This window comes from Populus alba, chromosome 6 (assembly GCF_005239225.2).
Source record: "Populus alba chromosome 6, ASM523922v2, whole genome shotgun sequence".
Lineage (NCBI taxonomy): Eukaryota > Viridiplantae > Streptophyta > Magnoliopsida > Malpighiales > Salicaceae > Populus > Populus alba.
Window position 1 is genome coordinate 20175419 of NC_133289.1, and position 62275 is coordinate 20237693.

At 32.0% G+C, this 62275-nt stretch overlaps 4 protein-coding genes across 11 annotated transcripts; 2 read left to right on the top strand and 2 right to left on the bottom strand.

The window, feature by feature from the left end:
- Window positions 1-1593: 1593 nt before the first annotated feature.
- LOC118030643 (protein OXIDATIVE STRESS 3 LIKE 1) lies at window positions 1594-3958 on the top strand. 3 transcript variants are annotated; one of them, XM_035034824.2, is made up of 3 exons: window positions 1594-2042; window positions 2737-3166; window positions 3264-3958. In XM_035034824.2, exons 1-3 carry the CDS (start codon window positions 1786-1788, stop codon window positions 3372-3374), a joined length of 798 nt encoding a protein of 265 aa, XP_034890715.1. In that variant the 5' UTR covers window positions 1594-1785; the 3' UTR covers window positions 3375-3958. The 3 variants fall into 3 exon arrangements, with proteins under 3 accessions (XP_034890715.1, XP_034890716.1, XP_034890717.1); XM_035034825.2 differs by having other exon boundaries at window positions 1596-2042; window positions 3384-3958; XM_035034826.2 differs by having other exon boundaries at window positions 1639-2042; window positions 2737-3361.
- Window positions 3959-8013: 4055 nt separating this feature from the next.
- LOC118030644 (methylthioribose-1-phosphate isomerase) lies at window positions 8014-11371 on the top strand. Of its 2 annotated transcripts, XM_035034828.2 has the most exons (10): window positions 8014-8140; window positions 8229-8322; window positions 8429-8484; window positions 8732-8890; window positions 9108-9207; window positions 9448-9590; window positions 9741-9846; window positions 10505-10643; window positions 10732-11000; window positions 11082-11371. In XM_035034828.2, exons 2-10 carry the CDS (start codon window positions 8233-8235, stop codon window positions 11160-11162), a joined length of 1143 nt encoding a protein of 380 aa, XP_034890719.1. In that variant the 5' UTR covers window positions 8014-8140; window positions 8229-8232; the 3' UTR covers window positions 11163-11371. The 2 variants fall into 2 exon arrangements, with proteins under 2 accessions (XP_034890719.1, XP_073265804.1); XM_073409703.1 differs by lacking the exon at window positions 8014-8140 and having other exon boundaries at window positions 8156-8322.
- A 4887-nt stretch (window positions 11372-16258) lies between these two features.
- LOC118030581 (myosin-15) lies at window positions 16259-35605 on the bottom strand. Of its 5 annotated transcripts, none has more exons than XM_073409753.1 (39): window positions 35379-35605; window positions 35151-35279; window positions 34914-35063; window positions 34135-34280; window positions 33762-33918; window positions 33394-33452; window positions 32691-32847; window positions 32381-32530; window positions 32133-32269; window positions 31516-31662; window positions 31324-31425; window positions 30787-30844; window positions 30606-30707; window positions 29894-29931; window positions 29685-29811; window positions 29430-29603; window positions 28667-28798; window positions 26146-26252; window positions 25729-25789; window positions 25449-25626; window positions 24726-24931; window positions 24072-24191; window positions 23889-23987; window positions 23273-23494; window positions 22337-22476; window positions 21802-21913; window positions 21480-21530; window positions 21306-21395; window positions 21013-21183; window positions 20365-20514; window positions 19612-19788; window positions 18847-18981; window positions 18262-18332; window positions 18077-18176; window positions 17937-17993; window positions 17800-17856; window positions 17626-17727; window positions 17454-17536; window positions 16259-16800 (listed from the first exon to the last, which is right to left on the bottom strand). In XM_073409753.1, the coding sequence occupies exons 1-39, from the start codon at window positions 35382-35384 to the stop codon at window positions 16677-16679; spliced, it is 4584 nt and encodes a 1527-aa protein (XP_073265854.1). In that variant the 5' UTR covers window positions 35385-35605; the 3' UTR covers window positions 16259-16676. The 5 variants fall into 5 exon arrangements, with proteins under 5 accessions (XP_073265854.1, XP_073265853.1, XP_034890641.1 ...); XM_073409752.1 differs by having other exon boundaries at window positions 25729-25795; XM_035034750.2 differs by having other exon boundaries at window positions 17626-17706; window positions 35379-35604.
- Window positions 35606-41552: 5947 nt separating this feature from the next.
- LOC118030582 (LRR receptor-like serine/threonine-protein kinase ERECTA) lies at window positions 41553-51847 on the bottom strand. The gene is made up of 27 exons (XM_035034751.2): window positions 51186-51847; window positions 50593-50731; window positions 50424-50495; window positions 50094-50165; window positions 49926-49997; window positions 49759-49830; window positions 49603-49674; window positions 49415-49486; window positions 49246-49317; window positions 49086-49154; window positions 48915-48986; window positions 48662-48733; window positions 48339-48410; window positions 45858-45929; window positions 45710-45781; window positions 45556-45627; window positions 45323-45394; window positions 45156-45227; window positions 44989-45060; window positions 44830-44901; window positions 44572-44640; window positions 44382-44453; window positions 44118-44191; window positions 43590-43718; window positions 42914-43261; window positions 42447-42817; window positions 41553-42141 (listed from the first exon to the last, which is right to left on the bottom strand). The coding sequence occupies exons 1-27, from the start codon at window positions 51259-51261 to the stop codon at window positions 41770-41772; spliced, it is 2943 nt and encodes a 980-aa protein (XP_034890642.1). The 5' UTR covers window positions 51262-51847; the 3' UTR covers window positions 41553-41769.
- Between the last annotated feature and the right edge of the window lie 10428 nt (window positions 51848-62275).

Genomic DNA, 62275 nt, shown 5'->3' on the forward strand with positions numbered 1-62275 from the left:
TTTTTCTTTTAATTTTTTCTAGTAAATTTCCAAGGAGGCACGTTAATATTAGTAAATCAATTTTTTTTTGTCATTTTCACAATCAAATTATTGTTATTTTAAGATGTAGTAGTGATGGTCAGAGAGAATTGTTCACTGTTTTTATTTCTTGAGTTATTGTAAAAAATCGGCTAGTAAAAAAATAAAAGGTCAATACAAATTAATTTGAAAATTATAGTGACCGTTAAACCAAAAATGAAGTCAGTCATTACACGGAGTCAAATCTTAAGTCCTGAAATAAATTTTGTTGATTATGGGAATTCAAATCTTCCATTTATTCACATTAACAGTGTCATTAAGGCACATGCTAGGAAAATTCTTCTTTCCTAATACTATATATTTCTTTTTATGAAACCTAATCTTTAAAATTTTTTAAAATATTTATAAGTATAATAACGATTATTTTTTTAAATTATTTTTTAATTAGAAATACATTAAGTAATATTTTTTATTTTTAAAAATTATTTTTATCATCAACCTATTAAAATAATTTAAAAACATAAAAAAATATATTTTATAAAGCATCGTTTGAGACTGCATCTAATATATTAGAAAATGGAGGCAATTTTTTAAAGCAGCCATGGTACCACATCCTTTTCCCTCACTTGTATGTTAGAGTTGCAAACAAGCCATTCTAATTGTCAATTTTGGGTAGTTTCTTCGATTATTAAAAACAAATAAATAAAAATTCAAAACAAAATCACCATCACGCATCTATGATTTTCTTGTTATTTTAAGCATAGAATTGGACACCACATCTACTTTCCACCCTTGTAAAATTGTCTTTTAATCTTTCCATGGAGGAAATAGGATCTCTCTTAAATATTTATTTAAAAGTATAGTTATGGTTGCTTTTTAAAATGTTTTTTTATATAAATATATTAAAAATATATTTTATTTTTAAAAATATTATTTTTAAATCAGCATATTAAAACGATTTAAAACATATAAAATAATTATTTTTTAAAAAAAATATAGAAATAACCACGTTTCTAACTACTCTTAATTTTAAATTAATTATAAAAAGCTACCGTGTTAGGATATATTTATTAATATAGAAAGTTTAAAGAAACACGGAGGATAAAAAAATGTGCTTTGGTAATCTTATCAGCAAGAAAATTATTATTACTATTTCAAAGAAGAGAAGTATCCCATAATTAACCAAAAACAATCATAAAAAAACACACACAAAAATATAAATGGGATTTATTTCTATATGTAAAATGATATTCTAATAGAATATTTGTAAACAGTTCGGTTCCGTGGAGTAAACATAAAAATATTCCAGACAGTATATAAAAAGAAAAGGAAGAAAATAGATAACAAGAACAAAGCATCAAATGTAAAACCAGAAACACAGGATAGCAGCACCTAATTTTTTTATGTGTGTGTATATATATATATATATATAGGAAATTGTAACATCCATCCACGGGGTAGATAAGGATAAGGCTAAACTAAAGGGAAAAGAAACCCCCTCCTTTTTCTCTGTCTTATTTATTAATCATTAAAATTTCAATTTTATTTATTTTCCTAACAGATAGTTTGCTTTCATTTAATTAATTAATTAATTTATATTTCATTCTATATATAACTGAAATCAACACGCCACCACATGTTCTCTTTCTTTATTCAACCCAAATCTTTCTTAAACTAAAGGCAAGAGCCCAGCAAGAAGAACATCCTCTGTTTTCAAACCACAGACACATAAAAAAGAGGATTTTGTTTTCTTGTCTATCTAGAATTATGACAATAGCAGTGGATCATAATAGTTGTAGTAGCGGAAGAATAGGGTGTGTGGCGACCTCGTCGGTGGAGAGGAGGAAGGAGATGGCGGAGGAGTGTAGTCCGTCGTCTTCTACGACGTCTTCTTCGTCGTCGATCGGGAAAAATAGTGATCTAACGGATGGTGGAGAAGATGGGTTGGAGGAAAATGAGGTGCAAAGTGCATATAAAGGGACTCTTGATTCCATGGAGGCTTTAGAGGAGGTCTTGCCTATCAGGTATTTTTATAAATAAATAGATATTTCTTTTGGCTTTGCAAGAACCCTTTTTTTTTCTTTCTTTTTCTACTTTTTGTTTGGAATAAATTAGTTTTTTTTCGGGTAAATCTTAATTAATTAGATGTTTTTATTACTGCATTTGATGAGAACTTGATTTTCTTTACATGAGCGTTTTGCTCTTGCATAAGGGGACCTTTAGAAGTGAAGATCTGAGTTTTTGATATGCCCTTGGTATTTAGTTATTTTCTTGACCAAGGAAGCAAGCCAATTTCAGTCACTGCTACCGTTGAGTCTTCATTTAGATCATTATCATGTGCTGGGCAGATTTTTTTTTCTAATTCCTATATTCTTTCCTTTTTCATGGTTGTCTCTGTGGAAATAGCAGATGATTTTCTATTTTTGGCTAGTTTCTGCTTTGTTATGCTTTTTTAAGTTTAGAATTAAAAATTGTTTGCAAGATATGAATAGTGAAACTGATTTCCTTTGCAAGATATGAATAGTGAAACTTATTTCCTTAGAATGGCATCTTATGATTCGAGAATAGCACTGACAAGAGTGGGACATTTCATATACAGATAGGCATGTACCAGATTTCTTTAGGGTTTGTCTTGTTTTGGATGTTTAGCTAATTGAACCGTGGAATAATTATGTTGTTTTGCATTATTTTTCACTGATGATTGAGAAATGTTTGCAGGAGAGGTATATCAAATTTCTATAATGGCAAATCGAAGTCTTTCACAAGCCTGTCTGATGCGTCCTCATCTCCCTCCATAAAAGACATTGCAAAACCAGAGAATGCGTATACGAGGAAACGCAGAAACCTACTTGCTTTCTCTCATGTTTGGGAGAAGACCAGGAGTTTCCCTTACCGAAGTGGGATAGCAAAGAGACCGATTAGCAATAGCAAAAGCACATTGGCTTTAGCAGTTGCCATGAGCAGTTCTGAAAGCATCAGTAGTGCTAGCGAGGATTCGACTTCAACTTCAAAGTCTCCCCCAAATCTTCCACCTCTGCACCCAAGATCCAGGGCTTCTCATAACAATCTAACCTCGTTACCATCCCCACGACAAAATTTTTCTCCCTGGCGGACGTTCTCTTTGGCTGATTTGCAACAGTGTACCATGGTAAATTCGTTTTGTGACAAAACTGATCACTAACTTGATACTTCTATCTTAGTTTGTGCTGATCCGGAAAGACTTTCAATGTTTTATGGGGATGCAGGGAAATGTTTTCTCGTTTCTCATGGTGCTTCCCCCTTGTGCTTGTTTTGAGTTGATGGAATGCCTAAAGGAAATACGAATCTTCTCTCGTTCTGTTTATATCTTTTTGTGATGCTGTTAGGTCTTCAACTACAGCCATATGATGATAGTTTGCGCCTCTTTTCCCACCTTGTCTTCACATATGTATAAGCAAGGAACTAGGAGTAGGCTTTAACTCGAAACAGCCACCCCCTTCACCACCGCTATCATGTGGAAAACGCTGATGTAGCTTAGTACCATGGCGGGTAGAGGACAGCAGCAAGTCCAGAACCAAGCACTCTATATGCTCCTGCCAGATGAAGCAGCAGGAGTGCTTCAGCTCACGATCTACCAACCCTAAAAGTTAAAACGAGTGGCTAAGCTATGATGCTCGGAACCTGAATGGAGAATTTAGAGTCACATTGCCTGGAAGGGAAAGGAAATAACTACAGTAGTTGACTGTCCATTTGTCTTTGTATAGATGACAAACAAAAAATAAAATCATAATACAAACAAGCAGATGTGTTATCGTTCAACACGAGATAATATTCCACAAAGCGCAGAACCAAGAACTGAACACCTACCATGAGAGAATTCAATGTTGAAGGGATCTGTTACAGGAGGTGTGCCATACTGAAAGAGAATTGAATGCTGCAAATACAAATTGGAATAGACAGAGAAATAAAGAGACAACAAAATACTAAGTACTCGAAGAATATTCCTCTGAAAACAGATCAGAAGATAGGTTTGAAAATAATCCAATGGTAAATCCGAAAGAGAACAAAGATGTTCATCTTTTTCATGAGTAATCAAAGACAGTCTACCGATCCCGGCAGATAGAGCTTTTATCATATACTTCATGAAAAATATTTTTTAATAAAGTTTAAACTCTAAAAATAAAAGAAATTCATTTTAAACTTGACCTCAAATATGCTAATTAAACATGGTTTTAAAGCAAATTTCTTACAGACCACCCAAACACGAACCTGTTGTTAACCCTGCTTTGTTCCAAGTCTCTTGCACAAGTTCTAGAAATTTTACCAGCACGCCCTGCGGTATCATCATTCGGTCCAGTTGGTCATTTTTTCTACATTTAGCTATGAACGATTTGCAAAATAAAATACAAATTTATATGTTAATAGACAATTACGCATTATGCAAGAAGAGAATCACCATCAAAATCATTTAATTCCCACTAAGAGATTAATAATCCAGCCTCTTCCCTCTTAACATGTTGACCTTATTGTTCAAGTACATGTACATATATTTGTGAAAAATCACCTCCAAAATCAATGGTAAGCAAATCCTACTCATTGCGGACTCACCTGAAGTGAATACTAGATAAATGGAAAAAAAATGAAAAATAAACTATGTATAGTTTGGATCAATAATCACAGTGTAAAAATTAGATTTGCATATGTAAAATTGTTGTTGACAGCTAATTAAATTGTGAGATATTAATGTTTTTATCTATTATCTTGTTCATATTAAACAAATGAAATAACATCATAAGGTATTCTTAGCAAGCATTAATAAATAATAATAAATGTTAAAATAAAATCTTAGGCATTCTTAGCAAACAACATTCATAGTGCAGGAAAAAAAAACTCAAGCATCAACAGTCACACATTATTAGCAACAATATCAACAACATAAATTTCTAGTAGCAGCTCATCACATAAATTATATAATTTTTCATAAACAATAATAATTAAATATATAATATGGTTTTCTCAAAATCATTAGTCTTCTTTTATATCCTTTAATCGACACAATTACTTTGGGTAAAGTGTTGAGAAGACCTAAATGTACCCACTTGAATTTAAAAAATAACATAGATTAGTCAAAGTAGATATTCATTAACATTTGAGATATCAAACTTATCTTTTAGAATAGCGTCGGGTGCTTCATTTGAGATATTTGGATCAACACGCTTGATAGACAATTATGTTTTTACAATCCATGTCGAATTAACAGCTTCGATAGTTGCTAACCTAATGCAACTATGTTTTTCTTTTAACGATTTAACCATAAATGTATTGGAACAAAAAATGAGAGAACCATATATTTGCCACGAACAATCCTCGTCCATATATTTTTCCATAACCTTTTGTTTTTTTTTTAATATACATTTTCAAGTGATAACCATGTTTCACTTCCTACTCTTTAAATACATCTCTAAATTCATTGACATTACTAAAAACCTGAGATTCTTAAAACTTAATAAAACCATCAACTTTAACCATAAACTTCTTACATTTAAATTAAGTTACGGGATCAATCTTTTTTTCCCCTCTACTTCTTACTTATATTGATATTATCCTAATTAATAAATTCCTTACCGCTACCACTCTCAGATTTTTATATCTTATAATATCAATATCATTATTATCACTACTAATACTCCATTTATTATCTGAATCGGAACCACTATATACAATTATATACAGTTTTATAACTAGAAACATCACCTAACAAGCTATTAATCCAATCATCTTTAGCATCATTTATAAACTAAATCTTCATCATCATAAGGGATATAGTCCTAATCTTCTTTCTCTTCATCATTCTTATTATTATTACACATATTAATAGCAGCATCACCCACAACAACATCAAAACTAAAACTTGTTTCAGCTTCAACATTATTAACATCACTATCAACAGAACTACTAACATTGACATCAAAATCATCACTTGTTTCAAATTCAACACCATCACCACCAACATAAGCACATGCTTCTTCTTATTCTTCTTCTTCTTCTATATGTATGTATGTATGTATGTATATTAATTACATTTAACATTTAAGCATCATCAACAATCATATTTTCTTTTTCATCTTTTATTGTGAAATCATGCGAGTTTATATCAAATATTTGCTTACATGTGAGTAAGATATCAATATAAGAAATGTAGTATGTAAATGTAGTTTAAAAAACAATTTCTTTGGACAAATGTTGAGCCACCATGATGAGCAATTATATTAGGCATTATGTATGTGTGTTGCAATGGTAAAGGATATAATATTACATTAATAGATGAACAAAAACTCATAAGCAAATTATTAATGACTATACACTACACATAACTAAGCTATACTTTCTGAGTTCTTAATAGGATTATCAAAAATAATTTGCTATTAGGCTAAACAATAATAAATCACAGTTAATGCAAGCTTAATCACATTAATCAAGCATGTAATTAAGCAAGAATTACAAGATCAATGTTTTTTGAACAGTAGCCCATGAAAAAAAAAATTGGAGTTTTTTTGGAGTTTTTACCCCAAAAAAATTATTAATTATGGTCAATAACATAATGGGTTAACATACTTAATACAATGGTTTATTGCATATAATCCATGTTATAAAAAAGATTAAGAAATTAAGGTTTTTATGAACAACGATAAATATGGGGGGAGGGGAGGGGATTCTTTTTAGGTGTTTAGATAAACAATAATAAAAGGTCTTTCACTGCCGGAATCATATTTTTTATGTTGATTAATTTTTATTAAAGAAGACTAAAATATTTTTTAGGTTTTCTAGTTTTTCGGGATTTATGTTGCACAATAATAAATTTGGGTTATCTAATTACACATCAACAAATTTGGGGTTTTTTTAAGTTACATGTACACTAAACAACATATAAACAATTTGAATAGACAATTTTGAACAACATCACAGCATACTATCATTGATTTTTAAAGCCTTGATTTGAAAAAATAAAATAAAAAACATACCTCTTATATGTTGATTTAAAGATGAAAGTTATACAATATTCCACCACCTAGACAACCACATTGAATCACAAAATCATTCAAGAAATTGATTTCAAGTGTAATTTTTTGTTATTTGACCTGGAAGAAAGGGGATTGACTCTTCTTCTTCTTCTTTTTCTAGTGTTTGTGAGTCATAAAGAGAGGTGATATGTCGTTGGTGTCTCTATTAGCTATTATATATATATATGTCTGAAATTTTCTTTCAATTTAGAATACAAATTATAATTCTTCAAAACATGCAAGTGTGATTTTGATCAAACTATAAGATATTATAGGTATTTTTTTATATTTTTTTAACATGCTTAAAAAAGTATTTTTCTAATAAATAGTATATGATATTAATAAAAATATTTTCTAATATAATTATTGAAACCAAAAGGAAAGGAACCTTAGTCAAATAAGATGGTGTTGCCAAATTCAATGAGAAATTAATGGTTAAATATTTTGAGTGATACATCATCTCTAAAGAAGTGGCTTGACCCGGTGTGGGGTCCCTAAGAATGCCACGGGTTTGAGCCTTATGAAAGGAATCATATCTTAAGATGACTTCATGATAGTTCGAATTATTCTTATAACATAATTTATTGTGCCACGTCAAAGAGCATATATATGTGTGTGTGTGTGTGGAATGTTAGCCTAATCAATCTATAATAATAAGGTGAATAATTAACACAGATACCAAAAAGAAGAAAAGTAAATGAGGGAATTAAAAGCAAACCTATGCAATTTATACATGGTTGGAGGGTGAATCTAGAAATATTAAGTGATTGTTTGTTTTTGTGTTATAAATTGTTTTTTAAAGTGTATTTTAAATTTTTTTATTTAAAAAATATTATATGTAATATTTTTATATATATTTTTGAATAATTTTAATATATTGATGATGAAAATAAATAAAAAATAATCTAAATCAATCATTATAATATATTTTAAATTAAAAAATATTTTGGTTTGTAATAAAGCTACCATACCAAAACATATGCACTTACACACGGGCTCAGGAACTCTAAAAAGTAACAAGGCGGACAGCTCTCGCCAAAGCATCAATTTTATTAGCAGCCGTGATTAGGGAAAGGCAAAAGGTCTTATGTTTATTCTCTATGAATAAGATTAAGAACAGTTACTGTTGTTGTCTAAAGACTGATACTTGTTTTTGGTTTTCTTGGTCAGTTAAATGGCTACAAATCCCAGCAATGGACTTGAAGGTGACAATACTCTCCAGTCTATCTGCTACCACCGTGGTTCACTTCAGCTTCTTGATCAAGTCTCTCTCTCTCTATACCAATCTATCTTTATTCTTATTTGCTTAGGTATTTTTTATTGATTAGTACTATATCTCACTATAATAAATATGGTTGGTGTTTTAACAGAGAAAGCTTCCTCTGGAGACTACTTACTTAGATATCAAAGATGCTTCTGATGGATGGTATCATCATATCTTAAGCCCCTTTTGGTTTAATATTCTCGATTTGTATTTTTTTTATTTTCTTAAGTGAATGGTTTATTTGCTTGAGAGATGAATTGGGTTGTTGTAAAAATGGGGGACATAGCAATATATTTTGTGCATTTCTTGATTTTATGTCAATTTTTTTCTCTACGTTTTGTTGCAAGGTTATTTTGCTATTTAATTGGGATTTTTCAACTTGTAAGTAATTCTTCACTTAATCTATCAGGTTGGCCATACGGGAGATGGTAGTTCGAGGGGCGCCTGCCATTGCTATTTCAGCAGCACTTTCTCTTGCCGTCGAAGTTTCTAATTTGGAGAATTTTAACGGGACACCTGTTGAAGCTGCTTCTTTCCTTGCAGGGAAACTGGATTATCTTGTTTCAAGGTAATCGTTGTGTTTGTATCCGACACTGTGCCTGTTGTCTGCATGTTTGGTTTGATTGTTTGTTTGAATGGTAGTTAAACCGACTAATCTTTCCTTTCCTATGGATGATTATAATAGGTGCTTGCCCCCAAGAAGTTAAGATTGTGATTATGCCATTTCTTAGATTTTTGTTGGGATGTAGCTAATTATGGAATCATCTCTCGTATTTTTCTTTCAGCCGACCAACTGCAGTCAATCTCTCAGATGCTGCAACGAAACTTAAAGAAGTTGTATCAAAGGCTGCTGCTGCTGCTTCCGACTGTCAGAGTGTTTTTCAGGTAGTATAACTCTGTTTGGTTACGTTTCAATCTTTATGCTGTTAATGACTTGGTCTGAAATCTATTGTCAATGACATGCACTTGGTCAGAAATCTATCCTGGGGTTTACTCATTTGGTGAAGTCTTGATAGCTAGACTCCACTTACCTTCTCTCACTTGCTTTAACTTTATGTTGTAGAAAGTTAAACTGTATTCTTACCTGCTCCCCATAATGCTTGCTTCCAATCTTTAACCATGTAGGCTTACATAGAGGCAGCTGAAATTATGCTAGCAGATGATGTTGCTTCAAACAAAGCAATTGGCTCATATGGAGCAAGGTTTATTCAGAACCAACAGAAAGATCCTACAAAACTGTCTGTTTTGACCCATTGCAACACTGGCAGGTACCCCATGCACTTCACAGTTTGTTTTGTCCATGGTCCTATCTTTTTTCTACAAAATATATTTTCCTTTGATTGGTAAACAAAGATAAGAAAGACGGTGATTGAATTCATATGATTAAGTTCAAAAATTGGTTCATTTTGTTTTCCCAGTCTTGCAACAGCTGGATATGGTACTGCCTTGGGTGTGATTCGTGCACTTCACAGTGAAGGAGTGCTCGAGAGGGCCTATTGCACAGAAACTCGTCCGTTCAATCAGGTGATTATCTGCATATTTGCATTTCAGTTATTGTTGCAAACGAACTTTGTTTAACAGAGAGATATGGAGAGCACTTGTCATTTCAGAGTTGAGTTCTTTGGTTTAATGAAAGCTTCAGAAAGTACAAGAAAGCAGCATTAAAAAAATACAAGTAGATCATGCATATGTAAAGACATTTGCTTAATGGAATGGCTATAGAAAAACTTGGTAAAGCTTGTGCTAGCTGATAATTTACGGGCTAAGATAGGCACCTCTAAGGTAAATTGGGCAGTTGCATGTAATCTTCAGGGTGGTCCTACTGGCAGTTTCTACCACCCGGGTTGGACAATCAATAATATAATATTGCTTTGAACCTTTGCACCTGTTAGATACTTGAAACTCATGGATTCCTCTCAATGCCCATACCTCTGCCACCTTGAAGAGTGAGGTTGTAGGACTGGTTTGCTGAAATACTGATGTGAGTGTGGCTGTGATAGTGTGCTCAATAAAATTTGGTTATCTATTTTCCAAACGCCTAAATTGTAATAGGTTTGTGATTTGGTTGTCATGAACTGTTGGATGCTATAAATGGTGAAGGATAATGACCAACTTATCTACATTTTAGCTGACTATACCTTCTTTCAATTATTATTTATTACATTTGAATTTCTAATTTCAGGGATCTAGACTCACAGCTTTCGAATTGGTACATGAGAAAATACCTGCCACCCTTATAGCAGACTCTGCTGCAGCTGCATTAATGAAAGACAGTAAAGTGAGTGCTGTTGTTGTTGGAGCAGATCGTGTGGCTGCAAATGGTATTGAGTTAGCAGAAAATACAATTCATTTACTTTTGTATCCTAGTTCTGCAAGTGTGTCTTACTGATTTCTGCAATGTAATTGTAGGAGACACAGCTAACAAGATTGGAACCTACAGCCTTGCCTTATGTGCAATGCATCATAACATTCCATTTTATGTTGCTGCACCACTTACCTCCTTTGATTCATCCCTTTCTTCTGGAAAAGAGATCATTATAGAGGAAAGATCTCCAAAGGAAATGTTGAATGCACGTGGAGGACTTGGGGAACAAGTTGCTGCATCCGGAATTTCAGTATGGAATCCAGCTTTTGATGTTACCCCTGCCAGCTTGATAAGTGGTATCATAACAGAAAAGGTATGAATCCTTTTGCAACTTTGATTGGAAATGATCACAACATTTGGTGGATTTTGTCTGATCATTTGCATCTCTGAGCAGGGTGTCATCACAAAGACGGGCACCGATGATTTTGACATAAAGGATTTCATAAATAGGGCTGTCGGCCAGTGTATTGCATAAGAAGCCAATGTAGTGAACATGGTTTTGATTGGTAATTTGAAGAGCTCTCTGCCTGCATTGTATTCAAGCTTCTATGATTACAAACCCATCTGACTGTTATAATGGTTGTAATTTCAGTGCAAAAGCACATATTCTATACGGTCTTCTTGGTAATTGGTCGTCACAAGACCATGAAGTAAATGTTTTGGTCATACCAAAACCTGAGAATATCTTGTTCTTGACTCTTTTTTAGGATTTGAGGCATCCCACCTCAAATCCTTGCATCTATCTAATAACGAATTGAAGTGTGCTTTGCATTGTGCACTCTTATGCAGACAACTGGCCAAAAAAATAGAAAAAAAAAAATTCTACATGTTCAGGCAAAAGTTCATCCTGTGATTTTCACAAATTGATGAACCCTAGTCATATGTACATATTTACATTGATTGATCATCTAAATTGCTAGAGAAATATGTGCATTGATTGATCATCTAATTTGCTGCCTGCTAGCCAGTAGCCACCCATATGTGGTTAGACTTAACCATATGAATATTGTCTGTTTTGCAAAGCTACACAAGTTGACCCCACGCAAGCATGGCATGCTCAAGGCCGGGCATGCAACTTGCAGGGTTATTATTGGCTTGGCAGTTCATATGTGTGCCTCCACATAATATAATAACACGAATTTGTTATTAATTAATTGTATAATTCTCGTTAATTCTTACAAATAAACTCCATTATTATTAGTCTGACAAAATCTAAGAGGCAGTGCGGCACACACCCGTTCCATATCTGAAATAAAGCTCCAGGATTATCACCAAAGATCATGCCATTCATCAGATTCTTTTTTTTTTTTTTTTTTTTCTATTAATTTGGTTGTTCAACTAATTTATATATATCTCAATTAATTTCACAAGTCTTAAAATTAATAATCATATAAATCTTTAGTAATCTTGAAAGTACTCAAATTCATAACCAATAAAAATCAAATTAAACTTGACTAATTAAATTACTTTCAAGTTAGCTCATTCAATTCTTCCTAGAAGTGGAGATATTATTTTTGTACAAATTACAGTAAAAACAGATGAAACAAATTATAGTATTATCATATCAACTTATTCGTTAACTGATATTCATTTTTAAGTGATTTTGTTGATATACGTTAACTGAGATTTTAAGAGTACATTCTCATTTCAATCCAGTGCATTCAAAAAAAAAAATCAAGTCCTTTTTTTTAAAAGTACTCCGAAGTCTGCTTCCCTATTTCGGTTTAATATATTCAGAAAATTTTAATAAATTCTTGTTGTCCCCCTAAGGTTTGAAGAAAATAATTGAGAAACATATCTTTTTAACCACCAAACCAATCCCTTGGAATTAGAATTAAGCTTGATTTTATAGCTTTATATCCTAAAAACTTTTCAAAAAATTAATACTCACTGCATGTTTATATAAAAATATACTCAGATTTAATTTAATATTTGAAGATTGGCAGAAATCATCAAAGACAATAATCATGTTGGCACCAAAAAGAATTTTAAGTGAACTTGTCAAATACAGTGTGTGTAAGAAAATAAATTTAATTTATCAACTAAACATAAAAATAAAAAATAGTTATAAAAAATTGTATACTTGTCTTAATAATGAAATTTGTAAAACTTGTACAGACATGAGTTGCTCTTCAAAATGAAAATAGTTATATACTATATAGGCGATTCGCACTTCACTGCTTATGATAGGTTTGTTTGTTTGTTTTGTAACTTAAAAAAGCAATTTCAATTAGGGTGTTTTAAAGAGAAAAAAAAATCATGCGAATTGATTTATAGACCCTACTAGATTTAATAAGATGGTTTAATTTGATTATATCATTAAAAAAAAAAAAAAGAGAGAAAAAGAAGAAGACAATGATAGTAAATATGCTAAATCTAAAGAGAAAAGGTGATATGACCTATATAAAAAGAACTCTTGTCAAAAGGAAAAAAAAAATCATAAAATTGAATTCCAAGATAAATAAATATTGAAGGATAAAATAAAAAAAAAAAAAAAAACAAAAATAACTTCAAGCAATCCGAACTTATAATGAAACTTGTATGACCCAATCATGAGGCCAAGCCATCCTTATAGAAACAAAATAAAAAAATAGAGAATCTTGATCTTTAATAAACTTGATGCTAAAGCCTTAAATAAAAAAGAAAATCAGTGTAAAAAATATTGATGTCAATTCGGGATAACATTTTATATCTGTGATCCAAGTCATGAAACCGGGATCACATCATAAAAAAAAATTATGAAGTTTACTTCTTAGCAATTCAATGTTGAAGGATGCAATTCAAAAAAAAAAAAGATTAATCTCAAAAAAGATTTAAAGAAAAAAAAAATTAAAAAAATAAAGATCAAATTTGATATAAAAATAAAATGAGATAAAATATTGTAAAATCCACGAGTCAATCCAAGTTAGCATGTTAAATTCATGACCTGGTCATGAAATCATGTTATCCTCCTATAATGAAAAATAAAAATAAAAATAAAGAAGCTTTATCTTTAATAAACTCGGTGTTAAATGATGAAATCAAAAGAAAATTAGTATAAAAAAAAATAACAAAAGACCAATGGCAATCCGATTTAATATATCATGCTTGTGATTGGGGAATAAAAAAAACTAAAAAAATACCAACAACAATCTGGGTTAATATATCATACTCGTTATCCAGGTCATAAGATCAGGATAATTGCATAAAAAAAATTACAAAATTCAATTCTCAAACAGTTTAATGTTAAAGGATGAAATTCCAAAACAAAATATTTTAAAAAGAATTCAAAGCAAAAAAAAAAAAGAAGAAGAAATTAAAAGAATGAGTACCAAATTTGACATATAAAATAAAATAAAATGATGTAAAAGCCTTGAGTCAATCCGAGTTAACATGCCAAATTTACAACTTGGATCGTGAGGCTGGGTTTTCCTCATATAAAGCAAATAAAAAAAATAAAGAATCTTGATATTTAATAAACTCAATATTGAAGATGAGATTAAAAAATAAATTGGTGTAAAAAAATAATTAAAAAATAAATCGATGTCAGTTCAAGATAACATTTAATACTCATTATGAGATTGGGATCAACACCGAAAAAAAAATTACAAAATTTAATTCTCAATCAATTCAATATCAAAAGATAAAATTAAAAAAAAATTATTTTTTAAAAAGAAACTGAAGCAAAAAAAAAAAAGGATCAAATCTAACACAAAAAAATAAAATGAAATAAGAAAATGATATAAAAAAAGAAATTAAAAGAATAAGAACTAAATTTGATATAAAAACCAAATAAAATCAAATGTTAAGGGATGAAATTGAAAGAAAATCAATCAAATAAAGATTGCAAACAAATAAAAAGCAATAAAAAAATAAGGACCGCAAATGAAATAAAAACAAAATCGGAGTACAACTTTAAATTTTATTTTTTTTAGAATAAACGAGAAGGACAACTTTAAATTTTATCTTAACTAATGCGATCCTTATGAAAGGAGAGAGAATTTAGGGGATAATAAATTTAATTTTCGTTGAACCACCGCAAATAACCATGCACATGCCACCTCATAGGATGTGCCGCTTCTTGACCTTTTAGATAACTCAATGATTAGCTGTTTTTTGCCACAAAAAGATTCTATACACGCTGCCTGAAAAGCACAATTGTCTCACATACTATCAAGTGTCATGCACACACTAATTAAATAATATTTAATAATTTTTTAAAATACTGAATTGCCTATTAGTCCACTTGATAATTACAATATATATATATATATATATGAAATAACCAAAAAAAGCCTTAGACACAAGCCTATTATGAAAAGGCACTTCAATGAATTCCGCTTTTAGCAGCAAGTCTTCACCTCCCAACTTCAGTTCTTGCATCACATGATATTAGAGTTTGATACAGTATTATATTTTTACAAAGTCAACTAACATGATTAAAACTAAAAGATGAAAACTGATAGTTTTACTCTCTCTCTCTCTCTCTCTCTCTCTCTCCACTAATTATTTACATTTCAATTTATTAGCACACTAAACATCACATCATTGAACACTAAGTTTTACACCATTGAAGATGAATATTATAATAATTATTTCCATGACAATTCAAGTCCAGTTTTAAACCCTTTCACCAAACACCATCTAAAGTCAGGTGACTTTGAGGGGAGCATGTTGATATAAAATCGTATTTCATTGACTTATTTTTCACTCTGAGTAAAGCTCCCCTGTAGAGAAGGAGAAGGATTTTAGAAGAAATTGATAGCAAAACAAACTGTCAATGATGATGGTGTTTTTCTTTCATGATTTCAAGTTATCATGACTTCACTCAAATTTAATTTATTTTCCATGATTGAACTGCGTAGACAAAGAAACTTTGCTTATTTTTCGTTAACCGATGAAGGTAATTAATCCAAAGTTTTTTATCATTTATTTCAATATTTTTATTTGTCTTTAATTTGTGAAAAATATTTCAAGAATTAAACCGTCGGACCAGCCCTGGGTTAAAAGAATCGATAGGTTCCACAAAGGATCATGAACTCAAATGATTGGTCTACCTTTGAGAGCAAGCGGGTCTATGAAAGTGGAAATCGAAGAGGATTTTTGGTAGTAGCCTCGCGATTGCAAGGTTCAATGCGTGTCTGCAAATCTTGTTGATTTTAATGGTTTCGATTTGGCTGATCAGGGACCAAACAAATTCCAGTGTGTGCTAGGTTTAGACATCATCTGGATTCAAATTCAACTTCGAAGTCTCCCTCTTGAAGCTATTCTGTCTTCAGCTACACAGCACGGCAATCGTGCCCCTGAAGACCTTCCATTCAATACAAACGAGAAATGATCTTTACTGGCATGGAGGGTGATTGGCACCTATGCATCCACCTGCAGAAAATAGGAGTCAACTAAACCAAACAGCGGTCACCTTGAACGGTAAAAATTGTGGAAAATATACAGAGCGTAGGAGGGGTGAAACCAGCAGGAAAGCTTCACCTCCTTACTTCTCAAATTGGTGTGTGTTTACTCTTATGGAACTAACGCTGCTTTTAAGAAAAAAAGATGTTAGTGAGTAGCTAAGCTCAGGAGTGGGAACCTGAAGGAACTAAATGTGTAATTCTATATATACAGATTCCAAATTAGGAAGTAAAAAAAAAAAAATCATAAATCATAATACAACAGGACGCTGTTAGGAAGTGAAAACATGTACAAAGAAAGAATGAGCTTCACAAAAAAAAAAAAGAAGCATACTTAACCTAGATCCGACCATGTAAAGCTTACTAGATCTGAAAATAATGTATCTATCCATCAAATAACGCCAATTGGATCCCCAATATCCAGACAAAAGTATCTATCCATCAAATGGGCAGTATATGAAGCCAATATACTGATATTTTGACGGCCACTACTCAAAGTTGTCTTCCTGTAGAAACCAAATAAAATGGTCTTCAAACCTCCACGACAAGCTAGACTTCCTAGGTTAATTTTGCGGTTCTTTTGCAGCTACAAAACTAATCATTTACGTTTGACATAGGACCAGAAACTGAGCACAAGGATGTTCTGTCAACAACTTTGGGAGTTCAACGCTGGAAGGATCTATTACAGGAATTGCCATGTCTATATCCTCTGTAGAGAATGGAATGCTGCAACAAGAAAATGGTTTATAAGCTTAGAAAATAACAGACAATACGATGCAAAATCCCATTTTGGGGCTGAAATGCATTCAGTGGTAAAATTAGCATGTTTCCATAAGCAATGAATACATTCAATCAATTTGTGCACCTAAAGCCTAAAATGACTAGTTACGGAAAGACAAACTTATGTTAAAAGGACTAATTTCTTTAAACTAAATGAAAACTGAGGGACAACAAATGAAATAAGTGTCAAAGGATAGGTTAATTAAAAAATCATTGATTGCATCATAAGATTTTAATAAATTGCTAAAACTAGAAGAGAACCCAAGCTTTGATGAAGCACCAAGTATTGCAACAACAAATTTTCATAAAAATATGAACCTGGCTTATGCAAAAAATTGTCTAGAGATCACTTTGGTCGGGATAACTGCAATAATTGAGCAACCAAAACACAGTCCCGCAAATCTAAAGACAAAAATTCAGAAGGTACACCAACACATACCCCCAATCCACTAACCCCCCTCTTAATATGTAAAGGCCGGATTTGATCCCAAGTCTCTAGCACAAGTCCTAGAGATTTTACAAGCAGACCATCTTGTACCTTCATTCAGTCCAGTCAGCCATTTTTGTTACCAAGCAAGTTGAGAGACGATGCAGCATACCTGAGGTCATCATCCAACAAGAAAGAGTTTGAGGTCATATTCTGATTGTCCTTGTTCAACATCTCTCTCATTTGAGCAACCACCTGCAAATGAATTGAAGTTTAAAAACCACAAGACCATTATTTTTGACAAATTTAGCCGAACAACAAAAGGTACCAAAACAGAAACTTGCCTCATTTGACACACTCTGAGTGCCATATTTATCATCCCAGTACATGGTACTTATACGATAGATTTGGCGAACGGTCAACGCCTGTCCAAGCGTCATGACACACTAAGCCTTAAAATAACTTCATATCAATGAATGGACAAAGAAAATTGAAAAGAGCAGTGAGTGAGATCATACTGGACACAGATCTTGCATGATTTCTTGAAGAGACTTTTTTCTCTTCTGATGAATTACCTAAAAGAATTGCACTATCCATGAGAAAAAGAAACAACTGACAGTCCACAAGTCAAGCAAGAAAAGGGTAGAAAAATTACCAGAAACCCAACAGCTTGTCTAATATAATTTAGCTCATGCCAAGATGTTCCTGCATACTGCATTTTGTACAGATTCAGACACACAAACTGATGATTTTAACCTCTGTGGCAACTACTTGGCAGGTAAAGGACATTTTTACCTCCTCCGTTGCAACCACTATCCATTTCTCCAGTTCTGCTAGACCAGATTTCACATACTCCCCATTTGAAAACGAGCAACATTCACGTCGTAGTAGAAGGCTAAGAAAGAAATTTGTATTAAGCAACATAAGCAAAAACTAGTCATATGAAGCACAGAAGAATTTTTCAAATCATGATTACTCACCTGTTAAAAAGGGATATATTGACAAAAGAGAAAACCTGGGTGATGAGCTTACGGATGAAGAAAGATGGTACCTAAATGGATGGTTTTGAGTCAGTCAAAGAATATCTGTTAAGTAACTAAAATTCACAGTTACAGCCTGCTTGTTTACCAGCAAGCATAAAGAGATAGGGAATTTAGAGCACAACAATAAGGAACAAAGCCAAATTGAAGCTTATTAGGTGAGAACAATCCTCTCCGATGTTTGTTGGAGGTATTCAAGGCACTCAAAATAAACAAAGTAGACCGAAAAATGGTAGCAGAAACAAAAGAAAGGGAAGACCTCAAACAGATTCAGCACCTGGATAATGAACATAAGACAGCAGATTTTCTGAAAGTTGAAGGATGCATGTGAATGTCAATCTATCCATAGAAATTTGCAGCAAATGCATGTACAATACAAATGAGAAATTATGCATGCTGTGGAAAAACTTTGCAATTGGCATGGACAAATGCATTCTGAATTCTGAAGTACTCCATGATGAGTGAATATTACAAGCACAAGGGCCTCCTATTTGAAAATCAATTAACAGGGAAGAATGAACATACATGATTTTCGCGTAAACAGTCCATGAGAGAATCCAAAAATTTAATAATGCTCTCCCACTGGCTACTGGCTGCTTGCTGAGGAATGCCACCAGGTGATCTTGATGATTTCCCAGCATGCCGTGCAGATTTGGGTGCCTGACAAGCAGTCATCAAAACATAAATTTCTGATCAATTACTTTGAAAATAGATTCAAGAAACAGCAACAAAAAAAGCAGGCAGAACAGAAACAACATTTCCAAGCATGTAAAATGATAGATATTACTATAATTTTTTGCTTAAAGAAAAAGGTTTGGAGAATAGCTCAAAATATGAAAACATTTATGTCAGCATTATGAAAAGTACAGATGGAAAATATGCATAAAACCTATATACAATTGAGAACACCCATCCATAGAGAAGGGAAGAATATTGTTTGATGGAAACAATTTGAAAAGGGAAAAAGATTATCCAAAAAGCATGAACTATGAATTATTTTGGGTGATAACTCCACACTAGAATAGTTAATGCTCCCAATTATCATGATTCACATGGTCAAAACTCCATCTGAAAAACCCATCATTCAGAACTAACATTCAGAGAACCTTGTTGGAACCAAGAATAAGTGATTATTCAAATAACCAGTTTGATAGGAATGCAACCTAGAATATGGATTTTTTGTATATGCAATGAAATCTACATCCAAAATTACAATTAGGCACTCAAGACAGGGAAAGATAACTATAAAACTGATCATAGTGAGCCCATGCTGGATTTGCTAAAACTCACCTGAATACATAAACCCAGCAGTGGTGATAATTCTTTCTTCAAGTTGTCTCTAATCAAGCCAAAAATCTTCTCTACACAAGCAGTTAGTTGTTGTTTAAATAGTATTGCTGGATATCTTGCTTCCACATGTGACAGACCATCCTCATATCCCATGATTTTGAAAGGAGATTTAAGACCCTGGAAAGTATAGCAAACTCAAATCAGCTGGACTCAAGTCAAATTCATCAAAAATAAATTTAAAATAAAGAAAATGACCAAAGTCAAACAAAGAATAAAATGTCACAGCTAGTAAATTCAGAAAAATTGATGATGATTTGTGTCGTAGGAAATGCTAGAATGCTGCATTTCTACAATGACAAAAAAATACTAATTTCTATGGAAATCTCTAGCTCTTGCATATCCGGCCAATAAACTGTTTTTTTTTTTTTTTTTTTTTGCAAGGCAGAGAAGAAACTAAATTGGGAAAATCCCTCTCCTGTAATTGAAGTTTAAGATTTTTGAGTGGCACAAAGCCAGCCATCTGTTTCTACGTTGTCCAGTTGTGTAGGACATGTGTATAGTGTTTGTTGTGTTCTTGTGTACTGATTTGGAGGTTTTAGGGCATTTCCCTTAATGATATTCAGCAGGATTAGAATGCCTTTCATACATTCTCCTTTAATCTGCACAAGAGTACCATAAAAAAGCCTTGAAAGAATGTATTACATGTATGCATTCTGCAAACAACAAAAAAAATTCAATTTTACACAAACTCACATGAATGACCCTCCCTGATAATCCAGAAGATGTAGAAGATGGAACAGCTGCAGTCAAAAAGCCATTTGACCTTAAGTTCCTCTGGAGAAGGCAAAGTAGTGCTGAGGCATTTGACAGCCAATATGGTAACGTAATGTTCTCATCCCCAACCTGAAAAAATTGTGACAGGATAACTTAATAGATGTATATATTGTATCCTAGAAAAACAATTCACAGCCACTCTCATGGAAGAAAAATATGTATGATACACTAAAATTTTGATTTTGGAGTGCCCCAGAGCGTTTTGTCCAAAACAAAGTTTTCAAGTTAAAACATTAATAAATTGTACAGAGTTGTTTTTTAGAGTGGGTGGTTAAAAAAGGAAAAGAAAGCTGGGTTTGGAAACTGAAATTTACATGTTTTTACCAATGAGTTGCTAGAAAGTTCTGAATATTTCCTTACAATGTTGAGATATCAGAGAGTAACAGAATAATTGCAGACAAGAGAGAGTAAAGTAAAATGGGGGGGAAAGAAGAACCAAGGCTCATTACCCAGAGGCATTATCAGGTTGAGTAACATCACTTGATGCAAAAAGAACAATTTCTTTTACAAAAAAAAAAAAAAAAAGTTTTCAGTACAGTTGTTTGAAGACTGAAGCATGTAACTAACCTTCAGAACTTCATTTATTCCTTCAATAATGTAGTCAAATATGGCTGTGCGCTCAGATTCAAAGGCATGCCAGTGAAGAAGACATCTGTATATGATACAAGCTGCTAGTGGTTTGCCATCAATAAAACCCAAATCTTCTTTGATGCATTTTGAGAGGAATTCATAGTTCTCCTGTATGTCAAAGAAAATTCACTTCTTAGGTGATATCATTTCGAGAGGAATTTATAGTTCTCCTGTATGTCAATGAAAATTCACTTCTTAGAACTAAAGGCTTCACAAACAAGGAAAGAAACCTGGTGACGTTCAGCTGTAAACTTCGACCGACGTGATTCTGACAAACCATGCAAGGAAGGAACAATAAGTTTTGATGGTGTAGGAGATTCCTGGAGAGAAAACAATGTCCTTGAAAAACATACTATGGTTCGCAACTACATTAACTCTAAATATTTTTAAAAAATATATCTTACAAATGCAGACTTCCGCTCAGAGTGGGCAAGAGCTAGCGCACTAGAGTATTTCTGTTTCGTTAACAAAACAACAGAATCAGTGAACACTTTGTTATCCATTAAATTTTTGTTTTGTCAACAAACAAATAGCATTACAGCAGAAAATTCTCCCTATATCTATGGAAAAGGAGAGTACATATCTAGTACCAGGACCTAAAACTAAAGTCTTTAATAAGAAAACAAGCAACACAACCAAGCATGCATCCAATGTTCAGGTATATATGGGAGAATGAATTTTTTTTATATGGGAGATAAGGATGGAATTGTGTTTGCAATAACTTACTTCAGAAAATGCCCTCACAAAACCAGGGCGGTTGCTCTTTGAGGATGGGGTCAAAGCTTTTTGTCGAAGGACGTGATTCTCATCTTCCAAATGAGAAAGCTTCTCCTCAAGACTGCAATACAGCAAACATCATGCAAGATACCAGGATATAAGAGTTCATTACAAGAACAGCTTTATAAAACCCCCCCTGAAAAAAGTGAAAAACCACTGCTACAATAATCCACGGTAAGGTTCAGATGGATTACATTTATGCAGGTGGAAACCTTAAAGAGGCAAAATAACCAATTTATGAAACAACCATCTGTTTCCTCAAAGCATAAATATGCAAAACATTAGACACTCTCAATTCAAACTGTTCTGAAAATCAAGTCTTTGATGCAAATACCAATCAACATTCTCAAATTTGCGCCTTTGACACCAGCAACAAACTCCAATAAATTCAGAAGAATAAACAATGCATGAGAAGATTGATCAAGTTGATGTTGTTTACAAAATTAAAGAGTGGCTGATATTGTTATTTTCAACTGATGAATACCTTCGAACAGTTTGTTGAAACTGAGAACATTTCTCTTCAATTTCCTGCAACTTCACAGTGGTATCGTTACCATTCTTTTGAGCTTCAATAAGCTCAAGCTCAATAGCAGAGTTTTTCTTTTCCAAGGAATCCAAAGAACTCTGTAAATGCAACAAATGTTTTCCTTAGAAAGCATTCCACAGTAAAGCAGATGGGACCATGGGAAACCAAAAGGTGAAAAAATGAGAAGGAAATGGTGCTCCCCTATCAAAATTTATTCAAAGTGAAACAAGCAAACAATTCATCATATCAAACACTCCTGAGAATATCATAGCCATTAAAATTGTATTAATATATATAAAGTTTCCATCATGAATCCTAAAAACATTATAATCATAGCCATTAGAATTGAACTCAACATGCATGAAGTTTCCTTCATGAATCCTAAAATCATATTAGCCATTAAACTTTACCCACATGCATTCAATTTAGGTTAGGCAAGCAAAGAAAATGTAAAATATATTCAAACAGATTACACCTTGATCAAAATCTTGTTAATAAAAATGAGCTTGGTTATTTACTAGTGAACACTACTATGAAGTAAATATCACCAATACCGATTTATACTCCTGCCAAGCAAGTTGCTTCATTGACAAAAATTAGCTATTGTAACTCATTTACACAAGATATTTTGATGGTATTTTCATCCAAAATCTCTAACCCATGATGTTGAAAACATGTGTAGACTTCCAATTAGTCCCAGAAAAGCTTTCTAAACATTTCTAAGAGAACGAGGATACCTAATTTTAAGACAACTGAATGTTTTATAATAAAAGTTTATTCTTATAATATGTGGAACCAAAATAAAAGAGCGATGGGAACCCAACAAGCATGGCCAATCAAAGCCACAATTAATAAACAAATAAATTTGCATATATGCAAAACCTTGCCAATCACCTTTAGTAAAGCATTTTCTTTTCTCAGTTCAGCCATCACTACAAGTTCTCTTTCCAAAGCTGATTTTTCATTCACTGTCAATTCTAATTGTTTTAGCAATACTGCATTTTTGTTGCATTCATTGATAGTAGCCAACTTAGCTGCATCTAACTCAAGGCTCATAGATGACACAGTATTTCGAAGCTTGGAAATTTCAACTGATTTAGCCTCGTCATTTGATACCTGTGTTCCAGATAGAGGATATTCAACACAAACACAAAGTTATAAGAAGTTCAGTAAATGAGCATTGCAAGATTTAGTTGAAACAATCATAGTAACTAGCCAATCAAATCTGCTGAAAAATAAATTGTGCCTTATTTAGAAACAAGTGAAAGCTTGAATCAGTAATTAACCCAACCCTTTCTTTATAGAAAACTTTCATATTCGTTAATTTGGAGTCAAGATACAAAGACAGGAGACAGGGAAATAAGGAATAAACTGTATTTTTTTTCTTTTGAAGAATGAAAAGGACATAAAATTTATGTCTACATGTACGTTTAATGATGCATAACTATTCAAATGCATTCAAAAGAGTTTAATAACAGCACCAAAAGAACATCACAAGAAAAAGCAATACCCGCAATCTTTTTTCTAGATGCAACCGCCATGTGAGATCTTCTAACTGCTTCTCAAGTTTAGTCTTAGCTAAACGCAAGGCACCCGCTTCATTAGCCTCCTGCATGGTAATAAACAAAGAGACAGTAAATAAATGAGGAAAAGCTAAACTCAAATAGAAATGCAAATAATATTGATTTCCCACTTGTCTAAGCCTTCGGAGCTCTCTTTTTGCCAGCTTTTGCCTCCAACGACACTGTATTGCTATGATAGAAGCCTGGCGATGTCGCAAAGCTGAGCGGAACTTGTAAATCTTCCAACGAGCCTAAGCAATTTATTTTATAAAATAAAAACAGGAAATCCGATGAGTGTAGCCATGCAGAAAACAACCCCCAAAGGAATTGGCCATGACAGTGAAAATGACTTCAGATAACTAATTCAAGGTCCCAAGAAAAATCACACAAAGCCCTGTAACACTCTCAGGAGACAATACCCCAACTTTTCCATAACATTTTAGCTATAGCCATAGATAGCTATCACACATTAAAAAAACAAAAAATTAAGTAGCAATCAGAAACTAATTTAACACTTCACTGGAAAATGAAATGCAATATTTGCAACAAAACTGAGCATAGGGACATCTGATATATCCATCACTCAAAACAAGTGGTGAGGTGAATTTAGGCATTTTATGCATTACATACACATCCTAGCAAAGTTTTGTAACTAAAATAAATTCGCTTTAATTCCCACTGATATGACTAATGATCTGGCCTTATTATTTAGTACACAAATATGCAAAACATCACCATCAAAATATTAGAAAAAGGCAAACACAATTCTACATTGGCTAATTTACCTGAATTAGGGTGGCAGCTCTCTGCTTCTTTTCTTGCAGAAATCTTTTGCGGGTCAGGAAACCATGTATGTTTGACTGCATGAAAATAGCAGCTGAGAGCAGTTTCAAATAAGCACGCCTTAATAGCCACTTGCGGACATACTTCTGTATAGAAACGGCAGCTGCTCTCTCTCGTTTTGCAGCAAACATTTTTCGAGCAAGGCACCCTACAAATATATCTTATATAGCAACCCCATAGAGCTAAACCAAAATAAAATAGAAATAGAGATGCAGGGAAATGTCCATCTGATAAAATGTGGTTTAATTAAAGATAAACCATAAACAAACACATAAAGGTAAGGGCAACGCCAGTGATTGGAAAGTTAGCAGAGTTGCAAAAAAGAGTTTTGGAGTTAGATATATATAGATGCAGTAGGCAATTGGTATAGAAAATTAGTTGGTATAGAAAACTAGTTGATAGAAATAGCGAGGCTGCTGGAGTGACAAGATAAAGCATGGTAGTGGCACTAGTTGTAACTATGAGGTTCATCCTAGACACAACCCTCATGTAAAATCAAACAGATAAGACCCTGTAAACATTTATGAAACTGAAACCAGCCTTTTAAGCCTGGTTCAAATAATGAAGAGCTATGTTGGGAAGAGTGAGGAAGGGAATGCTAATTTGTAAGAGAAAGAATCACATTACAAATAAGACTAGGTCAAATGCAGCAAGTAAAAGCAAACCTCTGCAATATGATTGAATTGCAAACGCAGCAGCACGTGTTGAGAAAAAATCTCGGCGTGCAATAAATGTGTGCAATTGACGCTGAATACGCTTTGCAGCACCATCCAGAACCTCAGCCCGTCGCAGGTCTAAAATGCCAATCTGACCAGCCCTGAGAAACACTTTGGTCCTACCTAGCTGCAAACAAAAATAAATTTAAAAACAGAGAACTCAAAAACAAAAAAAGCAAAACATTAATGATATTACAGAGCTTGATGCCCAATCCTTAAACAGCAGTACCTGAAAATTGTCGAGCTTTAACTTGTGCAGAATTTTCTCTGTCCAAGTTTTTTCATCATAACTGCAACTGAGTAAAGGTAGAACTTCTTGGTACATTAGAAATGCAAAAGGAAAAAAAATTCTCAGCAAACAAACTGTTAAGAAAAGATGGTAGAGAAAACAGTGCAGTGCAAAAACAAATCACATTTTCTCAAGATCATTTGTGAGACACGAACAAGCATTCATGCATGCACGCACACAACTGATCATCCTAAAAATTTACATCTCTAACCATTATCTATTGCCCTTTTTGTGAAAGCATGAAAAAATTAAAACATAATATAACTCCACCACTCATTAATAGTAACAAAAAAGTACATCCTTCAGAATCGTTGGTAAAGATTTTCCAAGAAAAAGCAGTGGTATTAAGAACAACACCTTCCATCAAATTCAGGAGCTAATAATCCAAACCGATCCACAAACTCCGTGTAGCTTCTTCGAGTGGGATAACCTGCAAGACTTATCCGAACAGCTTCCAGCACACCCTGTCCCAAATTTTAATAACACTTATATCAACCTAATTTGCCAACATTTATATTTAAAAGAAGCGGTACGCCTCTTTCAGCATGCAGTGTGGGATAAAAATCTAGAATAAATGGATATGTGCAAGAACAAAATGCATAGCTCAAGCCAGTCTAACAATGAATTGCACCCAGTAAATGAAAGAAAATTAAAGAAACATCTTCTTGTCTACATGAACAATAAGCAACCATGACATGAATTTTGTCATCACCATCAATTCAAGACAAGAACAGGTCATAGTAGCATCATGTGCTCATAGCATTCTGGCATCCTATAACACTGTATGCTGGTGAAGCATTTTTTTTACAATATTCACTGTTTACTATTCATGTGATGCAAGTCACCACATCAATATCGGTCTAAACTCAATGGCAGTTACTTCAGTAAGACGGTCAGGTTTTTAAGGCTATACAATGCTTTTGACATGTTGCATTAGAGACAATTTGATCAATCTATGAGAAACAAATGATAAATCATAGACAAAATAAACTATAATGGACACTTTTGAGTGATATAGACTGCATTACATTTAAACTAGGAGATATGACCACTCTTCTCTGAGCTCGGCCACATAACCCACTCTACCAGAATATTCCTACGTAGATTGGCCATACATCTTATGCCCTAGGACCACACTTGAGTTGACTTGGACATACTCATTATACATCCTCATAAGTACCATGTCATAAACATCACTCCTATGGACAATTTTGTGTAGGCTAGGGCCTCTAGGCAAGGACATTTTACACTCTCATGGCCTCTCTTATGTGTACTAGTATCTTATACTTCAACAAGCATTCTAACATGGATTATCACCACACATCAATGATTACTCCGTACATCTTAGTTTCTTACACTTCACCAACTATTTTCTAAAGCCTGGATCAAAAACAATAAACTCCCATATCCAACTAGCTGGTAAACTATTTTATCAAAAAAGGTGCTTGGACTAATCATTATATCTACAATCACATGGTCATTGTTGCTTGAATTAGATTATACATTGGCCACCCTCATGTAATCTAGAACATGCATCTTACAACCCTAGATATCCTTGTCTCACTTAGGGCCATTCTTCACTGGATTTAACCATACATCCTATAGTCCTTTAAAAAGTGTCATTTGGACCAAATTATACTCATCATCTTCCCCATTGCTTTTCTTGTGTGGACTAAGTAATAGATCTAACACTCATGTGTCCAGACTTGCATGAGTTGAATAGGACTTCTTATACTCCCAGAGCCATTCCTTGTAAACTGGATCTCACGCCTTACGCTCACAGTACCACTTTGTGAGTACATGGTGCACATTGCATACAAGTCAATTTTTGGGCAGCTGAACATGTAATTCTTTTGTAGGTAAAAGCATATGCACATCTTTGTGAGTGTGAGGTTTTTACAGATAAAACTCAAAACATTTTAAAATTTTGATTTATACTCTCCACCAGACAATTAGTATTTGAACCTTCCATCTGGATTTCTAATTTTACAATTATAATCCTAGGACAAGATTTTGAGCAAGTTTTTGTCTCATACTGGTTGGGATCAACAATAAGAATCTTTTTCTAAATTATGTTGTATTATCATTAGGATTCATATTGTTAGGAAAAAAAGAATACAATGGTCTTTTACTATCACAACCTCCATTCTGTTTTATGTTATTGTTGGCACAAAAAAAGTGTACCTTTCCATTACCAATATAATTATCTTTTTATAAAAAAAATATATTGAGAAAGTGTAAAATCTGGTATTGTTGTTCATGTGTGTGTGTTTGTCTAGAAATAGAGAGTACAATATTCTTTTTGACATGTTATCATTTGTTATTGGATGAAAAATAGGCTAATTTTGACAGAAGGATCTAAAATACAGTCAGGTTCTGCGATGGAGGGGTGTAAATCAAACTTTTAATACATGGAAGGATCTCTTACAAGCATTTCATAGTTCCGGTCTTCATTTTACCTTTGTTCTATCATCAACCAATACTAATAATTATTCCAGTATTTTAGTAGAAAATATTCAAGTTTAATTCCTTCATTGCTCTCATGAGAATTCAACAAGAAAAAATGAACATGTCTGCTGAAAATTCCAAGATCATGACAGCTCGACAATATTTAGCAGGTACACTTGTGAGCAGTCACTTTATCAGCCACAAATGAGGGGGGGAAAGAACAAACTAGAAAATTCTAACAATGAGTGAAGTTAAAATCTAAGGAACACAAGCCATCCATTTAAACAAAGATCAAATAATAAAAAAATAAAAAATAAGACACTTATCTCATAAGAATCATGGATAATGATCATATACAATTGCAGAAACTCAAGTGAGCATAGGAAATGATGTTAAACAAGCAACATAATCACAATTACGATCTACTAACCCCACAGCGAAGTTGATGTAATATGCTCGAATTCTCAAATTTCTGAGGTCGGTTCATAGAGTTCGGCTTCACACAACGTATATAATGAGGCTCTGTTGAATTAAGGGTCTCCATAAGAGCCTGAAGTTGTTGCTGCAAACCAAAAAATAAAATTATTTAAAGCATCAACATTAACAAGTTATAAACAGCAAATCAAGCATTAATGTGCAAACTGAAACCTAATGGAAAAAACAAGAAAAACAGCAGTGAAAAAAAAAATTATTGACATCATTCCCACTCCAAAACTATTAAGAAGAGAAATAGAGTAATGAATCCAAAACAATCAAAGAACAAAAAAGGGGAAGTGATAAGCTTCTTCCTCAGATTACATTGCTCTCTCTCCCTCCCTCCTTTTGGTAGTTTAGCCATTCACTCAACTCAATTTTAACTGCTTAGCATGCATAACAAATCCATATCAACAAAAAATGTTGATACTGTAGCATAATCTGGAAAAAAAATTCACCATAGAAAGGGACAATGCCTTGTTCTATAAAACCATAAATGAAGCCTTATGTTTCACTCAACCCAAGGGTTATATCCATAAAAATATCATCATGGCTATTATCATTAATTTGCTTAAAGCATCTTAATATAAAGTCAAAAGTCGAAGCGGTATGAGAGTTGTTTCTTCTTTCACTGCTCCTTGCTATTGTCTATTCTGCAAACAACTAACCAAACTGAATTCTTCTACAATGATAATGGAAGAAAGGTAAAAGTTTTCTACCTTAAATCTTGAGGCCACAGATGAAAACTTGTAAGACGATCTTGAAGATTCCTCAGGAGGCAAAGGGAAAAGACCAGCAACAAAGTGACATTTCGAAGACAACATGAGATTGCAATGTTCTACAACAACATAATCACGATTTTTATCTAAAAAGGTGTCTGTTTGATAAGTAACCTGCAGAAAAATAAACAGTTCTTTGTAAGAGTTTTCACTTTGCAAGTTCTATTTAAAGTAATATAGTCACGAATAACATGCCTTGCCAGCATAATGTGAAACGGTAAAATCCGTTTCTGAAAATTTTGCCTTTTCCAGCCTTGGGTGGGCCCGGAAATTCTGAAATAGCTTGGTTGAAAAAGTTTCATGTGTTGATTTTGGGAACATGCTGCATAAAAATGAGATCAACTACAGTTAAACAATTTCATATAGAAAACGCACCAATTTATAGGGAAGAACTCAAACAGTACCAAGCTTCATCCAAAAGAGCAATTATTCCAATAGGTTTCTGCAAACAAGTACACGATAACATAAGTCTAAGACTAACAGAAATCAATTGGTGGCATATCTAGAAACAGAAAAGAAAAAAAAAAAAAAAAAACTTGAACTGTAGACATGAAACATATTCCCCAGCAAACATTCAATTTCCTTCAATTTTTTCAGCACAAGAAAGAGAGAGATAAAGAAATAGAGGAGGGAGTAGATCCCTACAAGGATATGCTCGGATATTACCAAGTCAAACAATATAAGTTTAAATGCCAATATTGTCCCTTTTGTGTACATATAACCTAATCCAAATTCCTCAAAAAAACATAATTACATGCTAAAGTTTTTTGCAGTACATAATATCTGTTCCTGAAAGAAGTCCTTTCTCACAATCCTAATATCTCTGGGAGATGCTATAGTAATTATCTAGCTAAATCACAAAAATGGTAGAACATCAAACACTCACTACTAAGCCATTCTTTGTCTTTGTAGCATCTTCAATAGCAAGCATGGCATCAAGTATCATTAAATGCATCATATAAAGAAGAAACATGGACTAAATTTGTTTGTTGATCCAAAGTATTATTATCAGTAAGAAGGGGAATGAGAAATCAGCAGAAAACTGCATACGAATTCAGGAAATAACAGATTAGCCTAACTAAAACAATATTTTCAGAGGGGAAACAGATGAAAAACCTTTTCAATTAAATCCAGAACATCCTGATTGTCAATAAATTCAATGTAGCTCCAATTAATTTCTTCTTTTCTATATTCCTCCTGCTCCATCTTGAATACATGCTGAAACAGAGGGAAGAAGGAAATGAGACAGCATAAATTTAGTGAATGTCATCACATCACAAAAGACAACATTGCACACCTCATTGAAATGTTGCTGAAGTTTTTCATTTGCAAAGTTAATGCAAAACTGCTCAAAACTGCAGAACAGAAAACATTAATCACTCAGTAGACATAAGTTAAAAACAAAAGCATTGCTGCTGAAAACAATATATGACAATAGTAAAGTCAAATTAGTGCAGAGGAAAAAATGACATGAATCAAGGCCAATAATATTGCAAATGGAGATGCAAAATGCAAAAAGGCATTAGAAAGAATGTTAAAACAACATTAGAAAAATCTTTTGAAGTGACAATTTGATAAGGTAACTGCCAGTAAAGGTGACACACAATACAAAATTAATCACTTACAATAGAGACACACAGCATTTCACAACACATTCTTTAGAACAGTTGACTGCGTGTGAAAATCATGAATATAAATAACTTCCAAACACCAAGCAAGTTCAAGGCAACATGAGAAGCTCAATAAATAATTTTCCTATAAGATTACACCTTAAGATATAGCAATGGTCTGAAAGACACAATTGAAACAGGATGATGCATTTATGAGATATTACCTATTATATTTGAAGCATTCAAAGCCATAAATGTCCAATACTCCAACTTGTATCAGGGAAGTTGGATCTTGCCCGACAGACCTGTTAATCTTCTCAACAAGCCTAAAGAAACATCAAAACCAAACAAGTTTAAATTATAACTATGGAAAAAATATAAAGACATTATTCTCTGCACAGTGACAATAGGCATACCAATCAAACAGCCTAGCATAAACAGTCTTTGCCAGGGCATCTCGACTAGCAACAGCAGCATTACAGTCAAGAGCTTTTATAATATTTCCTTCACGGGTTTGAATTGTACGAGTACACAATGTTGCAAACAAGAGGTTTGCATCACACCTGATTAAAAAAAGTAATTTAGTAGCTTAAATTAAAAGCCAATGAGCAATTAAAAATCATTACAGGCAGGAATGTCCACTGCCAAACTCAGTACGGACAACTTGTACTAATCCCCCCTTGATTATTCTAAAGTTGATAGTTTTTTCAATATTTGAAATCCCATTAAAGCAAAGCTCCACAGAATAAATGTGTTATAGATTAATGAAACAAAATTCATAAGAGGAATAATTCCAATATTTTCTGACTTTATTCCATTTTTAAAAGTTCAGTTTTTTCCTCTCTATTGCTATAGTGAAAAACAATTTTATCTAGCACTTTCCCGTCCAAATACACAGAAACACAATATGAGAAATTTAGCTTGCTCACTTCCAAACTTAAACAAAAATAAGACAACTGATTCAATGCTGATGGAATGTCAAAGATTGTTCAAACAAAAAAAAAATTCCCAAGCAATTAATGCAATCACCTACATAAAAAGATCAGCCGCCATTTGCATGTGAAAGCTAGATTTTTCATCCTTTACAGTGGAAGAATCATGTTCCTTGCCAGGAGAAAATTCAATATTCCCAAGATGCAAAATTGCAGCCAAGATGCGAAATATAGCTTCCTAATAATAACATGGCAAACGCAAAATGAGTATGATAGCATCCCAACAAGATAATCCAAGAAAAAGCAAGAAACACACATCAAGAACTAAGTCATTCTATGGTGCTTAAACCTGATCTTCATTGCTTATACCAACAATATCCATTGCCCTCCTTGTCTTTATGTATTCTTCTGCGTTGCTCACCCCATCTAATTCATATGTCTTACTTTGATTTAAGTAATGGAAGTGATGCGGGTTATCCAGTTTGTACTTCTCTGCATCCTAGACATATCAGTAAGCTTTAAAATTCTATTAGAAAATAAAAACACCATCACAAACAAAGCACCATATTGCAAACACAACTCACAAAGACTCGGCCAGTAAGAACATCACCACACAACACTAAACAGAAAATACAGGATATGAAAGGAAGAGAGCGTACCCTCTCAGATGCACACAATTGATAAAAACAGTGATAGTTCCTTTCGGGATCTGTTATTTGAACTACACGAGATCGTTCCAGAAGGTAAGTTCTAATCGCAGCACCAGATATCCTGCCAGTTGCATCAAACTGGATCTCGACGAACTTGCCAAAGCGACTGTCGAGACAAAGAACGAGATTTTAAGAAAGCTGGAAATATATTCAATGGACAATTGGGATTGCCAGCCTAACAAGTTGTATAAGAATAGATATAAGATATGGTAATCAAAAATCCAATCATATAAAACCAATAGTGGAAATTAATCAAAATTTCTTCCTGAATAAGACTTTATTTGATACACGCTATCTCCAATCCTTCAATATTTCTTTCCCTTCATGGTTGTATTCAGCTAAGATTCAGATATTTTCATTATCCTAAAGCTTTCTCCCCATGTCTGCATTTCACATGCCATGTTTTCTTTTCTTTTTTCAAAAAAATTTTTACAAGCTCATTCATTAAAAATGGTACCACGGATGATGAGAAAAAATACAATACATCACCATGTTCTGCCAAGTTGATGTTCTTCAGTTGAAGTATCATGTACAGAACATTTATTTATTGGAGTATGGAAGAAAAGGAACAGCTGGCAGCAGATACAGGTTAGCAATTAGAGCTACAGATTGGTAAAAGCAGAGTATATTTGGAAAACAAACTCCATCTCACCTTGAGTTGTCATTTCTAACAGTCCTTGCATTACCAAATGCCTCCAAGAGTGGATTTGACTAAATTATGAAAAAGATGAATCAGCCTCGACAAAAGACACAGGGATGAAAAAAAATTGCCAAGACGGATTTCACAATCACCTTATAGCAAGTTAAAGACAAGTCAACGACCGGTTAATGTTTCTCCAGCAAAATGGGAAAAAATTAACAGAGGATAGAAGAATATGGGGTACATACATATATAGACTGAGAAACATAACCGAAAAGTAAATTTATAATTTTACAGTGAGTATATGCATTCTCTTCTTTAAAGATAGGGGCTAGCGGAAAATGGGACAAACAATAGAGGAAGGGATGTGTAAGTCTTACTTCAAGGACTTGCTGCTCAACTGTTCTGTTGTCACCAGCAGCTCGGCCACCAACAAAAGTGAGATATTGCATAATCAATTTTGTTGTCTCAGTTTTCCCAGCCCCACTTTCTCCACTAACCAGTATAGATTGGCTTCGACCTTCACTCATCATAGCTCTGGAGTTTAAACCCAACAGAAGCCACTAAATACCTTTATATGATAGTCCTTGAATTTTGTGAATTTACATACGCATAAAAAAAAAGTTTGCGGACAAAAAAAAGTTGCGTTTTCGAATTTTTCCATTTTCCGTATATATAATATAAGTCTTCTTTGGTGATTTATATCTCAAATCAGCTGTCAATTTTCAAGAAAACATCCTAAATACAACATACCTGTATGATGCATCTGCCACAGCAAAAACATGGGGACTTAGCTCACCGAATGGAGCTCCCTTATATTGCTCCATCATATGCACGTTGTACAGATGAGGAAGCTTGGTGAATGGATTAACCGCTATTAAAATGCTTCCCGTGTACGTCTATCAAAGACAAAATGCAGAATATGTCACATAAATATCATCACAAAACAAACGATAACTTAGATTACAGTTTTTCGGTATTAAATCATAGACTGATTAAATGACGCCCAACTAAGAAAAGACGTTATTCATCAATATGGTCCACAACATAAAAGCATAGTTAAATGGGCCAAAAAAAATCACCTAAATGCATATTGAGCATCACCTTATCCATTTACATACCATGATCTCAATACCAAAAGGACAGCGCGGCATGCCTAATGAGAAATTAATTTAAGAATTGAACAAATTTATTTTATTGATTTGATTAACCAAAAAACACAAAGCACTCAAATTGCTCATACCAAAATCGCTTGACCCAACATGTCAAGTGCCAGCTCATAATTCGGACACCTAATTTAACAAATTTTAAATACACTTGACAAAAAAAGTACCCTCTATACCACATTAACTTAAAATACCTAAAATTCAAACAATCACAAAACCACAACTAACAACTAAGCTTACTCAAAAAAACACCATGATTAATCTTACAATTTACCATGTTTGACGAAAGACATTCATCAAACACGCAAAAAAAAGACACTTGTTAACAAAAAAAAAAAAAAAAGGCACGGATTGTGAAGTCCATACATAAATATCATTAAGAGCATATCTTCTTTGAAGATTATAAAGCACTCCAGGCTCATTCAAGTAAGTCAATTTAGTCATATCATCAACACCTCCATGCTCCTCCTCTTCATCTGCATCTCTCGGACACAATTTCTCAGGCACAGTCAAAACCTACACCACCAAAAACAAAACTTGAAAAACAAGACAAAATCCACTCAATATACCACCAGAAGCACCATAAAAACACCAAGATTTCACCTGTTTTCCAGTAACAGTACGGATTTGCACTTTTTTGGCCAAGAAATCCGTTACTTCAGCGGCAACCCATGCCAAATTCTTGTCTTCGGCCCATACCTTTGAGCCTTTCCGCAGATTCATCTTGGGCTCCTGTGAGATCACCAATTAGTGAAATTCAAAAAGCCTAGGTGAAAATTTTGAAATTATATTTTGAAAGAGAAACCCTAGAAGAAGAGAGAGAAGACTTACAGGCATTTCTTATGGGTGAAGTTTCGGGTTCCCGCCCTAACAGGTGCTCTACAGTTAAAGTCCAAAAATAAATAAAAGGAGGAGAGGAAATTTCTTATTAAATATTTATGTTTTGAGATGACACGTCAAACACTGCTGTTTTGGACATGTGGGTATCTTGCTTCCTGCCCTGATGGTAACGCTCGTAGCGGAGAAAAGAAAGCCATTTGACTGGCAGCTGCGATGTGTTCTGGCCTTGGAGTCTGAGTGAGGTTTTGCTTTTCTTGTGGACGGGTGAAATGAAAATCCGTGGGGGTACGAAATGTTGTCGTATGTGTCGTTCAGAAAATTGCAGAATAATTTTTAGTGATTTTTAGATGGTAATGGTTATTTTTTAAAATATTTTTATTAAAATATATATTGAGATAATATTTTTTTAAAAAAAAAATTATTTTTGATGTTAAAATAATTTGAAAATACAAAAAAAATAATTTAAAAAATTATTTTTTTTTCAAAAATACTTTTAAAATACAAAAATAAATATGTTTCTGCTACTATAAATTAACAAAGTATTGAATTGTGTTGTAATTTTAAAATTTCAAGTTATATGTTAACGGGACAACATGTATATGTATAAGTTAAAAATCTCAAAATACATTAAGATAATATTTTTTATTTAAAAAAAATATTTTTGACATCGGTATATTAAAACGATTTGAAAATATTCAGAAACTTACTTTAAAATAAAAAGAGAAAAAATAATAATTTTTTCAAAAATATTTTTAAAATAGAAAAACAAATAAATTATAAGTTTTCTCTCTACTATTTATTATATTAATATTTTAGATTTTTAAATATGAAAGATCGATTAAGTCGATGACATGTCGTATAAGAAATGTGATTCTATTTTGAAAAAATTTTAAAAATATATTGATTGAAAAATTTTAAAATATATATTAAAAAAAATTTTGTAATTTATTTATTTATTTATTGCTATAAATTATTTTCAAGATTTTCTATTTACTTTGGCTTTTTAAATTTTTTTTAAGAATAAAAAATAAAATATTAAAAATACTAATTTATGCTTATTTTTTTATTTTTCCGTGTAAGTTTTTATTTTATTTCCAAAATCCAAACAAAAACATCAATAAATAAGATTTATGAAAAAATTATAAAATCTTGAGTAGGTAAAATCAAAATTTTCATTAAAAAAATAAATTATAGAATTGCAGCTATAAAAAATACACAAATTAAATTGATGATGTAAGAAAATAAAGATTTTTTTCAAAATAAAGTAAAAAAGTAAAAAGCGCTTGTTATGGTAAAGGTAAAAAATAAATAAACAGTTAGCTAACAAAATAAAAATAAAAAAAATAATAATGACAGGCCAATCCTGAATCAATAATAAATATTTGATTATTTTTTCCTTTTATTAAAAATTTAGAAGTTAATAAAAAATAGTTTTAATGTGCTAAATTGTTATTAGTCGCGCTTTCACCATGACAAGTCATCAGTTTTACCCATTTTTCAGGTCAGGGAACTCAAATGGTACCAATACACAGCTAAGGGATTTCAAATTAGTAACAGAGGGGCCCAATTAATCAAAACTCAATAATGAACCGACGTTGGATATAATTAACCACTTATCTAATCCATGATCGCGTTTATTTTTGTGTATTTTTATGTTTTAAAAAATATTTTTTATTTTTTTTACTTTATATTAATATGTTTTTTGGTATTTTTAGATTATATTGATGTCAAAAATAATTTTTTAAAAAAATAAAAAAAAATATTATTTTAATATATTTTTAAGTGAAAAATATTTTGTAAAATAACCGTGACTACATTTCTATACAAGTTTATATATTACACCAAATAATGGGGATCATTTCAAAATTCTCAAGATTACATGAATTGTTTTTTATATAATATAAGTCTATGGTAGTTATTATTTTTTAAAATATTTTTATTAAAATAATATATTTTTAAAATTTAAATACCGAAACATGGACCATTCCATAATTCTCAAGATTACAAATACTTTTTAATAATATTGTTAAGTTATTATTTTTAAAAATATATACTTTTTAAATTTAATTTTATATGAGCACATTAAAATATTCAAAAATAAAAATAATAATTTAAAGTAAAAATAATAAATTTTAATAAAAAAAATTAAAATTCATTATTAAACACCTCTTAAATATTTACCGATGTTTTTGCAAATGTCTTTTCAAGTATTTTTCTAGAGAAAAATAAAGATATTATTGAAAGTGACAAAAACATAAAAAAGCATCCACGGTAATATTAATTTTGATGTTTTTTGTTTTTTTAAATTTTGAAGACACTTAAATGCACTATCAGGCGCCAAGTGGGGTCAACTTTTTTTTTTGAATTTAAGTAACTGTTTGTGATTGCTGGCAGAGAAAATATATATTTAGTGTGTTTGTATAGTGTCTATTAACTGTGTGTGTGGTTTATTTTATAAAGTATTTTTTTATTTAAAAATATATTAAAATAATATTTTTATTTATAAAAATTTATTTTTAATATTAGTACATTAAAATAATAAAAAATAAAAAAATTTATAGTAAAAGAATCGCTCAATTTCTTGTTGTGATTCTATTTAGTGCATATTTGGGAGTGAGTTTCTAGTTTTTTTTATGTATTTTAAAAATATATTTATATTTAAAACATACAAAATTAATTATTTTTTTAGTTTTTTTAATAATTATTAGTTCTAGTATAAAAAATAATAATAGATTTTTAAATAAAAAATATTTCACACGCATAATATGAAACTCAGGGTGAGGGAGACTCTTTTATTCACCTTTTCTTTTTTATAAAGTAAATGGACACCGATCTAGATTTTATATTGGATGGAGATTTTGATGAGCACAAGCACTGTATCAAGCTCATCGATGCCAAGTGAGAACCAAAAGAAGCGTAAATAAATATTTGTGGATTTAAGTTTTCAAGAAAGAAAACTCTGGGTGTGAAGGCACACCAAAAAGGATAGAAACACTATAAATCGATTTGTCTTCCTTCTTCTCTAGTCTTTTTTTTTACTCTATTTAAATCTTTTTTTTCCTTGTTTAATTAATATTCTCATTTGAATTGGGTACTGTGATATCTGAAAACAATGAAATTGTAAGAATTGTGTTTTAGAAAAGATTTTTATGCTAGGTTGATTCCTGTCTTCTTCAAAGCTCCATTTGTTTACTGAAAAATGGTTTTTTTAAGTGAATTCCAGAAAAATAAATTATTTTTTGATGTTTAGTGGTATAATAAAAAATAAGTTGGAAAAAACTTTCTAATATTTGGTTATGTCATGGGAAATGAGTTGGAAAATAACTTATTAATGTTTTATTTTTTTCAAGTTTATCAAAATAATAAAGAATAAATCTTACAAATTTAAAAGTTGAATGAAAATGAAATTGAAAAAAAAATTAATTTCATAAATTATCTCAAATAAAATAAATAATAATCAAAATAATAGAGATCAAATCTAAAAAATAAAAAAAAATGAAAAATGAAGAAATTAAAATAATAATAATTAACATTTCATAAATTATTTCAAATAAAATAAGTAACAATCAAAAGAACGAGGACCAAATTTGATAGATAAAAAATTTCAATTAAAAAATGATAAGGAAAAGACAAATGATAATTATAAAAATGAGGACCAAAATTAATATAAAAATTAAATTCTAAGAAATAAAATTAAAAAATAAATATTTAAAATAAAATATAAATAGCAATCAAAAGTTTGAGGATCAAATTTAATATAATTAGCAAATAATATAATATTTCTAAACATTTCACAACTTTCAGAAAGTGTTTTGCGTTCAAAAATAAAAGAAAAAACAATTTTCTAGAAACCAAGCCACATTTTTCTTTGATTATAAAGTATTTTTTATTAACTAACTTTTTTAATAATAAACAAACACATTAAAATTTTAAAAATAATTTTTCAAAAACTAATTTTCAAAAAACAAATTCCACCCAACCCAAGTATCCAAATATTTTTATGACGGTGATAACCGATGAAATTAGGAAAAGTTTAAATTGAATTTGGACTTTCCACAACTGTTGATAGGCTGAGAAGTCCGAGCTCGATGAAATAATTATATAAGTGTTGATTTGAATCTTTTGTGTTGGTGGTCCAATAATATTTATACATCATTGGGCGCTAAGATCGTGTGGTTTCCCTGACAAGAAACGACGAGGAGCGGGGCACTAGGCATGCCTTTTCGTAGTAGAAGTAATGAGCTTTTCGAATTCCTTGATCATTTTTACGAGAAATCTACTATACATTTTTTTTTTTGGTGAAATTAAAGAATTTTACAAGTAAGATGATTGACACAGGTATTTCATAAAAATAAGTTAACTTCGTTAACTTTTCAGTGTGTTTGTGTATGTTTCAAATTCCTAGAATTAATATATACATTTACTTTTTATAAAATTCATTTATTCGTGAATTTAGTTAGAGAATTTCAATAAAATAAATTGATGTGATTTTTCACAAGTGTATGAAATTGAAAAAATAAAGATGATAATGAAGTAGAGTGTTGGATCCACAAACATTGACTAATAAATCAAGTGTTAAAATTTACTATTCTAATTCTATTCGTAGAAATGATTAAAGAAGTAATAGTGACAAGGATAATAAAAGTAAAATAAAGAATCAATGATAAAATATGAGATGATAAAAGTGAATCAAAAAACCAAAAAATCAATTAAATCAAGAAAAAAAAACCAAAAAAGCCAAAACGTAAAAAAAAGAGACCAGTTCAGTTTGATTTTGGTTTTATAAGTCCGAAACCGAAAAAACCAAACCAAACCCAGACCGAAAAAAAAAACCAAGCAAAACCTGTTTTTATCCTAAAAAATCGAACCGAACCGAAATCGACCGGTTTGAATCGGTTTCAGTTTTTTTAAAAAAAGATTTCAGTTTAGTTATTATAAAAAATAATCATGCTTATAAAATATGAATTAATAACTTAAAACACTAAGCATATATTTTTACCATAACTAATTTAATAACTCGTTAAACAATGTTAGCTGAGAATAATTATCCATGCTGATAATTGAGATTCGTTAACCTGATCAACGATAGCTCCCATTCATCATTGAAATTACTTTCATATACTAAATATTGTCCTTAATGTAAAGAAAAAGAGAAGGATATAAGGGAATATCTGGAGACATATTTTTTTAAATACACATTGAAATGCTTGCGAGGCTCCTCTAAACTTGAACAAGCCTAAGTTTCAGATATCAGAACACTAACTTTTATGGCTATTCATTTGGCTTGAATATTCTCATAATAAAGGAAAGAATAGAAGTGAAGGGATGGGAATGATGAAATTACTCTGCACCTTCTCAATAACTGTACTAATATGTATTTTTTTTTTGGCAAACTTAGCACAAGACTTTTCAATATATACAAGCACAGCCCTTCCATCTTCAAGAAAGTCTTCCATCCTCCAACTTTCTCCATTTCTTCAAACCCCTTGTGTTTTAAAATCAAATTTCTTCATATTCAAGCTCATTTCAGTCCTTGTTATTTTCCAATGTAATTCACATCTTCAACTAAAATAGCAAAGTTCATTTCACATCAACATGATGTGTAGAATTGAGTTGAGGAGGAGCTTTTTGAATATTAAAAATAATTTAACAAAAATAAAAAATAATATTTTTATAATTAAAAAAAAATACTTTAAACAATAGAAAAAAAAAAAAAAAAAAAAAACAGAAATGGCGAAGCGTATTAAGTTTGTCTTGACTGTGATTTTATTTTTCAACTAATCATAAATTCTCTTGGAAATAATTTATGACGAAACCTTGAAAGCCAGCACCATCATTTTACTTCTCTTGATCCCGGGAACCATAAAAGACTTACCTAAAAGGGCCATTCTCCCTGCAAAAATTATTGCCACCCCATTGATTCAGCTGGCTGGCGAGCTAGCATCTATTACTGCGAAACATCAACATCTAAAAAGGTGTACGACACAGCACAGTTAAGGCTCCCCAGTGAATTATTACTGATTACGCAAATAATGCACTGCTGCATCCACTTCTCAGATGCCAGAGCCTGGGGCTGTAACCCCACCAGGCTTCTCGTGGTCCTACAGCTGAGACTGACAGAACTACACACATGATTAATAAAAGTACATCACACACACAAACACATGAACTTGTAATTGCAACATTTTTTAAATTTCCTAGTTAAGTAGTACTGTCTTTCTCTTTTTCTTAGCTACAATAATTGGAATCCAAATCTTTGTACACAATTTTCACTAACTTGTCATCCACTAAAACCCCAACAAAATTAAGAAAAAGCATAGAAACACTTGCTCGATACTGCTCTGCTTTGGGATGTTTATACCATACTTTTCAACACCCTCTTTCATTGACTGTTCTGGGATATTACCTCACCAAACTTTAGGAAGAGTTGGGCATCTGAAGTGCTCATGGAGGGACAATTCAAAATGTGTGGAGACTTGATATTCGCATACTCATCGATATAGCATGGGACTTTCGCAGACGGGAGCGGGGCAGGTGGAGCTTGGGTGCATTGTTTGGGTGGTGTGATGAGTGGCACAAGGCTCCCCAGGACGCGTGTCACTTCGTGCATTGTCGGCCGATCTGTTGGCTGTCTCTTGGTGCATAGGAGGGCAAGTTGAAAAACCTTCTTTACTGCTCCAAGATCTTTACATGTGGCAGTGATCTCAGGATCAACAGTTTCCATGACCTCATTGTTAGCTGTCTTGGACAGAATCTGACACGGATAAGAAACCAAAACGTCAGAGAAATTACCGAAATATTTATTTTCGAAACAAAGTAGTCATGCAATAAGCTAGATTTATACTCTTAACTAGATGAATGAGCAGTACATCAAATTAAGAATGAATTAAAAGGCGGAATGACGCATGTTTGAACATGTACGTCTCTCAACTCCGAAGGACTGAAATATATTTTTGTAGTGCCATTTCTTTCTGTGACAAGCTTTTGCTCGATGCAAAACTCCATTGTAAGACAAAAGATGTCAAATAAAGGAATACCAGAGATGGATAGAAGACAAACCAGATGATGAAGATTGCATTCATTGTCAACTGCCTTCCTTCCAGTTAGCAGCTCAAGTAGAACAATCCCATAACTGTACACATCAGACTTTTCAGTGAGACGTGAAGTGCGGGCATACTCAGGGTCTATATAGCCAATCGTTCCCATTATGTAGGTGGAAGTATGGGATTTTGACACGCATAAGCGCTTAGCAATCCCAAAATCAGTGAGATGGGCCTCGAAATCTTTGTCCAGTAGAATGTTTGATGACTTCACATCCCTGTGAATGATGCGAGGACTACAATCATGGTGTAGATATGCTAGCCCTTGAGCTGCTCCAAGTGCTATCCGGAGGCGAGTATCCCAGTCAAGCTTTTTCTTCTTCATGGGGCCTGAAAAAAAACAGTACTTGCAAATATCAGAATCTAGAAGAAAATTCGTAGGTGCATGCAAGGAGAGAACTCAGTCGTGAATGTACTTGAACTGACCATGAAAATGATCCCATAGACTGCCATTTTCCATATAATCATAGAAAAGAAGGTTCCCGGAAGGTGACAGGGAGTATCCTTGAAGGCTGACCAGATTCCGATGCTTGATGCTCCCTACTGTCTCCAATTCAGTCTCAAATTCCTTCAAACATTGGGGATAATGAGAATAGAGCCTCTTAATAGCCACTGGCCTGCAATTTTTCAGGACGCATTTGTAAACAGTGCTTGATGCACCATGACCAATTATGTACTTCTCACTCAAATTCTCGGTCATCCTCATAATATCCTCGTACACATGGAGTGCCATATTCATGTGAAGGATCACCAACTTTGGTGTTGAATAACTAACTGCTTGTTCAACAAACACATGAGTTAGCAGGCAGGCATAATTTTCAACTCCAAGACTATCATACTCTTAAATCACAAGTAGATTGTGCAAAAACCAAATTAAACAATATGCAGATTCCATTTGCTTGATTTTATTTGCAATTTTCTTCACACGTCAAAATTACCTCCCGAAGTAGGAATTATTAAGATGTTTCAGATCTTTCAGTTTAAGCTCGAGGAACATTCAATTTCCATCAATTGAAAATTTCAGACTGACAAAACTCCACCATAGTAAAGAATCATCAAACATGGTTAGCATACTATGATAAAAGAAGGAGAAAGAAAATGCCTGGTTTGTCAAGTGATCCATCTGGGAAAGGTGCTGGATTATGTGGCCGACATGCTGCTACTAAGATCATGAGAAGAATTACAAGGGCACCCAAAGCAATCCCCAGTATTGCTGCTTTAGAAATTGTGGCTGCATCAACAAAAAAAGGGTCCTATCTGAAGATGATTTCATGTTTAGAAGGAAATATTTGCCTATGAAAGGCACAAATACATTCAAATTCCTATCTCATATAAACTGATCAGTTGTCAGGATGAAAGCTGCAGAAAAGGTATTACCGTCACAAGTTGTATCTTACACTCGGTACTTTGGTACCGAGTGTTATTCCCAATATGGTAAAAAATTGGTACAAGGTTACATGCAATTGCTGGTATTGGACTCACATCAAGTCTCAATCAAATTCCAGGACTTTACCTAGGAGCATTGTTTTGGTGAATATTGGATGATTACTTCTAATACATGAAATTAAAGAGACTCGTCTAACTCATAGGTTATTTCCATGGTGCTGTGATAAACTGCACATTTGAATACCTCGCTCTGCTGGATGGGAATCATGGCATGGAGAGTTGAGCCAATAGCCACAAAGACCCGGATTTCCAACGAAACTGCCACAGAAGGTTACATCAGTTAGATGCAAGCCTTGAAATGTTAATTAGAAGAGACATGTTAACAGTAAAACAGAATAAATTCACGTTTTGAATTGAAACAATGTCAATCGATTTCTGAAAATAATTACAATGCAAGCTAGAAAATTGCAGTTAGAATTTTGAAAAGTTTGCAGTCAGATATTCTAACCTGTCAGGTGAAAACCTTGAAAAGTTGTTGCTTGTAGGAATAACACCAGCTAGGTTATTATAGGATACATTTCTGCACGGGTTCAGCAAGACAGGTTTAAAGAAGTTAATATTTGAATCATACCATCTTAAAGCACAGTAAAAGTCAAGCATCATTCAGAAGAAAGTAAAACTTTTTATGGTAAACTTACAAGACACTTAAACTGAGGCAGTTGATTAGAGACATTACATCGCCTGAGAGATTATTGTTTTCCAGCCTCCTGCATTTTATGACAGAAATTTTAACTGAAATCATTGGCAATACTGATATCAAACCATCATATAACCCTAGCTTAAAGGTGCATTCAAGAAGGGGTGTCTGTCTTCTTAAAAATTTGTGAAGACAACAAATGACAATGACATCAGCATATAAATTTCTTTCTGAGACCAAGGCAGTTACAAAAACTTACAATAAAAACATGTTTTGAATTTGACTTAATTCCTGAGGAATCAATCCTGAGAGATGATTATATGAAAGGTCTCTACAGGGAAAAATTATGAAACACAATTAGAATGGGCTAATCTTAATTCGAGTACATTTACAACAACAACATATAACCATTCCTTACATCTCCATGACACTTCTCAGGTTTCCAAACTCAGCTGGAATAAATCCTGTTAGTTGATTTCTACTAAGATTACTGCACAACCAACATGTATCAGCAAAGAAAATTTTAAGATGGTGAAATTATTTAGAATTGAACTCGAAAGCTTTAAGATTAGAAAGAAAACTCACAGCTTTAGAATATGCTCCAAGTAACCAAGGGAAGATGGAATGGATCCACTAATTTTGTTATTGGAAATGTCCCTGTGCAAGATTAATCAGGATAGGGAAGAAGTAATCAGTTATAGAAGTAGAATACACGAGGAGGAAATTTTAATATAGGAACAATCAATACTTACAAAGTATCCAAATTACTAATTCGAGATAATTCAATAGGAATAGGACCTTGAATATTGTTGCTAGAGAGATTCCTGAGGAAGGCCAGGAAACAAAATAATGTGAAATTATGCAAACTTGGGAAATGAATTCACTTGAGAAAATATTGATGAGTGATATTAAACCAATATTTCTAAAAGAACCCAGCTTGATCAAATATTCATCGCAAAGTTGGACGATTAGAGAGCCCACTCACAGGTTGGTCATACTCTCGAGCCTTCGCAGAGCACGTGGAATGGTTCCATTCAAATTGTTTCCATGCACATTGCTGACATCAAATGAAATGGTCAAGAGTCATCTCTTAAAATGGCTAAAACTATTAGGAATCAGAAATAATACAAATTGCTTACAGGCTGTTGAGATTTGTGCATGAGCTAAGATTATCAGGAATAGGCCCTTCAAGGTGGTTGTTGGCTACATTTCTGCCAGAACATCACACTAGTTAATATAATATATAAAAATAAATAAGAAAAGACACTCATGGATATCAGAACATACAGATCATATAAATCAGTGAGCTTTCCAAGCTCTGGTGGGATGTTCCCTGTGAGTTGATTATCATTCAATTCCCTGGTAAACACAAAAAAGCACTTAAGAGAGCAATAAATTTTTACATTCATCATGAGCAGAAGGTACTGTGATGAACAGCTCAGTGTGTGGAAAAGGAAAGGAGAGAATTTTCACATCATTCACTAGGATTTTACACTTGCAATCTCAAGAATACTTGCCCTCATTGATATGGGTAAGCAAATACAATATAGTACAATGACAAATAAAGAGTATTATGAGAACTAAGAAGCTTTAGGACCATGCTTGTAAGAAGTTACACTAACAATATGCTGGTGGCACTCTAGAAACAAGCATTATATCAAAGAGAGAGTTAAAACATGGGGAAAACATTGTGCATATACCTTTGTTTATTAGGGATTGTAATAGCAAATTGATGGTTTTACCCTTGAAAAAACTAACAATAAACTGTTGTTCTAGAAGTAACACGATCTTTTCAATTGGTTCATTTCACATTTTTAATTTTCAAAGGACATTTTAGTCTTTTCATCATTCTTTGATACAGTAAAATGATGTTGTTCTCCATTAGCTATGGTCTAGAGTCTTTCAAGATATTTCACATTTTTGCAATGGTTAATGACTATTACACTTGGATTTAATTTTTCAAAAGCTTTACTCGAGCCAATTCATCATTTCAAAATGGTTTTATGCAATAATGTTTGGGACCCGGGAGCAACATAGTATTTTAAATTTTTTTAAAAAAATATGCACAAAGTTGCTACCTACAATCAGTACATGTGGCCAACTCAAATGATAAAAAATTCAAAAATGTTATTCCATCGTGTCATTAATTTCATCTTGGCCTCCTCTTCCTTCCTGTACAACGCGTGTAGCCGCCAATTCTTCAAAGCATCACCGGCATTCTTTTCATTTTTCTTTTTTCTCCTAGAAATGTATTTGGCCTTCCACATTTTCATATCAACCCTTCCAACTTATTTTTCTTTTGATTTTGCTCCACATTTTTTATTAGTTTATTTTAATTCATTTATTAAATTTTGTTTTGTTTTCAATTGCATCCTTCATTTTTTTAGTCTAATAGATTTTGTATTTATTCTTTTGATTTTTTTATTCTCCTTTCATATTTGATACTCAATTCTTTTTTATTTTCTTTGGTTAGTATTTTAATTTCATAATTTAGCATTAAATTGATTGACAATTGAAAAAATTGTGCTGCGCATGTAGATGCCAAACCTCCTATGTGTCGCCAATATCCTTTTCTTTATTTTCTTTCTTCCCTCGTAGAAATATATGCTTGGCCCTCCACATTCTCATATCAATCCTTCAAGTTATTCTTTTTTTATTTTGTCCCTCATTTTTTTATTTTTAATTTTGTTTTTAAATGCATCCACCTTCAATTTTTTAGTCTATTAAATTTAATATTCATTCTTTAGATTTTTTTTTCTTCAATTTCACCCTTTTCATATTTGAAGCTCTTTCCTTCCTTTAGTTTTTTTTTTTTCCTCTTTGGTTAGTTTTTTAATTTTATTTGATCGGATTAATTACCATGGGTTGAAAAATAAAATTTACCGGTTTTTTCTACAATGACTATCATACTCACCCTCATTAAATTAATATGAATTAGTTATTTTTTACTTGATCAAATTAATATTGCTAGTTTTATTCCTTTTAGTAAAGTTTACTAGGATGTCTATAAATGCAAAATATTTAACTTGGGTCTAAGGTCTTTTAAAAAGATTTCAAGTTTAAAGCTTGACTTCAAGAGCTTAATCACTGTCATAGGAGCAATTTGATGTTTTATTTGATGTTGATAATAATTAAAAAAACTATTTATCGCTTTTTTTCCAATTTCATTATTTGATGTTAGATTTGTTGGGATAGACTTTATGAATGGTTTTATTTTACTTTCTTTACAATTATCAAAGTCTCAAACAAACATATATTTTAGGATCAATGATCAAAATTGCATGCATCTAAATTTTATCATATAATTCAATAAAAATAGATTTTTTTTAAAGAATTATTAATCCCAGCCAAGTCCATGAATTGAGTCACATGTGGTCGAGATCATCCAATATGCCATCTCTCAATACCTAAATAAAAAACTTTCTTGGTTTTTTTTATAAGTTGATCCATGCTTTTGTCAGCCATCTAAGTTGTCTTTGAACCCATAAAATCAATTGATTTACATCAGGTTAGCTCTTATATATAGTTTAATTGGAAACTTGAGTTAGGCAAGGAACTAGGTCTAAGAATTTCAAGATTTACCTACTTGCTCAAGTTTAACCAAAAATCACTTTTCCTGTTCTTTGTTATGTTTTAAAAAAATTGATTGAACCCACAAGACAATGGACTAGTACAGCTCTAAAAGAAGGATCATTTATATTGTAACAACGAAGTAGACCAAAGAAAGTAGCATCTAAGAGTACGTAAGTAGCATCTAAGAGTACGTACAGGTAATGAAGCTTTGTCATATTCCCAAGCTCAGGGGGGATGGATCCAGTCAGCTGGTTACCATGCAAATACCTACAAAATTTGGCCATTCCAATTAATACATGGTATTCAACAAGTAGTGAGGGAATAAGCATCACAGAAGACATGAAAATAATCGTTCATGAAAAGTTGATGACAGTTCTGTATCGCAATAATTTCAAGCTTCGCAACTTAACATCATAGACTCGTGCAACATAATAGCAACTGCTTCCACCAAATTTCATCTTTCTGTTCAAGTTGCACATATAAATCATAAACTCTAAGAATGGCAAGCACATACTTACAATTTCTCTGTGTATGTTAAATTTCCCAATATAGGAGGGATTGGTCCACTTAGCATGTTGCAGCTTAGATCTCTGGTTTTTGAAGACAAGAAAACAACAAACGATGAACAAATCATTCAGATAAAAATTGGCAGAGATAACTGGAAGAAGGAAAAATAAATGATAACAGAAGAAAACCCAGAAAGCTTGACTTGTCAATTTTTAAACTCAGAATCCTTCGGTGTCAAAAAAAGAGTCAATAAATAGCACTTACAATACAGCAAGTGCCTGCATCAGACCAATCACTGGTGGAATCTTCCCCGTCAGTTGATTTCCTTGCAATGATCTAGCATCACAATCAGTTGTTAGAATAGTTGATAAACTGGAAATCCTCCCATTAAAACTCAATCTGTAAACCAAATACAAGTGCATTGCAAGCACATACAATGTAGCTATCTGCAAAAATCCAATGTTGAATGGAATCTCTCCTGTTAGCTGGTTGAAGGACAAGTCCCTGCCAAATAAAAGGAAAGGCTTATAACTCTCAAATAACCACAGAAAGCGCGAGAAGAATATGAGTTCATAGAGTTGGATAAAGCACTTACAAGACCTGAAAGGATGTACAGTTGCCTATATTCTCAGGAATTTTGCCAGTTAAACTGTTGTTTTTTACATCACTACAATAAAAGGAGGAACCTAGTCAGGCAACACACTGAAAGCTGCAAAGAGTTTTGTCATATTAATGTGAGAGCAATATATACTAAGAAAACTTACAAGAACCACAGCCCAGTTAACTGGCACATATCAGGAGAGAGAGTACCCACCAAATTATTTCCTCGCAAGCCACTAGAAATGGAGCATCAAGATTTATGAGAAAATATCATAAGATGAATTAATATATTCTGAAAATATTTCAACAGACGAGAAACGAAATTTCAAACAACATCAAATGTTTTACTCACAGATACTGCAAAACTTCGTTCCAGTAAAGAAGTCTTGGTATTTCCCCACTGAGTCTGTTCTGCGCCAGGTCTCTGAAACCAGTAATTTGGGATGTATCGATTTTAGCTCGTTGATCATTAAAATAGGAAAACAAAATATAGGGAGGAGAATCTTACAAAACTTTCAAGTTTGGAATCTGTGAGAGAGTCAATGGAATGGGTCCGATCAATTGATTATTTTTCAAGACTCTGAAAATCCATGGAGTTGCAAAATTCAGATTCCAACAACAGAGAGATTCAGCAGTTGACGTGACAAAAACATGCAAGCTTGAAAAGCTACTTACAGTAATTCAAGTTGCTTCAACTTGGAAATTGAAAATGGTATATCTCCATTTATCTCATTAAACGAGAGGTCCCTGGTCACACCATGCAATCAATATTAAACTGAGATAACAAACGACAAGCATATCTGAAGTGATATTGTGGTTTTGTCTTTCAGATACAACACTTACAAGTCTTGTAAAGAAGAGCAGTCACCAATCTCATCAGGTATCTGGCCAGAGAGACGATTTCCTTTTAGATCACTGATCAAAGTAGACACTATAAAATCAGTGATGACCCTAGTTCGTACTCATAAGAAACAAATATGCGTACTCCATTTCTTTGAATTGGAGAGTGGAGAGAATAAAAAAAGGTTTTGAAACATATGTTTCTTCCAATTTACCAAATCACTTCCTCGGAAGATTTTCCATCCGAGGATTTTGAGGGGAACAAATGGAGGATTAGCATAAAAGCACAACAACATAACTACAAAATAGAAAAACGGTAATGAGGAACAATACACGGAGGTCAGGTCTTTGAGATTTCCAATTGCAGGTGATATCTCCCCTTCAAGATTCAAACCTGATAGATTACTATAACAGAAAAGGCCAAACATGAATAAAAACGCAATGTAACTAATTACAACTAAGAATGGCAATCGCTTTCATAGGAACAGGAAAACAAACTCACAGAGCAAGGACATTGTAGGTGACATTATCGCAGATGACCCCTCTCCAAACACAATAATCAGAAGATGGGGAGTCTGTCCAGTCATACAGAACATTATCCACATCCCTGAATGATTTCTTTATCTCCAATAACGTAGCTCCTTCAATATTTCAACAAATAGAATCAAAAGTGTCAATCTCACTGAAGAGCAAGAAATACACATCACGTACTACAAAAACGATTGAGCCCTGAAAATGCTAAGCCCTGGTTTTTGGAAGAAAACGAACCACACTTTAAAAACTCAACCTTCGACAATAAAACCTAAACTCACTATCAAAGTCTTGATTTTGAGGGAAAAAATGCCACGAACTGAGTGAATTTTAAAAGGGCAAGATATAAAAAAGAAGTGGCATATTGCTCACTAGAACAACTGTATCATTAAAAAAAGGCTCTCTGGCTGGTATAAATAATTACACAAATAGAGTAGAAGCTTAAAATAATAACAAATCTGTGTACTTTAGTGTCCAAAAACAATTGAAATAGCACAGCAGATTCAACTACTTTCTACCCTGCTTTCTATATATCCCAAATAACCAAACAAGAACAAGGCTCACCATCATCAGAATGCACAGAATCAACAACCAAAGAGAGAAGAAGAGCAAAAAGGACAAGTTCCAAACGAAATGCCATCACTTCACTGCTCTTCCAAAAAAGAGAACCCAAAATTTGATCACTTGAAAACAACCATCGTTCAGAACCCCCCTTCCTCCATACTTAACCACTCTAGGCAGCCAAAATAACCATTCCCGTCACTTAAAACTTGGAGAGAGAAGAAACCCTTTTAAGCTCTCATTGAGAAGAAGTCGCCGACAGCGAAATGAAAATACAAGGTTTTCAGAGAAAGAGAAGGGTTTATGCAAATGGGGTTATGATTTTCTTTTTGAATAAATTTTTGCTTTTGGGGCTTATGTAACGTAGTTATAACATGACTAGCTCTCAGTCTGGCTTGGCTTGGCTTTATATCGTTCCATCACATCGTTCTGGCAACACATAAGTCTCTCTATCTCTCTAAGAAAAACAGTAGACTCATTGAGTATTCATCAGTACCAAAAAGATACTAGTGTGAAAGAGAGCAATATAAAGAGAACAAGCAGCTAGCTCCTATATAGAGAGAGAGTAAGAGAGAATTATTTGATAGATAAAGTTAAAATATATACTCTCTTACTGTCAGAGACCTCTGCTATAAAACCTGCAACTCTCACAGAGTCCCTTTCTCTCTCTCCTCTATAACTCAATTGGGTGTGGTGTATGATTTTATGATTGTAACCAATGCCATACTAGTGAATAATAACAAGTCGTTTTCTCCCCCTCTCTCTCTTGTTTTTGCATTGAGCTGTCTACATAACCTTACGGTAATGCACAGAGAGAGGCGGATGGGTAAGGTAATGTAATTACCATGATTGTATTTAGAAGAGGCATGAAAATACATCTCCCTCTTCCTGGTGCAAGGATTAGTTGCCTAAAATGGGTTTTGTGGTGTTAATGTTGTAGCTGGCCTTTTTTTTCGTTTTTGTTTTGGGTCGTTATACATTTTTACAAGGTGGTGGTGGTGGTGGTGACCACTCATCTTTTCATGTAATTATTGTTTTCTTCCCCTGGGGTCGTCAGGGGGCAATTTCCCATTTTGACTGTCCTGAAAACCAAATCATCGCCGTAGTGTAAACTGTAAACCATTAGCTACTGTGAAATTGTTCGGTAATTAATAAAGTTCTTTTATTGTTTTTTAAATCTAAATCTTAGTATTTGTAATTATTTTTTTTAATTTATCGTGTAAATGTGAAGAGTATATTTTTAAAATCATTCTAAAAAAAGTTTGAATTTCTAGTGACGCACAAGCTAGCTCGGTATAATGCTCTTGCTGTCGAAACAAAAAAAAAATATCTCCTCTTTAACGTCATTTTCAAATTATTTTATGGTAGATTAGTCTTTAAAAAAAAACAGTTAAGTTATTTAAATATCCTGGGAACAAAAATGAATGGCTTAAACCTAGGGGATTTTATGTCTTTTTTATTTTTATTAAAGTTAAATTACTTAATTATACCTAGTTAACAAAACTATTTTTCCAATTTTTTTTTTTTATCTTTTCATCCTAGATTTTTTAATGTCAAGATAACTCAAGGGTATTTTTATATTTTAAAAAATATTTTTATAAATACTTTGCACGCCTTAACAAATAGACGACGCATGTTGGGTCGTCCAATCACCAAACATCGTCTTTCATGACAACGTTTGAAAGGTTTTGGAGCCCCCACCAAGAGGCAACACATGCACCAAATGCATATCCGATTTGGCACAAACGCCTTTTTTTTTCTTTAAAATTTGCATCAGCCCTTTTAAAAGTTTAGGATAACCCCTTTAATTTTATTTTTCTTGACATTTAATCCATAACATGTTGATTACTATTTGATGTGGAATTATCTTTTAGATTGCTAATTTAAGGTTTGAAGAAAAATTTACAACTTGATCTAGCAAAAACCTTGCCTTCAAGAACCAAAGTTATATAAATTGATCATCCTCGCCCTACATGTGTAATGAGACGCAAACTATAAGTACAAATCAAAACAAAGTTGATCAATCTTTCCAAGAGTTTGCAAATTCAATCAATAAATTAGTATGAGAATCACTCAACCACACAAAGATAAATAAGCACATAATATGCTGCAACTTGTAGATAAAATTCATCAACCTCAAAATAATATTATCAACTAGTTTGTATATAATAGGAAGCTAACAATAATTTGACTTAATGGACCAAAACTTCATAAATAAGCATTAACACATTAAAAGCCCAAAATAACTAGAATAATAAAATAAAATCTAACCCAAATAACCTTTAAATGCCGCAGACCTGTGATAAATTAAAAGATAAATAAATAATAGCCTAGCTAATTAAAGCAAGCTCGAAGTTGAATTTTATAATTTAATGGCAGGATTGAAATGCAAGTTCAAACGATTAGTTCTCTATTGTCTTGATGAATTAAAAGGTATACCATTGTCATTGAAAATGTGCAGATGTCTACTTTCCAATGCAACTAGAATCGTATCAAAATTTATTTTATAGCTCTGGTTATGGTAAAGACAGTAACGGATGGTCAAAATTGACAGATTTGAATCTTCTTAAGCAAGTCTTTTTATAATATCTGGAAGCTCCTCTATAAACTCTTATTGAACATGAATCAAGTTAATTGAGGCTTGTTCTTCATTATTTGATAACCTTTCGAAGTCCATTTTAAGAAATCATTAAACAAGTAAGGAAAGGATTTGTGAAGGTTAAGAACGAAGAACTTGTAAACATAACAACTACCAACTTCGCTTATCAAGACTTTGTAATAGGGTTTTATCAAACAACACTATACTCACTATACTTGTTTAAGATATCTTATAATACCCATATAACCTAAACAAACCTAAAAGAACAAAAAAACCAAGAAAAGACAAAATACAAAAACAGACGAAATCTGTATAGTAGCTAAAATGGTCTCGTCATTCTAGAAACAACAAAACGGCAACCAAAACGATCCAACCATTTTGAGAAGCAACCAGACTATTTCTTAAACCAGTCTAACCATTTCTTAAAACAACTAGTCTGTTTCTGAAAAGTTTCCACAAACTTTTAGGGTTCTTCAAAACTATCTGACCAATTATAAAATGGTCTAACTGATTCTACTAATGAGCAAAAAACTATGTCTGACGGCTAGTTTATTTTCTAAACCTATAAATAGTCCTTTACTTGCCTAAAACAAGTATGGAATTCTTAAGGTAAAAATCTAAGCATATTTTTTTAAAAAAACAACATATAACACCTTTGTTTCACTTATAATTGTTAAAAAACAAGGTTAGGTGTGAATTGACAAAATAATCTAAAGAGCTTAAGTTTTATTCAAATCAACTCTACTTAAGAGTATATTGTAGAAAGTGTAGGTGACCCTCTAAACATTTCAAAAAGTCTCACAATGATAAAATTATGAATGGTTTAATATTTTTCCTTCAATAAGTTTTGGTGAAGGGTTTTCTAGTTTTTAACACGTAAAAAGATTAGGGATAACAATTTGATTATAAGCATGTAAAAAGAATTGGGTTTAATCTTGCACCCACAAAAAAGATTATGTAACGGTTTGGTCTCACCTATTAAAAAAACTGGTGTCAATTGTAAAATTTCTGGGAAGTTCAATGAGAGAGTAGGTAGTTTGCCGAACTTTTATAAATCTTACTACAATCTCTCTAAACTCTCACTCTTTAATTATCGCATTTATATTGTTTATTTCTTTTGCATTTGATTGAGTGTTTAGAATTACATGTTATTAGATAAAAAGATTTTTAATTTATTGTTTTGCCTTACATACCCCATTCACTTCTCCTTTTAGGTGTTTGTGTTGTCTTGATCATAGAATACCACGTTGGATATGACCCATTAACTTAGCTAGCAAATTAGTCTTTGTTATATCCATTTTGGTTGCTTTTCTCAGGAAAGCCACACCCCCACTACACTTACTCAATATTGCTACCTCCCTTTTCTTTTCTTTTTATTTCCAACAACATTGGATTGGCCTGGTCATGATTTATTTTATATTATTCCAACATCTCTGCTTCTCTTACTTATACTCGCATATGATTGGGTTCGAAATTTCTTTCTTATGACTACCTAACTCCTTTTGTACTACTTTTAACTTATTTATGTACCTTTGTCGCTATTGTTTTGGTGTCTCATTTATTTTTTCACCTTAATTTTCCCAAAATTGTGGCAACGTTAAGCTACTAGTCGAAATGCTCCATGTAGAGCTTGTTGAATTTTTTAAAATTATTATTGACCTTTACCCATCACACTCCTTTCATTCAATTAAACTTGCATGTACTAGACTTTGTTGTTTTTTTTTAAAAAAAATTCAATAACTCCTTTGCTTTTGATCGTCGTTAACATATTTTTTCCCTTTTAAATAATGTCAACCCCCATTTCATTCACATTCAACGGTTACAATTTCCTTTTAATGCAGGAGAAGTGACTCCCAGTGGATTATAATGTATTTTTAAAAGGCCGCAAGTTTATTCATTTTTTGACTTTGCATTTCTTGGTTTTTATCATAGTGTGTAAGATCTTTTGTTTCTATCATGGTGTGTAAGATCTTTTGTTTCTGCCCATTTTCTCTATATGTATTAACCGTGTGCTTATATGCATTTTAATATACTTTGGTTTTCTTAATATACAAAGCGCAGATCGGTCAATTTTTCTTTTGATGTAAAAAAATGCCAAATGAAAGAAATTTGAGTCCCGAGTCATCAAACCAATTAGTAATTTAAATAATATGAATAAAGAATGTAGCAATAATAAATAAATGACAAAAAATGTTAACATAAAAAGATAAAAAGGACCTAGCATGAGCCAGTTTAAAGTATTAAAAAGCCCAATGTGTGAAAGGCATAAATGCAAAAAAAAAAAAAAAAAACCTAGTGAAACTAGGTTAACTCACAAATTCCATGATCATGGACATAAGATTTGAATAATCTCATAAAAAGAGAAATATAAAGAAAAAGGGCCACTTCAAAGGAAAGGGACCAGTTTTCAATACATCAAATGTAAAAATAATAAAATTAAAATAAATAAAATTTAAGAAATGATAAAAAAAAAACAAAAGTTAACTCGCGTTAGTCTTTGAAATCGGTGTCTCTAGTCATGAAACCAAGACTAACAAAAATCAACTAGTGTTAAACTTTGAAACTAATGACCCTGGTCATGAACCCTAAACTAACACCATAAAAGGCAGATTCAAAAAAATAACAAAGCAAAACTTATAATATAAGGTAAGAAATAAAATAACATTAACTTAAAAGAAGGGAAAAAAACAACAAGCAAACCCGAGCAAATCTCATAAACTTTGTTCAATCTTTAAAATTTGCAACCCGTTAAATCATAAACCTAGGTTGAATAAAGAAGCCAACTCACTGACCAAATTAATTTTGAATGATGAAACCATGAAAAAAATATCAATTTTAAAAACTTGCAAAAGAAAAAAAAAGAAGCTAGCTATAAAAAAAATAGAGATCAAATTTGATAAAAAAGAACCCATGGAGGATGAAATTGCAAAAAAAAAAATGATCTAAAAAAACAGATAGAATAAAAAGAATGGGGACTAAATTTAAAAAAATATAAATAAATGAGATGAAATTGAAAAATATTTGTAACTTTATGACACAAGTGTGTTTAATTTTTATTTTAAAAAAACATGACTCGGGACATAGACTCAACCAAGAAAAAAAGGTTGGTGTATGGATAAACCAAAAAAAAAAAGGAGAAACCACCCAAAAAGAATGATTAAAAAATCATATAGGAGATAAGTGAAGAAAAACAGTCTAACCACTAATGATATAAATATTGAGTGATAAAACTTTAAAAACATTAGATTTAAAAAAGAACAAAAAAAACAAGAAAATCAGCGTGAACCTTCTAAACCTAAACAAAGATCTCAAACTCACAGCCCATTAAATCACAGACTTGTACTGAATTAAGAACCTCAATTCTTAACCAATTTAATATTGATAAGCCAAAGTAAATCCAACAAAGAAAAAAAATTAAAAAGACTTGAAAAAACCCGGGTCATTTTCAAAATTAGTGAAGAATTCCAAAGAAAGTTAAAAATTAAAAATAAATTGAAAATTATTTTCTCAAATAAAACATATAGCAGTAAAAAAATGAGAATGAAATTTGAAAGAAAAAAAATAAAAGGGTTGAAATATAAAAATAATTTAACCTTATAAATTGTTTTTATAATATCATTTTAAATATTGAAAGATGAAATAAATATAAAAAATATTTATTTTAAGAATTAGCAAAAAAAAAAAAAACCCAACAAAGAACAATAAACAAAAAAACTTAATAATTTGGTCATTTTCAAGACCAACAAAAAATTTCACTAAAAGCAATCTAAAAGAAAAGAAACTCAATCTTTAATTGAATAAATATTGAAAGATATAACGGAAAAAAAAAAAAGCTTAGTCAAAGGAAAATTAAGAACAATGTAAACTCAAACAAACTTCTTAAACCTAGTAAAATCTTTAAAACTCACAACTCATGAAACTCTAGATCTTGATCCAATCAAGAAGCTTATTATTTATTATGAACTAATAAAAAAAAAAAGATTACCATGAGAGTGTTTGATGTCTAGACGGGCCCACATACTCTGCTAAAAGAACATAAGAGGCGTCTGTATATTTTAGAAGGTTTTTGTAATAATATTTAATATATTTTAATTATAAAAATACACTTATCTAATCTTTAAATTTATAGTAAAACCAATATAAAATGATAAATAAAAAAAAAGCATTATAGGGGAATTATTTTTATTTTATCTTAAAAAGATCAAAACAATCACATTATTTTGAAAAAACCTAAAATAAAACGATAAATCTAATTTATAGAAGTCATAAAATATAATTGTGTCAGGTAGGAAAAACAACCTTACCTTTCCCGCCTAGTCTGAAGATTTTTTTATTTAAAAACAATCTTGTCATCCCATTATTTGGATAAATAGTGGACTAAATATGTGTTGTGCTATAATAACTTATTATTGTCTTTGAGTTTTTTTTTAATTAAACTTTTTTTGGGTTAAAACAATAAAATTGAGAAACAAGATTGTACAGCACGTGTCCCTTTATCAAGGGGAGTAAACAAAAAACCATACAATAAGACGTCGTGCCAAATACTAGCAATCAAAGCATAGCGGAGGCCCTGTCTTGTATATGTATATTAGGAATTCGGCGAGGAAATAGTAACTCGGCGATGCCAGTAATTATTAGTAAAGTAATTTTGACCATGGTAAGAAAAGGGAGCATCGGTAAATGAGATGGAAAGCGACCGCCGAAGGATAATCTGCAAGAACTGCAACTCAGTGGGGACCCCAACACGTATAGTCGCAGTACTTCTGCTTTAACCTCCGCCAACCAGAGAGAAAGCGAAGGAAAGTTTTACCCTCCAATTTCTCTCCGTCTCCTTTTCACCTCGGGAAGGTCAATTGTCCCGTCCATTCTCAGACTTTCTGACACCCCTCCACTTGATTATCATGTGGGTCCCTTCTTGACGGCTCCCTAACGTCGTTAACGTCCCTGTCTAAAGTCATTTCGTGCCTGTTTTCCTTATCTTTATCGGCTAGAGTGAAGACTAGTTCAAACCGGTCCTTAGTGTTATTTAAAATATAAAATAAAAATCTAATTTCTAAAAGAAAACACAATAATTAATTATCAAATACTTATCATAACAATTTTTAAAACTCCAAACAATTCTCGTATTAGCTTCCTTAGCATGATGTGCTGCTAGCTTTCCTTAACATCGTTTATAATGGGCAAGATACTTATTTAGGATTGATAATAATAATAATAATAATAATTAAATTAGGTATAGAATTGAAAAAAAAGGACTGACTTGAAATTTCCATCACGGGTGGGAGAGTGGGAGTGGGATTCTAGAAGTTTTCTATAAAGTTATTTCAAATTAAAAAAAAAAAAAAAAAACGTATGTAGAAGACATGTTTTGGTTTTATAAATATTTATTTTTATGGTGGGGGGAATTTGGGATTTTGTGAGTAACTAACTTTAAACCTTTTTTTCTAACCGGAGTAATGTTTCCTGGGTTAGGGTTTGTTCCTCTTACAGCAACATATCTCTATCATCGGCCCCCCATAAACCGGTACCACGTGGTCGCTAAAAGGTTATATTATGCTGGTAAGTGATTGCGTAAGCAGAGGATATCACGGGACCCCCCCCCCTCCCTTTTTTTTTTAAAAAAGAAAAGTAAATCTTTTCCTGGTCGAGTTAAAATATATATATATAGCAAGTGTTCTTTTATATATCTTGAAAATATATAGTATAGTTGTTGTTTTTGTTTGAAGCAAGATTTTTTTTTTTGCTGGTATAAATAGATGTTTGGAGCTTGAACTCTTACTTTGTCTTGGATGATTAAAATAATAATAACCATAATATGGTTATTATTATTTTAATCCTTCAAGAGGGAGTAAAAGGACAAACTCCAAACATAATAATATAACTTAGAATAGTCAAATATTGAGTTTGTTTTCCAATGATCATGAGTTTGAGTCCCCTCGTGATCACTGTAGACTTACATGGTCGTTAATTTTAGAGCCCACTAAATTAGTTAAGGTGTGCGCGAACTGATCCGAACACCCATGCTAATAAAATAATATGTATATGTTTTATCATAGTACTAGATTTATTGGTATATCATTTAATTGTTCACTGGGGTATATTGAGGGTGGTATGATTGTTTTATAAAGTTTATTAGTTATTATTAGATTAATAAGTGACAATTAGTTAATTTATATTTTTAAGCATGTTAAAATTACTAATTTTTCCTTTAAAAATTATTTAATTGATGTTAGGGGATGTTTTGTATTTAAAAAAAAAAACATAGTGAAATGAATAATTATCATTAAAAGAAAAAATTCTTTAACTAATGTTAAAGGGCTTTTTTTTTATTCTCGTTGTGGTTTTTTAGTTATGATCAAGTTAATTGAGGGCATTTCAATGTTTTTACAAATATAAAATATATTTTAAAAATAAAAATGGCTAGCGCTTACAAAGCAGGCAAGAGGTGCTCATGCTCTTCAAGCAGTGTATATAGTGTCTCGCAGTTGTCAAATGCTGCCACCTGCGACAATGTTGGAATTGTCTTGACAGCCCCTCGATCCTTTGGTCCCACTACAATAACCTTTTCTCCCCTCTCTTTTCTCTACCCCCAATTTTCGTGTTTACCCTCTCAATTTTAAAATAGTACTTTAATTTGTCTTTTGATCATCGTTTTTTTACTTGAAATAATATATATATATATATATATATATATTTTAATTCACCATCCTTTAATGTTTTTGTCATATTTGATTCATATTATTTTGATAGTTATTTATTTTATTTTAGATCATTTTTAAAATTGATTTTTTTTTATGATTTAATTCTCTTTTGATTCCTATTTTGTTTTCATTGGCAAAATTTTAAAATGATATATTTTTTTCTCTAATTTCATCATTCAATATTAAATTGATTGAAAATTGTTCTTGATTGAGTTCGAGTCTTGGATTTCACAGGTTGCGAGTTTTGAATATTAACTCGGGTTTAGTTTAAGAGATTTGTTTAGGTTCACTTGTTATTTTCCCTTTTTTATGCTCATGCTTTTTCAATTTCATCATTCAATATTTATTTAATTATAGATCAAGCTTTGTTATTTTTTTTATTTTTTTTCTATAGGATTTTTTATTAATTTAAAAAATAACTCAAGTTATCTTGAGTCTTTTTATTTGTTGTTCTTTGTTGAATTTTGGCTTTATTTAAAGATATTTTGTTTTTTTTAATCAAATTAAGTTTCTTGATTAAATATAATTATATAATGTTCACTTCATAACATTTTGTTTGGTTTGTTTTTTAGATCGTTGTTCTGATAACGTATGTGGCCTCTTTTAATGTCAACGTACAACCTTTCATGGTTGTATTAGAACCAACTCGGTGAATTCTTTTTTATGATGGGATAGTGTCTATGACAGAGGAAAGATGAGTCTTCAATGGGTCTTTCTTTATTCTCTTTCTAAGTATGATATTAATAACTTATTTTTTTATAGTTAATTATTGTCAAAAAAATTATATTTTATTTATTGTAAATATATTTTTTAATTATATTATTAAATTAACTGAGTTATACATCTATCTAGTAAGTTACTATAACATACATATAGTTAGTTATAAGCAATTTGAAATTAATGCTTCTAATAAGGATTTTCAGTATTAAATAAAATGGAATTTACAGAATTAAGTTGACTTAGATATTTAGCAATAACTACAAGTTAATGTAATTAAAAAATTAAAAAAAATTATTGTTTAACACGCCATTACGTTTTCATTCAGGGTGAAAGAAATCAATGACCAGAAAAAAATAATTCTGTAGAATAATAATTTAATTGATTAGTGTGGTACGTACTGACAAATCTTATTGCTAATTCACCAGACAATAGCAATTTTAAATCAAGTTAAACTCTCAACATCTTTATCCTCCTTTTTTCTTTTTTTTAATGTTTGTAATTGTAATGGTTGTTGTTTTTTAAATTATATTTTTTAAAAAATATATTAAAATAATATGTTTTTAATTTTTAAAAATTATTTTTTATTCAACATGTAAAACAATCTGAAAATAATAAAAAAAATAATTTTCAGTAAAAAATAATAATTTCAGTATTGATTGCGAGGAGAAACACAAAAATTGCTAGGTGTTTAAATTATTGTAAAGGCCAAAGGGGTTCAGGAATCAACAGGTGGAGACTTAAAGTTCATTTTCAGCATTAGCAACTGAATTTGAATTTATATCTAGATGATTCTTCCTAAAGCCAGGGGGGGAATTATTCTTTTATATTTTGAAAGCAAAATCTTCCGTTTTTAATGATATCTGCACATTCAAAGAACTTTAGCTTTAAAAGCACCAATAACTAGGAATTGGTTTGCTTAAATTGTTAAAGCGACATCAAATACCCTCTATGTTCGCTATGAGTTTATCTTTTATTCAATGATTTAAGTATGGCCCATTAATCATTTTAGCGTACCATATTTAAATTATGTGAAAAAAAATAATTAAAAAAATCGAACGGTAATAAAAAACCGA

What these genes read in the sequence shown, in the direction of transcription:
- LOC118030582 (XM_035034751.2), bottom strand. Translation starts at nt 51,261, where the DNA reads ATGGCATTTCGTTTGGAACTTGTCCTTTTTGCTCTTCTTCTCTCTTTG. An exon ending in CTCGAGAGTATGACCAACCT is followed by an intron (nt 45,395 to 45,555) that starts GTGAGTGGGCTC and finishes GGCCTTCCTCAG; the next exon opens with GAATCTCTCTAGCAACAATA. An exon ending in TTGGAGCATATTCTAAAGCT is followed by an intron (nt 45,061 to 45,155) that starts GTGAGTTTTCTT and finishes TTGGTTGTGCAG; the next exon opens with TAATCTTAGTAGAAATCAAC.
- LOC118030643 (XM_035034824.2), top strand. Translation starts at nt 1,786, where the DNA reads ATGACAATAGCAGTGGATCATAATAGTTGTAGTAGCGGAAGAATAGGG. An exon ending in GAGGAGGTCTTGCCTATCAG is followed by an intron (nt 2,043 to 2,736) that starts GTATTTTTATAA and finishes AAATGTTTGCAG; the next exon opens with GAGAGGTATATCAAATTTCT. An exon ending in ATTTGCAACAGTGTACCATG is followed by an intron (nt 3,167 to 3,263) that starts GTAAATTCGTTT and finishes ATGGGGATGCAG; the next exon opens with GGAAATGTTTTCTCGTTTCT.
- LOC118030581 (XM_073409752.1), bottom strand. An exon ending in AATTGTGTGCATCTGAGAGG is followed by an intron (nt 32,531 to 32,690) that starts GTACGCTCTCTT and finishes TGATATGTCTAG; the next exon opens with GATGCAGAGAAGTACAAACT. An exon ending in CTCAGAGTGTGTCAAATGAG is followed by an intron (nt 17,537 to 17,625) that starts GCAAGTTTCTGT and finishes ATTCATTTGCAG; the next exon opens with GTGGTTGCTCAAATGAGAGA.
- LOC118030644 (XM_035034828.2), top strand. Translation starts at nt 8,233, where the DNA reads ATGGCTACAAATCCCAGCAATGGACTTGAAGGTGACAATACTCTCCAG. An exon ending in CTGGATTATCTTGTTTCAAG is followed by an intron (nt 8,891 to 9,107) that starts GTAATCGTTGTG and finishes TTTTTCTTTCAG; the next exon opens with CCGACCAACTGCAGTCAATC. An exon ending in AGATCGTGTGGCTGCAAATG is followed by an intron (nt 10,644 to 10,731) that starts GTATTGAGTTAG and finishes ATGTAATTGTAG; the next exon opens with GAGACACAGCTAACAAGATT.